This window comes from Lipophrys pholis, assembly GCF_963383615.2.
Source record: "Lipophrys pholis genome assembly, chromosome: 8".
Classification (NCBI taxonomy): Eukaryota; Metazoa; Chordata; class Actinopteri; order Blenniiformes; family Blenniidae; genus Lipophrys; species Lipophrys pholis.
Genome location: NC_137630.1, coordinates 29,279,628 through 29,337,168, shown reverse-complemented (window position 1 = coordinate 29,337,168; position 57,541 = coordinate 29,279,628). Strand labels below are relative to the sequence as shown.

At 43.0% G+C, this 57,541-nt stretch overlaps 6 protein-coding genes across 15 annotated transcripts; 1 reads left to right on the top strand and 5 right to left on the bottom strand.

The window, feature by feature from the left end:
- Window positions 1–1,174: 1,174 nt before the first annotated feature.
- Window positions 1,175–5,772, bottom strand: ssr4 (signal sequence receptor, delta). Its single transcript, XM_080470195.1, has 6 exons — window positions 5,617–5,772; window positions 5,281–5,399; window positions 5,110–5,184; window positions 3,421–3,510; window positions 3,241–3,306; window positions 1,175–1,784 (listed from the first exon to the last, which is right to left on the bottom strand). Exons 1-6 carry the CDS (start codon window positions 5,663–5,665, stop codon window positions 1,680–1,682), a joined length of 504 nt encoding a protein of 167 aa, XP_080326321.1. The 5' UTR covers window positions 5,666–5,772; the 3' UTR covers window positions 1,175–1,679.
- A 1,886-nt stretch (window positions 5,773–7,658) lies between these two features.
- arhgap4a (Rho GTPase activating protein 4a) lies at window positions 7,659–20,020 on the bottom strand. 5 transcript variants are annotated; one of them, XM_080469816.1, is made up of 23 exons: window positions 19,976–20,020; window positions 17,824–18,054; window positions 16,001–16,090; window positions 15,629–15,800; window positions 15,356–15,521; window positions 15,197–15,259; window positions 14,984–15,109; window positions 14,782–14,910; window positions 13,647–13,868; window positions 13,464–13,565; window positions 12,850–13,020; window positions 12,607–12,691; window positions 12,494–12,521; window positions 12,312–12,411; window positions 12,160–12,220; window positions 11,500–11,577; window positions 11,274–11,402; window positions 11,091–11,196; window positions 9,703–9,933; window positions 9,559–9,614; window positions 9,256–9,472; window positions 9,131–9,176; window positions 7,659–8,330 (listed from the first exon to the last, which is right to left on the bottom strand). In XM_080469816.1, exons 3-23 carry the CDS (start codon window positions 16,065–16,067, stop codon window positions 8,211–8,213), a joined length of 2,475 nt encoding a protein of 824 aa, XP_080325942.1. In that variant the 5' UTR covers window positions 16,068–16,090; window positions 17,824–18,054; window positions 19,976–20,020; the 3' UTR covers window positions 7,659–8,210. The 5 variants fall into 5 exon arrangements, with proteins under 5 accessions (XP_080325942.1, XP_080325940.1, XP_080325938.1 ...); XM_080469814.1 differs by lacking the exons at window positions 17,824–18,054; window positions 19,976–20,020 and adding an exon at window positions 17,577–17,813; XM_080469812.1 differs by lacking the exons at window positions 17,824–18,054; window positions 19,976–20,020 and adding an exon at window positions 16,926–17,152.
- Window positions 20,021–20,338: 318 nt separating this feature from the next.
- Window positions 20,339–23,603, bottom strand: naa10 (N-alpha-acetyltransferase 10, NatA catalytic subuni). 2 transcript variants are annotated; one of them, XM_080468515.1, is made up of 8 exons: window positions 23,392–23,603; window positions 23,173–23,271; window positions 23,031–23,089; window positions 22,883–22,928; window positions 22,190–22,305; window positions 22,059–22,103; window positions 21,645–21,729; window positions 20,339–20,814 (listed from the first exon to the last, which is right to left on the bottom strand). In XM_080468515.1, the coding sequence occupies exons 1-8, from the start codon at window positions 23,410–23,412 to the stop codon at window positions 20,629–20,631; spliced, it is 657 nt and encodes a 218-aa protein (XP_080324641.1). In that variant the 5' UTR covers window positions 23,413–23,603; the 3' UTR covers window positions 20,339–20,628. The 2 variants fall into 2 exon arrangements, with proteins under 2 accessions (XP_080324641.1, XP_080324642.1); XM_080468516.1 differs by having other exon boundaries at window positions 20,339–20,811.
- Window positions 23,604–24,685: 1,082 nt separating this feature from the next.
- Window positions 24,686–34,377, top strand: LOC308113477 (ceramide kinase). Its single transcript, XM_080469809.1, has 13 exons — window positions 24,686–25,001; window positions 26,616–26,711; window positions 26,827–26,967; window positions 27,093–27,221; window positions 27,305–27,368; window positions 27,494–27,639; window positions 27,758–27,832; window positions 27,922–28,074; window positions 28,215–28,320; window positions 29,558–29,661; window positions 30,623–30,819; window positions 30,907–31,220; window positions 32,588–34,377. Exons 1-13 carry the CDS (start codon window positions 24,878–24,880, stop codon window positions 32,691–32,693), a joined length of 1,755 nt encoding a protein of 584 aa, XP_080325935.1. The 5' UTR covers window positions 24,686–24,877; the 3' UTR covers window positions 32,694–34,377.
- Window positions 33,940–38,793, bottom strand: LOC308113478 (glucose-6-phosphate 1-dehydrogenase-like). Of its 2 annotated transcripts, none has more exons than XM_080469811.1 (12): window positions 38,392–38,793; window positions 37,907–37,944; window positions 37,667–37,775; window positions 37,357–37,574; window positions 36,966–37,124; window positions 36,747–36,872; window positions 36,570–36,663; window positions 36,293–36,479; window positions 35,980–36,215; window positions 35,149–35,225; window positions 34,646–34,738; window positions 33,940–34,546 (listed from the first exon to the last, which is right to left on the bottom strand). In XM_080469811.1, exons 1-12 carry the CDS (start codon window positions 38,506–38,508, stop codon window positions 34,456–34,458), a joined length of 1,545 nt encoding a protein of 514 aa, XP_080325937.1. In that variant the 5' UTR covers window positions 38,509–38,793; the 3' UTR covers window positions 33,940–34,455. The 2 variants fall into 2 exon arrangements, with proteins under 2 accessions (XP_080325937.1, XP_080325936.1); XM_080469810.1 differs by having other exon boundaries at window positions 34,197–34,546; window positions 37,357–37,601; window positions 38,392–38,568.
- Window positions 38,794–39,304: 511 nt separating this feature from the next.
- On the bottom strand, window positions 39,305–54,283 carry galnt6 (UDP-N-acetyl-alpha-D-galactosamine:polypeptide N-acetylgalactosaminyltransferase 6 (GalNAc-T6)). Of its 4 annotated transcripts, none has more exons than XM_080468648.1 (11): window positions 54,160–54,283; window positions 50,469–50,972; window positions 49,791–49,963; window positions 44,686–44,835; window positions 43,753–43,987; window positions 43,541–43,658; window positions 42,528–42,728; window positions 42,324–42,455; window positions 42,137–42,238; window positions 41,905–42,063; window positions 39,305–40,131 (listed from the first exon to the last, which is right to left on the bottom strand). In XM_080468648.1, exons 2-11 carry the CDS (start codon window positions 50,945–50,947, stop codon window positions 40,018–40,020), a joined length of 1,863 nt encoding a protein of 620 aa, XP_080324774.1. In that variant the 5' UTR covers window positions 50,948–50,972; window positions 54,160–54,283; the 3' UTR covers window positions 39,305–40,017. The 4 variants fall into 4 exon arrangements, with proteins under 4 accessions (XP_080324774.1, XP_080324777.1, XP_080324776.1 ...); XM_080468651.1 differs by lacking the exon at window positions 54,160–54,283 and adding an exon at window positions 51,087–51,209; XM_080468650.1 differs by lacking the exon at window positions 54,160–54,283 and adding an exon at window positions 51,135–51,209.
- Between the last annotated feature and the right edge of the window lie 3,258 nt (window positions 54,284–57,541).

Below are 57,541 nucleotides of genomic sequence, written 5' to 3'. Positions count from 1 at the left end.
TCTCGCTCATAGTCCAGCTTTATGAAGGTACTATACTGTTACGTTAAGCAGCTACTTAGCAACTTCACTGAATTAAATCCGATAGGCGTCTGTCAGGGTGTATTCACGTGGCCTCTTTAAATCAACACCACTGTGATGTGCCAGAAGACAAAAAGTCGAGATGTGCTTTCACCACGTGAGTGAGCGGGAGGTCAAATCCAAAGAAAACTCAGCAATCTGAGAAACTTGCCGTGTTCTGTACAGTATTTACGTGTGCGGATTGTGTTACTCCCGTTAACCTCGTGGGACTGAGCGACAGGCTGCAGTGGTGCTGCCGTCTCAGAAGTTAAATCGGCGGTCTATGAGGCGGCAGTGCAAACACTGATGTGGGACACAGACAGAAATAGACACGCTAAGTTTAAATCTCTCTTAACAAACTGGAGAACTTCAGCAGCAGTTTGCTGCGGACGCCCATAAATCTGCACAAGCGGAGACGTGAAGCGGCGCTTAAACAGCTTTAGAGACGTTACATTAGGAACATAATTCACAGTGAACAAGTGAAAATTACACGTCTGTTTTGTTTATGAGGCGGTTTCACACTTTCTGTAAGAGACCTCAAGAAGAGCAGCACAGAGCTGCCACAGTGTGGTTAGATGTGGTACTGCAGAGACTGGAGATAGGAAAGTGTCACAGAATTAAAAAGAAACGGAGGGAAAACTGACAAGCTGCTGAGTTCCAACACGTGTCTGCTCTCCATTATCGGGGAAATTCTGCAGGGACAGCTCCGCTCTGCATCTGCTGATGAGAACAACCAGCTTGTCCAGCGAGACTTCAACCACAGCGTCTTATCTGGGCTTGTTTACACAAAGAGCTGAATTACTTTTCAATACTTTTAACTACGAGCGATCTTATCTTATCTGTCGTACTTAAGACTCTTGGACAGTAGATGACCTTTCATTGAATCGGATCCCAAGGACGGAGACTGTAAACTCCTAAAGAATATCTGCAAGGTTTTGTGCACAAGGACCTCTGGAGACAGATCGATGGACTGGAAACTGACCGTCTGAAACGGATGTGACTTACTCCTACGGGATAAGAGATCATGCATTTTCCCATTGGTCTTCCAAGTAAAAGTAATTAACAGAAGAGCAAGCTGTCGCTGGACTATCTCAAGAACATCACGGTACACCGGAGGGAAAATGAGCCATTTATTCATTTTCCTGGAAGTGACATGTCCGTTGGGTGTGCTCCGATCGCTCCGAGCAGTCACAACATTGGTGGTTTCTACACGTTGGAAAGGCTTGACCTCCTGCTTAATGGTGTTCAGAGGATCTGCACGAGTCCGAACGTCCACACTGGCAGCTGTGTCGTTTGTTCAACATCAAAACTGTATGTTCACCGTTAATTTTATCGGTCTGGATGTTTCTCCAAAGAAAGGAAGGAAAGAAAAAAATAATAAAATTACAAAATCCCGTTCATCCACACACACAAAACTGTAAATTAAGACTGATCGCACACAGACACAGTCTGAATAAAAAAAAACAATACAAAGACTGCTGCTTTTTCGTCCTTGGCCCAGTGCAGCAGGAGCGAGAGAGTCGAGTCCTCGCGTCACGGCACTGATTAACGGATCGCTGGCCGGGGCTCCACCACGTCAGTCCTTCTACGATCCAGTGGTTAGGAAGTGATTGTGGAGCTCTTTATGCTTGGATGGTGCTTTTGGCAGTGAAAGCCAAGTAGTAGACCAGGATGCCGGCTAGAGCGGCCACCACCTCCGTCGATACCCACGGACCGTTCCACGCACCCTGCGGGGGGGGGGGGGGGGGGGGGGGGGGGGGGGGGGGGGGGGGGGGGTTGAGGTATTGTTTAAACCAGATCAACTGGGGAGTTTTATAAATGACACGATTCACTGCAAGGTAGCATTTTGTTTTGTTTTTTGGTGAAATAATGGAAGCAATCAAATGATTTCACAGTGAAACTTTAAAATTCATTGATTTGGTGGAGTTCAACGATATTCAACTATTGTACAAAGTAAAGAATAACTTCTTATCGGGGAATACTCAGGAACAATGTTCTATGAAACGGTGAGTAGTCATGACTTTAGAGGAAAGTTAAATTTCATGATTCATAAAGTGTGCACTACCCTGAAAAGCTTCTGTGTGGAGTAAAGCTGTGGAATGAGTTGAATGAATTAGGACTGGAGATAAAACAAATATATATTTTTATTAAAACTGAATTCTATTTCATAAAGGACTGGTTCTTGAGAAGTACAATAGTTCATCTTTGGGAGGGTTTGCTTGTTCGGTGCAGAATATTGCATCAAAATGTACCAAGAGTTTATTAGAAGCATCTGTGCAACCGTTGGTGGTAAATTACATTTTAAGGAACTTTCATTCCTGAGTGCTTGACGGGGATTTAGGAGTGTTTGAGGGGTAAGAGAAAACACTTGTTTACTTCTTCTTACTCCTTTCCGATCATGCAAATGTAGATCAAGTGGATTGTGTTGTTTCTTTGTTTTTGTTTTATTGAGCTAAATGTCTTTTTTTTTTTTTTATTTCCTATTTGTTTGTTATAAATACATAAAGTAAAACACTGTTCACTATTTTAGAGATTAGTATGACTTTATACCAAAACACACATTAGCAGCAGTGTCCCCAAACAACATACCAAATAGACAGAATAAGAGGTTTTTTTTTTAAATAAATGAAGTGATTCATCCTATAAAACAAATCCAACCAGCTGCAGACGTTGTTTGTTTGTTTGTTTACTATCAGCAGAGCAGCTGACAGATTCACCTCTGACAGATAACAAGGTCAGAACATATAAATAACTCCTCCAAGTGGATCGCACCAAATAAAATCTGATCTTCCAGACTCAGATATTTGATGTTTGGTTTGGTCAACTTGTGACGTGAAGGAATAATTCATAGTCGACTGTTACTACCTTCCAATGTTTTGGAATTGTGTTTCTGGAAACCCCGGGAGGTAAAGATCCTGATATCTACTCATGAAATGTCTCTTTAGCTACTCAGGAGGAAGTAAACTGGATTTTTAAAGGATTTCCCCTGAAAACTGCTGCATGTTCTAAAATAAAAATAAAATAGACCTCAGCTGTTTGGGGACAAAGTGAAGCTGGAGGAGGGTTTATCACTGTAAACAGCGTCTCACGTACACACCTGATTCATCAGGGAATTCTTCAAAGTAATGATTAGCAGCTACGATTCCAATGCGTTCAGTTTGTTTTCTGTGGTTAGAGACTCACCCTGTGGTCAATGTTGACGGAGAAGAGAGGCTGGATCGCGTTGACGTCCTCGTTGTTCCTCTGGGCCTGAAACGAGCAGCACGCACACTCACAAGGTTGGTTTAAAACGCCTTTACTTGAAATCGCAGCAGGTTTAAATACGACCGCACGAGATGAACCATTTCCCCGTCGAACACCGACCTTGCGCAGGGCGCTGTAGGACTCCTCGTCGAAGAACTTCACCTGATACGTCCCAGAGCTGGCTTGCTTGTGAGGAAGACTCCACGAAACCTGACGGAGGAAAACATCTGTTGAACAATGGCTGCTTTCTTTTTCTTTCAACCCAGTCGGTGAAGATGATCTCCTGCTAGTTGAGGACACCATTCATTTTTCGACTGAATCATTTCTTTACCAGAAAATGTCCCGATTGGACATTGGATGGATAAATTGTCTGGTTTTCTAAATGCTACATATCATTCTGTCAATAATCAGTAAAAGACATGGACAAAATCCTTTTATTGACACAGGAAGAATTTGTGTTTGGAAGAAAAAAGAAAGGAAAAGATTGATGAATTGGACCGGGATCAATGATCACAGTTACACATTTTTTTTGTTAGTTATTAAAAAAGTCAATTTTCCTGCCTGTAAATGGTTTAAGCCAAAACTCAGAGGAAATTGTAAAAGATTTTTTAAATACACTCTGTATTTTATGTGCACAACTTGAATTACAATTTTTTTAAATAAATATATGAATAAAAATAGATAAATCGTATGTACATACACACGAAAATACAAACATAATATTTCTTGAACAAATTTCTTAAGCGTAGCAGACAACAGAGACCCGAGCTGGTATAGCTGTGATTCTGCCATGAAAGCCTCAAAGTCATAACGTCATGGTGAGATTGTAAAAACATGCATAATGCAACAGTGATAGGAGAAGTTTATTGACCGACATTTCACTTTTGTATCAGAAGGTTTCATTAAAATTGGCTTTATGATGACATTGGAGTCATTTATGCCCGAAATTGTTTGGTTTCGCGAAAATATGGACATTTTCATGACGTAAACTCTCCGCCACAGCAAAGAAAAACGTTAACGTTTAAATTTAAAACTTATAATGGCACTATTTTACCAGTCCGGTCCACTCGAGATGAAATTGGGCTGAATGTGGAACCTGGATTACTGGACTAAAATGTGTCCCGACACCCCTGGTTTAGCTTTGACAAGTTTTTTAAAACTGAAAGAAAAACCCACTGACCAAACACTCAGTACCTGTTGGTGATCCCATGTAACTAACCGCTTATATTTCACTTTATCTTCTGTACTTACTGTTGACCACAGTGCAGTTATAATGTGCCATCATATTAATAATCAGCACTGTTTCCACTATGATTATATTATGTGGGAATCCCACTGAGAACTATTCATTTCTGGTGTTTTACTGGACTCTCATGCAACACATTAGTTTTGAAATCAAGACATAACTTCATGTGATTAAAAAGAGGACTGTGAATGTGTATAAAACAACAAATGTAGTAATGAGAAGTCAACTTATTTGGGTTGTACATGAGACCTGGGCAAGATAACACCCAGGGGCCACGTGTGGCCTTAACTTCTGCAAGACCGGCGCTCAGAATGTCAAAGGGAAACCCTGAAGCAAATGCACGTGACTGTATAGGATGCATGCAATACAGGTAACTTATTGAGTCTATTCCATCTAAAATTGTCAAGTTTTTTCCATGTTAAAATCCAATATTACATTGCTGGTAGTGTGGGGACATTAGTTACCTGCTGTACTCTGAACCTTTGACAGTGACATTATGTTGAGGTGTTCTAACCGCAGCAGGCAGAGTGAGACCCCGAGTCTTCATCATGAAGAAACCATACCTGATACTTCCCAACATCCTGGCCTCTGGTCACTGGGAACTGTCTTCCGTTCACATCCGCATACAGAGTCACACTCTGCACAGAAACCACAGTGAGAATCAGAATAGGCACGAGCAGATGTTTGGGCTGCAGCACGAGCAGATCTTTGTGTGATCTCCGAGTTAAAGTCACCTGGGCTCCGTTGGCACAGGCCAGACTGAGTTCCACGATGAACACGGACTCAGACGAGATGACGGCGTCCGACGTGGTGTAGGCCGACGGGGTGATGACGGGGTCGGTGCAGCTCTCTCCTGTCAGCACAGACGTGAAGTTAACTTAAACTGAACGTATGATCTGGAGAAGTTTAGGTAAACCTTCAGTGAGTTTCCTCCTCGGTCACATTCACACGCTGGCAGAAAGAACCGAGCGACTGAATGAGCTACTAGCTAAAGCTGGTTAGCTTTACGGGTTTTATTTTTATTTTTTTAACTCATTTAATTCTCCTCCAGCGGCTCTTTGTTGACTTACCCGAGCAGGCGACCACCAGCAGAGCGAGGAAAGCTGCTATCCGGATCATGTTGGAGTCTGAGAGGTTGTCGGAGGGCTTCAGTGTTGTTCGCTGCTTGAAGTGACTGGAGAGGAAGTCCACCTCAGCGCAACGCCGTAGGCTCCACTGCGCCTGCGCACTACGACGTGGACCGGAGCGCCGCGGTGCATCTCTGGGAAAAAGCGTCTCCGTCGACACGTCATCTGAACGTAAACGAGCCGCTGGTCGCTGGTTCGAGTCCCTGACCTGGACGAAATGTTGTTTTCTCTCACTTTGATCAGTCGAAACAACTGAACATCTATTTTTTGACTGTACATTTAGCAATGCTTCTTTTTTTGGTTGACTTGCATACCTGGTTGTTTAGCAAATCTGAGGATCGTTCTAATCGCAAAAAAAGAGCATGTTAAAACTTCCATTCAGGATTTGGCCATTGACACAATTATAATTACTGGAAAATTCTATATACACAAAAATATATATATGCTTTTTATAAGGAACTATGTCACTATTTTTCATATTTGAAATGTAGGGTGAAAAAGAATGCTCTAAAACCCTAGCATCTTTTCACTTAATCTTGTATCTACTTGTTTTTTCAAGCCTCTTCCTTTTTATGTTTTAGCTATTATATATATATAGAGAGAGAGAGAGAGAGAGAGAGAGAGAGAGAGAGAGAGAGAGAGAGAGATTCTTGCATTTCGTGACACTTGTCTATTGTCTAACAAAAATGTAAAACAATTTTACTGTGCCATGTGTATGTGTAAATAGCTATGCCGTTTGATAAAAATACAAAAATGATAAAACAATATATTTGCCACTGCAAAATGTCTAAATATGAATAGAATATCTCATCTCACTACCAGCTTAATAATCACTGCTAGCATATCATGGGCAATACATAACATGCTCTCTAAAATTAAACTTACAGTAGTTACTGTTCCTTATTATCACATCATATCACAAAGAATATTCTGAATAATTACAGAGGCTCATGATAAGCATAAAAAACACTTTTGGAACTCTGCATGGACTAATATATTGCAAAACATTATTCCAATTTAGTGTTGCACTGGTCAGTGCTATTGTTTCACAGGCGAGGATGTTATGGGTTCAAATACCGGCCAGTCCTTCCTGTGTGGAGTTTGCATGAGGATGAGTTTCCTCCCGTAGCCCATAAACATGCATGTGAAGTTAATCTGTGGCTCTAAATTGCCCCCAGGTGTGAATATGAGCATACGTGTGATTACTCTGTGATGGACTGAAGACCTGCCCAGGGTATATTCTGCCCTTGCCCACAGGTAGCTGGTTTGGCTCCAGTGTCCATGAACAGGATAAAGTAGTATAGATGGCGAAGAGTTTTATGGTAGATGGAATTAACTTCTAGAGGATCTATCTTGAAGCGCCTTACTCATATTCCTACACATCAAGCGTGATGGCTGCCGTGCAAAATGCTTGACCCTCATTGAGAGCAATTTTGGGTCACACTCAAGGACACACCCAGCACACCCAATAGAGAAAGATGGAGAACTCAAACCACCACATGGAGCTGGAAAATCAACCGGCTCTACAGCATCACAGCTGCTCCAACACAGGGCTTTTCAAAAGCATATTGCCTCAGCATGGGCAGCAATGCAGGTATAATTGATTAAGCACAGCTTTTACTTTTGACCCAATCATCAAGATCAAAACAATGACATTGTGAAGTCAGGCAGTCAAAAATAGTTTACTCCAGAATTTGGCTCAGTGTGCACTTAGAAACCGGCTGGGGCATCTTCGGGGAGATCAGCACTCCTGCACCATCTGCTCAAGATTTTAAATTCACTTTCAACTAATACGAGACCCCAGAAGACCCACAAAAAGCCAAAGGGACAAAATATTTACTCTGGCCAATTAACACCCCAGAAACTCCTGGCGGAGTCATGAAATGCTCTTTGAACAAGTAACAACTGAACAATCCTGATTTTTATTTATGAAAGTATTCCACTTCATAATAAAGTTAAAAACATGCCTTCCTTTCCAGTACAGAAACATTAGAATGGGCTATTTATTGACAAATCAACATATACAGACAATTCATCTGTCAAATAAGAAATATTTCATATATACAAATTCAGAACAGCTACAATATTCACAGTTTTCCTTATTGACTCATCTTGACGGCCAGTGTATGGTTGCAGACTTGTGAACTGACAAATGACAGAATACAAGTCAAACTTTGAACATGTGAAAGTCAACACTGACATAAAGTTGCATAATCGACATTCAGCTGTACAAAACTCAGTGCATTTCAAGTAATCCAGTTTCTACATCACGCTGCCAGTTTGCAGTCAGAACGTGAATCTGCTGTAGAAAAGAATGAATGAAAAGGGCCTTTAAATAGGCCTAAAGCAATCAGAACGGATGTCGGTTATGGGTCATGATCCGTTCTCTAGAAATAGATGTGCCGAAAGCTACCGTCAGAACCTCTTGACATGAAACCTCAGTTTTCATTAGTATCATCTCTCTCTCTCTCTCCTCCCGTCATCTGCTGATGTCAGTCCTCTCAGTCCAGAGGATCTCCGGCTCTGAAGAGCCCCGCTCATTTCCCTCTGCGTCCGTCCCGCTTCCCTCTTCCCTGGACGGCTTCGGCAGACAGATCCTGCAGCGTTTGTTTCTGAAGAAGCTCCTTGAAGACCGAATCCATCTGGCGGCAGACTTCCTGGAAAATGAAATAAACCGAGGCGGTGAAACAGTCTTTTGAACAGAGACGCCTCCATTTGGTCAATAAGGAACCCAGATTCTCATGAAGTCATTGTAATCCAGCAGAGGTACTAGATTATGTTATTGGTGGAAAATTTACCAGTGTTGTGTTTACGGAGGATCAGAGCTTGAACCAGATGGGCTCTCACTCTGCACACGAGTTGTCTTTTTTTAATTGAATATGTTACAGCATAAAACCCATTAAGTAAGATTTTGATAAACGGTGTTGGGACCTACAGGTTTGTTTTTTTTCCTTCTTTAAATGCTTGTTAGATGATTTGAGTTAAAAACTGACAACTGTGGGAAACATTTTCAAATATAGCACAAAACCATAAAGGAATTTTACTTGTTTACATTTATAATAAATTCAATAAGCAAATGGTAAAAGGTTCAATAAAACATTTATAAACAATTTTCTTAAGAGTAGTGGACAAAACACAGACCTGAGCTGAGAGATCGTCGATGTCGTTATGGAAAATATCAAACTAGCATGTCAGGGTGAGTTCGTAAAAACACCCATAATGCAACAGCTGGAGAAGTTATTTGAGGGTTTCATTAAAATTGGCTTTTGTTGAGATGGTTTTGATTTTTAGTAGTAATGGTTTCATTTTGTGAAAATACATTTATTCTCTACTCAAAAGAAAAACTTCTTATTAAAAAAGTTACTATGGCATTATTTTACTGATCCACTCAAGAGGAAATTGGGCTGAATGTGGCCCCTGATTGAAAATGTGTTTGAAACTTCTGAAAAGAACTGACCTTGTCAACTTGAACAGCCACATCTTCAGTGGACTGCGGCTGACTTCTAAAAAAAAAAAGATAAGAAAACATTTAGCACATGAATGTCCTGAAGGCAGCGCCCCTAGAGATTCAGTGATACTCACTCTCTGCGCACATATCCAGGGGAGTGCATCCTCCTGGATCTGCGCTGAGGCCCAACTGGAATCTGAAGCATCGTTTTCCCAGCTGAAGCGATGGCGCCCCCTGTTGACAACCTGCCGTGCTCGACGGAGCTGCTGCTGTTGGCTCTCGGTCTTTTACTCAGTGCGGACGCTGCATACGTGGAAGTGCTGTGGGTAGCCGAGGGGCCGGACTCCAGATCTGCAGCAAACATGGGAAACTTTCTTATAGAAATGTGATCAAAGTTTTAAATGACGTGATCGTCCAATACAAGCATAAAGACCCACCGTCTTTACTGTGGGGGTGACATGCTTCCACCTCTCCTTCCTCGATAATTGCCTCACTGTGGAAAGCAAACGTCTTCACGTGAGAAGCTTTTTAAACGTTACAATCACAAGCGTCTCAGTTAAAATAATGTTCCCGTTTCTTACCAGTCGTCCTGTTCTAGCGTCATGCATTTTTCATACACCGGCCCGTCCACTTCACTCTGACCGGGGAAGATGCTCTCGTGCTGGACGATGATGCTCTTCACCAGAGCGTTGATCTGCGGCTGCAGCGTGACGGCGGCGTCGTCGTCTTGATCCCCCCTCAGCAGGCTGGGGCCGAAACACACGGCCAGATTGTACGGCTGCATCATGTTCTCGTCGCTGTACTGAGACACACTGGAGGCAGAGAGAGAAATAATCAGGACACGGCTGAAGGGGAAAGAGGGAGGAAAACAAACAGCAGCACACCAAGAACAGGTTACTTTTAAATTTTGAGGGAGCACATTCAATACAAGAATTTATTAGAATCTAATTCTTTTTTTAAACTTAAGTTTTAAAAGTCACAAAATTGATACAATAAATTTAAAAAGCAAAAACAAGTTAAACAGAAAATTAAGGAAGAGGATTAGGGCCACTGTGGAAAAAAAAACAAACACTTAAAATTCAGATTTTTTCTCTCAAAATTCATATTCTTTTTTAAAATCCTTTATTTACTTGTTTTACATACTTTATTTCTCTCAGAACAAAGTCAGAATTTTGACTTTAAACTCATAATTCTAAGAAAAAAAGCCAGAACACAAGTTTTTCCCCCCACAGTGGCACTAATCCTCTTCCGTACAAAACAAAGTCAAAACAAAACTATAGATATAGAACAACGTAAACAATCAGTAAACACTAGGCTCTCAACATGTTCAAAGAAGACTGAATTCTGTCAGAGAACCATTTAATATGCGCCTCATTTTCTTCAGCGTGATAAAGTTCAGTAAGTCCGGTGATTTCTACAACAGAGCCAAACGTTGAGCCAATAAAGCGCCTGAAGCCACAAATCTGCCTGATTTTTTGGAATGATAGGGTGAGAGGTGAAATCCCAAATAGAGCAGTTAGTACATGCTGAGATTGAGGAAAATTTGGGGGGTGGGCGGGGCTTGATGGCATCGATCACAGGCGGGATAGAGATTATCTATAAAATTTGTCAAGTCGAACTTTGGTGAGGTGCGAAACTGATTTTAATCATGCATTTGTTGCTTTCCAACTCGAAATTAATTCTACCGACACAAAGTGCAAATCAGTTTAAAATGAGCATCGTTCCTCATGAAACCAATAACTTGGTGATTTTCAGAAGCGGCTGCAAAGTCACATGAGGCCCGTGGGAGTCGAGTTACCAACTTCAACACGACATGAAGCATTTCCTGAAATCACTCCAAGGTTTAAATGACTAAATTTATATAGTCAGAACTAAAAGTCTAACAATAAAAAAAAAAAACTATCAGATCTAATAACGCTTCCATCAAAAGGTCATTTAATACTTCCTCATTCTGGAAAAAAAAACTCACTGGTGAAGGAATGCAAAGAGGTATCTCATGACGACGATGACGGGTTCAGGGTAGGAACAGATGACCGTTTTCAGCTGAGCCGCTCGCTCTGCCTCGTTATTTATTTCTGTAAGAAGACGATGGGGGAAACGGTATTATCAAAGGCGTTTCATTGCACACGTCCCGAGGATACGCTGCACTCACGAGCGTGCTCCAGGAGCTGGCTGGTGCTGTCGATGGGGAAGAGCGGATTCTCCAGACCTCGGAAATACATCTTCAGCACCCCGGCCACCGAGTCCAGGTCGTAACTGCGCTCAGCCAGCGGGTCCTCTCCTGCAGGGGAAGCCCACAGCACACTGCCCCACATTATTAACGCTCCACGCCGAGCGGCGCTGCTCTGCACACGCAGGTCACGCACACACAAATCTACCTCGCTCAAACGCATCCCTCAGGGCGTTGACCTCCGTCTGTGACCCCGGCACTCGAAATATCCCCTCATGGTGAAGCCCTGATGGTCACACAGTCTTTATTAATCACAGAGGACTTTACATTTCCCTACATTATACAAGTGGCATCAAATACATATTTTTATGTTGGTTTCAACAATTTTTGCTATTGTGGTCTATTCAATTTAAACTGAGCACCTTTAATGGTCAAACTATTAATTATTTTTTTGCCAAGGAACATGTGTATCTACTGGTACAAGTCTTTATTTCAAACATTTTACAAATAAAAGACATAAAACAATAATGTTAGTACTAATCATGACAAAAAAAATTATATTCTTAACAAAAAATTACCAAAGGAAATTTTCCTCAATATTTTTTTTCTCTTCAAAATAATATATATTTTTTTAAAGTTTAAACTGCAAAGCATCTCTAAGGTAGTTTTATTTAACTTGTGGATGTGAAATGATGATCTGCCTTACCTAATAAAGAAAATCATAATATATATTTGTTCTCTGAAAAAGAGTAATAGGGAGAAACAACTTGCTTATCCAGCCATACCCCTGTTCTATGTTAATTATCTAGATTAATAAAACAAGTATGTCTTTTAAATGCACAGTACTTCAATACTAAAGAAAACTCACCATTTAAATTAATGAAGCAAACGCAACTTTCCACAACTATTGGAATTTGTTGTCCTGAAGCCTGAGAGGAAAAAAAACAAAAACCCAAAATGATGAATATTCACATTAAAACAAAAGGTTAAAAGCTTTTGGATTACTGTGACGGCAGTTACCTTTATGAAGGACAACATGTCACCATTGAAAAGTCTGTGGTTGTGGAGCAAATTGCCAGTGGAATGATTCCTCCTGACTCGTCCGTACTTTCCAGCGAGTCTGACGAGGAGAGGAAGGAGAGTGTGAAGTCACAATAGAAGAGGCACCAACAGAGAAGAACAAGTCATTAACATCGATTTACCTCGGCTGGTGCTCATTTGACGTTTCGGCTAGGAAAGAAGAAATAAAAGTTTAGTTTTTTTTTCCTTCAGACTGTGCAGCAGTTTGTTTCAGTGTGAAAAGCAGAACCGATACCTTTTTCCACAGCTACTTTTAGCAAGTCATGTTTGGCTTGCAGTTTAGACACCAAGGAACTGCCGACAAGATACTCTCTGACTTTCTGGAGAAAAGAAAAAAAAAAAAAAAACATCGGATCAGTTTTAGCCGTTTTCTCGTCACCATGAGTCAGCAGAGTTCAGAAACCTCCACAAGAGAACTGTAAATGATCACACTCTCCCGTGGTGTGGAGTCACTTTCAGACAAAACAACTCGGCTCACGTTGAAGTAAAGGATTTCGATTTCCTGCAGGTTGGCTCTGCGTCGGGCCGCGCTGGGTTTGACCGTGTTGTTCTCGGCGCCGTCCTCCTGAGACGCTCCCAGAGGCTCCAGGTCGTCGTCGCCGATTCCATCCAGCAGGGAGGTCCGGGCTGCCGACATGCCCACGCCGGACTGGGGGCATTAATGGAGAACAAGGGCATTGTGTGTATTCTGTCACTGAGACACACACCCTGATGTGGAACATCTTTGTCTTCACTCTAGATGATGACAGAAATTATTGTCCATCTTTCTCCTCTTCAGGCAAGTTTTTACAACATACCGCCGACATGTTTCGACAGCGTTCTCTCCACTTTGTCAGAAACGCCAGAGAGAGAGAAATACACGTATGAACAAACTAAAGACGGAAGGAAAGTGAAAGTAGCCGTTTTAAAAAGTGGAGGAAGTCCCTGTCCTTTCACCAGAAGCTCACAGCTGCCTATTCATCACTTTCGAAATACTTCTCTTTCCCGTCTTTACTGAAGCCCAAAGACACAGAATTAGACCGTGAAGCAGAAATGGCCTGGAATGTGTGAAAAATAAATCAAAAGTTAACGAGGCTGTGTGACGTATTTGACCTCCTCCGTTTCCTGGGTGACGGAGATCAGTCGGGTTTGGATCTGTTTGAATCTGGCGTCCAGCTCGCCTCTCATCTCGGACTCTGTGCTGACCTCGGAAACCTACGAGAAGAGAAACACGTCTGTAACTCCGGCGCAGAGTACGCCGAGCGCCATCCTGGAAAGTCTCACACACACACTCACCTGGTCCCCATCGTGAGGCTGGTAGGGGAAGCGCAGCGGCATGGAGAAGGTGTTGTAGTGGTCCTTGAGGAGGGAGTCTCTGTCCCGGTTCTGATCCAGTCCCGACACGGTCTCCTGAAGCTGCTGCAGACCCGAACTCAGGTTCTTCTGGGCCCGCCACCGCTTGGACAGGTAGGCCTGCATCACCCGGCTCAGAGAGAGGTGGTACCCGACATCCGCACACTGACGGGAGTGGAACCGTGATTATTTAATGTCCCAGCGTCTGGTTATTGCATCACTACACAGGTGGAGTCGGTCACCTCTCTCTATATATATATATATATATATATACACACAACCTGTGTCTCATTACTGCCAACAAGAGTCCAAATAGTGAACCTAAATATCCTGTCATCAATAAGGAGAAATGGCTCCTACAGGAAGAATCAGGCATATCTGATGCAAGTGACCTCTTTAACTAAACAAGATATTGTCTGTGGAGCTGTAGGTCTGAAGTCACACAGTAACAATCGTTTAAAAGCTCATTGATGGGTTCTTCACATTTAAAAAAATAAATAAATAAAACTGAGCCGCTAACAGCCCGTCAGTCTGCGTGGAAAACTCATTTTTAAATGTATTAAAGCTCATAAAGAAATTGTAATCAATAAATGCTCAAAATACATTTGCAAAATCAGAAAGTAACAGTAATTTAAAAAGGAACTGAAATCTTCCAAAAATATACTAAATAAATTCATTCAGGGTCAAAGCAAAGGAACGCTGCATTTTGGTAAAAGTGCTCCAGTTACGGGACAATCTAGACAAGAACGCAGAACATTCTGAAACAATACGGTAGATTAAAAAAAAAATAATAATTTAAAAAGTTTTTTATTGAAATACAAGGAAATGACATGGGAGAATCAAAGTATTTATTTAAATATTGTAATATAACTGATACTGGTGTGGCAATCTACAGTCGCTTTGTTTTTCATTTGTAATAAGATTAATTGAGACAAAGGGGCAGAGTGTCCAAGTTAATATTTCTGCTCCTTTTCATTGAAGAATTCAGAAACATTATGGAGTGTATCGCATGCTTTTTCTTTTCACAATGAATACACTACAGTAAAAAGGAAAGGAGGTGTGGAAAGCGTGTACTCACGTCAATCAGAGTGGAGATGTCTTGGAGGTAGTACTTGTTCATGGAGGAGTTGACTGCTGCCAGGTTCAGCAGGTAGTCATTCCGGGCCTTGCTGCACGTCAGGTGAATCTCTTTAACTTTCCCTTGCCTCTACAACAGGGAATCAACGACAGTCACACTGTGAGTGCACGTGGACAAGTATGACTACTCCATCAGAGTTTACCTTTTCTATCAAGCGCTCCAGTTTCTTTGCGCTCTGCTTCTGCTTCTCCTCCTGTCTCTCGGCCTCCCTCAGCTTCCCCTCGGCGGACACCAAGTTGGAGTGGTACTGGTAGTACGTCCGCCACGCCTGCGCAACACACGACACACAACACGGCTTTTCGTCTGCAGTTTGTTCGGGAAACAAAGTGTCTGACGTGAGTCAACGGTCACTTACAGTCTGCAGTTCTGTGGTCACTTTGAGTAAACCGTCCTGGAGCTGAGTGCAGATGTCTTTACTCTGGAGAGGAAAGAAATTAGAGACGACGCAGCGAACTAGTGTACGGCGTAGCAGTGAAAAGCATTGTGCCGGCGGCAGACGGTGGTGTGAGCGCACCTTCTTGGCGAGGCGCTGGGTGTACTCCAGACAGTGCGCGAGCGGCTGGATCAGGGCGCCGCTGCAGCTCTCGCTCAGGCCGTTGTGATCGCGACTGTCCTGTCGAGTCTGAGAGAGAAGAGCCAGCCAGACCTGCGCTACTGATGAATGACTGCTGGGCTCCTTCCTGAGGACATTTACAAGGACAGAAGAACAGCGGGGCGAAGACTCTGTCAAGCCAGAGCTTGAAAATAAGATTTCAGCGCGTCATTTTGCAGGGTTGGCGGTTTTTACTTCTTGATCCTGGAGGTGAACTTCTCGGCCAGCTTCTCCAGAGAGCGGGAGTACTCGCTTTCTATCTCGCCTCGCCGCCGCAGGTAGTCGGAGAGGTCCTGCAGCTGTTGGCTCTTCTGCTCAAGTTGCACGTCCAACACTTTCAGTTGGTCCACGAGCTGGCACCGCACCTCTGACGGGGAGGGCAACAGGTCGGGTGAGAACGGAGGGGAAACCGCGCAGCACGAGAAAAGATGAGTCATTCTGAAAGGCTCGAGGCTGCAGGGTGGCAAACTGTGCAAAGCTTGTTTCTCCCCCACCCATGAAACTTATGAGTCAAGAAAAATGAAGAAACATGTCAGGAACTTGTCAGAGAAAAGTATTTCCCTTTACCTTTGATTTGTGTGTCATAGTCCACGATGCCGACTTTCTCCTTTCGCAGTTTAACATGGGAAGTCATTGTTGCCCCGACGGGGTGGAATTCTGCAAAAAGGCAAAACAAACCAACACTTGAGGGTTTTTTTTCCTGGAGGCAAATCCTTCACACTTCCTCCACATTAAAGTCTGCAAACTTAACCTGACCTGCTGCTGCACCCCAACTCGTCTCCCCGCAAACCCTCACTGCTGCTGCAAAAAAAAAAAACCTGCTGCCACAGACCTCACCGACTTCCTCCCCGACACACAAAGAGTCAAGAGAGCATGTTGGTCTTACTGTAACACATCTCCTCCACTCTGGTCGCCCTCAGCTGTGCCGTCCCGACCGGCAGACAAAACCAGTTGGCGTGTGCTGCCTCCTGCACCGGTCACGCTGCAGAACTGCCCGTCGGGTAAAAATAGCTCTAGTAACGTCGCAGCTGCCCTAAAAATAGGGTTTGAACCACAACTCTGTTTGTGCAGAGGACTACAGGTGGTTCCACCAGGGATAGAATATCTCCTGCAGACCCCAACTGGTTTGTACTTCATAATATTGCACCACTTGGAAAAGACCAAGCTTTATACACACACACACAGACACACACACGAGGCCTCGACAGTTCATGACCAAAAGCAACTCCACAGTTCATTAATTTCACTTGTTTGCATGAAACACAAACAGGAGGAATCACTGAGACATGACAGCACAGTGAGCTTTTACACATCACGTCTTTGTACAATAATTATTGTAATTCACAAAGAGGAAGTGCGGGGTCTTTTCCTGCTGCATCATAACCCTTAATACACCACTGACACACCCCATCTCTTTACCCTTCAAGTTCCCTTTTTTCCCCCCCTACTGATCAGCGTTCCTCCTCGGCTGAAGCGAGCCCATATGACTGACCTGCTAAAACCAAACGCAGCGTTTCAGCAGAAGAAAGTAGAGTCTCATTTTCATTTTTCCACACTGTGTCACCCTTTTCCACCGTGGCCCTTTTCATTCTTTCACGGTGCGTTCAGCCATGAATCACCACCTCCCGCCGTCACAATATTTTATTTAGGAAAGACACTCCTCGGACAACGTCGACGGTTCAGCTGCTCTTTCTGCCGAGTCCTGCTCGCCTCGTTTTAGCCTTTTACAAGTTCTGACAGATGCTGTGAAACGTTAGTGGCTCCGGGGCTCTGCCAGTAACGACACACACACACACACACACACACACACACACACACACACACACACACACACACACACACACACACACACACACACACACACACACACACACACACACACACACACACACACACACACACACACACACACACACACACACACACACACACACACACACACACACCGGTTGTTTACGGCAACACTTTCAGTTCAGAAAACATGTTTTTCTGGGGGATTTAAAACGTCGGTCTGTCTTGTGTCGCTGAGAGAAGCCAGGAAATGAAGATGAATAAAAGTTTAAAAGAGAACAAAGAGAGACAGAGAGACAGACAGACAGAGAGAGAGAGAGAGAGAGAGAGAGAGAGAGAGTCAGAGTCGTACCTGAGGAGGAGCAGTCCTGACTTGCCTCGTCTCCAGACTCCAAGCAACTAAATAATGCCAGTTATTAGCACAGTGAGCGCTCGACTGTTTCACCTCCCCCTCACATTGGACACGGATGGATGTGGGTGGAGTGGAGCTCATCTCTTTCTCGCTCTCTCTCTCTCTCTTTCTCTCTCGCTCACTTTCACCCTTCTCATCCCTCCCGCATGCTCAGTGTGTGATTGTGCTCATGTGTTTGAGTGAAAACCTTTTTTTCTTTTTCTTTTCTTCAAGTCAAGTCTTCCCTCTCCTTTTCCGTGCCTGCCTCCTCAGCAGGTCTGCAGTCCCATCCGACACCGGCCGCTGCTTCTGATTGGTCGCTGCTCCTCCACCGGTTGTTTGCGAGGTCCTGAGTGAAATCAGCTGCTCGCTGGGGTTCAGTTGAAAACAGAAGCTTGTCAGGAGGGATTCTCAGCGCAGTCATCAAGGCCGCCACAAGCTGTCATGAGTCAGTATTGCCAAATAGAAACATCACATCTCATGAGTAAACACTTTATCAGGAAGGTGAGCACATTCACTAACTTCCTTTTTAAGATAAGTCACTGATAACCAGAGAAAACGTGAAAAGGAAACGGTGAAACTCATGAAAATGACTTGTGCTTGTTTGATTTTTGGACTTTTTGTAAATAATGACAGATTTTATGAACACATTATCCAAAAGACTTATTTTTAAATGCAACATTATTTTACTTTGTAAAAATTAACCCTAAAAATACCTTTGGGATTAATTCAGCGTGAGCCCTATAATGGGTTAAATATTTTTTTCGAACATCTGACTGCATAGAAAAACACACACTGCACTCCCATGGAGGGAATGAGATTTCCTGGTAGCTATGAGCGTCTAACTCATGGAAGATTAGTCAGGAACAGCAGAAACAGTGCTGTTGTCCTCTCGCATGTCGAGCTGGGAGGTGTGAAATGGCACGGAGGTGTGAATCTCGACTTTTTGTGACAAAGAGACGTCCTTTGTGAGGTCGCTGTCCATAATTTGCTCTGTTTTTCTGCCATGAACTTCTCAGCCGCTGCTGCTTCCTTCCTCTTGCACGCTGCTGTTGTGCAAGCCAGGCTAAAAAAAAAAAATGTTTTTTTAAATGCAGTTGGAAGACATGTTTCAGTCTGGGAGTTAGCAGATTGGTAAAAATAAATAAATAAAGTGAGGGCAACTTCATCTTTACACTCAGCTGTAAACAAGGATTCCTCAAGTATTTAATTTTAGGGAGCGGACACTTTCATTAAGGTGACTTTGAATGTCATTCAACAGGTTTTATGCACACACACACACACACACACACACACACACACACACACACACACACACACACACACACACACACACACACACACACACACACACACACACACACACACACACACGGAAGACAGACATTGAAGTGCAGCCTGACACAGGCCGGGAGGGATCTGTTCTGCTCTGTTGTGCTGTGGGGGATAATTTTCAGGCTCCAGCAGCAAAGTCGATGCAGAGTCGGTCTAAATGAGTACTTTGAGGCGGCGGTGAAACGCTTCTTTCATGATGGTGAGGAGTGACTTATAAAGTTTTTCTCCTCAATTTGTCACCGTGTCCACGTGGGCTTCCTGCTACAGTCAAAATATGTGCACATTATATCATACAGGGAGGAATGGATAGATAGATAGATAGATAGATAGATAGCCAGCAGTGGATTTGGGACCATTTATTATATCAATGAGTATAAAAAGTCAATAAATCATATCAGAATAAATGTATTTAAAACTACATGGCCATGCCTGTGGACATGACAAATCTCTACAGGCTTTTATTTGCAGTTGCCGCATGGCAGTCTATTTGAATTATGTTGGAAATGTTAGATTATTATTATCAAAAACATCCGATAAATTCATGTTAATCCCTCATGTAAGACATGTAAAGTCATAAATAATGAATACTGATGCTTTTCTGGAAGCATATATATATATATATATAAACTCAACACTATATATATATATATATATATATATATATATATAGTGTTGAGTTTACATATCGTCTTTTTACATGTGAGGAAAACATATTACACATAAGTGAACACAGTATAATTGAATTTGAATTTGTCCTGGTTGCAACCTGATACACGTTCGTTGATTCGCTGAGAGCTTAAAAGTGTGTAAATCAGTCTTACTAAATTCATCCGAATACTTTAATGTGGATTAAATAGAACTATAATCTGCACAGTTAGATACGACAGATAATCCACCACCATGCTGACAATACTGTACATGTGATGAAACACGCAAAGTTACATATACGCCAAAAGTAACCCATTTACTGAAACTTCATTAATTGTAACAGCAATAAGAGTAAATAACATTAACTCGGGACATACCTGTTCTTGACTAAAGGTGTGTGTGAGACACTCCTGCGTTGTTTTATAAGGCGTGAATCACCACAATGCTAACTTTAGCACAAGATCCTGGATCAAGGGTCAAGGTGGTGCAATTGCATCAACGCCACCAGTAGGTGTCGCCAAAACTTAATTATTCACCCACATTGGAGATTTCATGGGTAAAATTTACATTCGGCCACAAATTTAATTGCCATTTTGCAATTACTTCTATATTTCCTTTCTCCTTCACGCTTTGAGCAGATAGTTTTTAATCCCATGCCTGCTTATATAAATGGAGTATAACATTCAACAGTCAAACTTTTCCTCGAGATAGTCACTCGCTGAAATAACCGAAACACCAAACATGTTTGAAAGATTTATTTGCAGTATTCTCATTCTAAAAAACTTAAAATGACCAAATTACAAACCACAAGTTGTCTTTAGAACTGCCAACCTCCACACTTTAGCCAAACAGCAGTCTAATCAAGTTGTTCAGGGCAGTTTAGCTTTAATTTATAGAAGTGTGTAGAGAAGAAACGAACTCGGGTGATGAGGATGTTACTTTTTAATGCACAGACAGTAACAGCCTGAGAGCGGCGACAAAAAGAAGATGATTGTTGTTTTTTTTTTAAAAAATGTCTCGTCGTGCCGCGTCATTGCGAGTCGGAGGAGGAATCTTTAACGTCTGTGCTTTCTGTGGCCTCGCTGACTTCGCTCAGCTCTTTGCTCTCTCCTCCGCTGTCCCTCTCGCTCTCTCTCTCCTGGTCGCCCGAGCCCGATGGACTCTGGTTGGCTGGAGCCTCCGGACCCGGCAGGCGCACTCCGGGTTTCCTCAGCTGCTGGACGCACAAGAAAGAAAAGAAAAGGAAAAAAAAGAAAAAAAAAAAGAAAAAAAAAAAAAGGAAAATTCCCGATGAGTCTGCTTATCTGAGGCCAGCCGTTTCACACGTTTTCTACAGTAACAGACAAAAAAAAAAAAAGAAAAAAGGTGTGAAACGTCTTTATTACTTCATAATGCAAAGTGAACAGAAATCAGTCTCAGCATTAATTCTTCTAGAAAGAAGTTGTCTTGATCCTGAACGGATTCCGTGACCAGATCATCACTTCCAGGACTGTTAATTCATCTTTCACACCGCGAGACACTAAAAAGGACTGAACTCCACACAAACGGGGGAATTTGTGTCTGATAGATCAGAACTGTGGCAACAACGCTTCATCTCTCTGTGGTTCTGGTTCTGATAAACGTCGTCGTCTGGAGGGGAGGAGAGGGTTTGGTCCCAGACTGTGGAGACGTGACGTCAGGCTGCAGCGCTCCACCTCCACCTCCACCTCCACCTTCTTCAGACTTCAATCATCCAATCCACCAAACACGAGTCAACATCAAAGAAAATCTGTTCGGCATCGGCACAGAAGATTTGGAAAATTCTTCACGGAAGCAACCTATATCCTCTTTTTTTTTTTTTTTTAAACGTGTGGCTCCATTTAAAAAAAGGGAACTAAACAAGCTTTCCATCATGAGACACTAATTTCCTTTACTCTTGGTCCTGTGTTTATACGATCGGGATTACTGCAGAGTAACTATGGACGGATTCAGCAGGAACTGAAGCATTTCTTTCAGGCATGCCGACAAACACTGCACAGTGAATAGAAGTAGAAAAAAGAAAGTGACCTCATCTGCCATGTGGGCCAGATCTCTCTTCATGGCGTAGGCATCCTCCCCGTCTGCGTAGTATTTCGGCTCCACCTCACTAATCCTGCAAAACACCCACGTCAAGACACAAAAAACTAAATCAGAGCAAGTAGCTTTACTTTGGAAAACTTTTCTGTCATTTGAATGTGTAAATAAATAATTAACATTTTTAGAGTGTGTGACACATCTACGACTTATTAGTCAAAACACAGCAATTCATACTGACGATCTCTAAACAGCTACTAAAGTCTGATTTGACTCGTCGATAAAAACCAGATGGATTGTTTTCCTTTTCCCCATGACGTCGGTATCGTTCGACAACTGAGTAAATAAACACACCCAACAATCCCCGAGGGCGAGTAAAGCTGCTCAGTAGAGCTGAAATGGACTTACTGGAATTTAAGTGTGTTGGAGTACAGATGCAGGGCTGCTCGGTTGCTGCAGGGGAGGAACAACAAACGGGAAGTCAGTCTGAGCTCCTCGATAATTTACACGCCGAGTTCGGAAAACAAGCCGAGCGGTACCTTTTGCGAACATGAAGCGAGACGTATTTAGCGTTGAAGTTTTCTATCATGGCTCGACTGGCCTGGTCCATCAGCTTCTGGGCCAGGCCCAGACGCCGGTGGGATCGTTTCACCGCCTGGAAGACGCAGAGAACCCAGAATGATCTCTCTGGACAGAAGGCTTCAACAGCACAAGTTCCTCTTCAGAGGGTCAGACAGGAAAACGTGAGGAACCAGTTTACATGTTCGCCAAAAAACAAGTAAAAACATAAAACATCTACCTCCTTTACGCACAGATTTTATTGCTTTATTTTAGGATGTTCTCCATTTTTATATTTGTAATGTGGCACATGCCCAGACCGCACTCACAATTTTGCAGTTTTTAAGAACTTACAATAAATATTTCTGTATCTGAACTTAAGATTGTTGCAGACTGGCTGTAAATATATGCAAGAATCTGGAAGTAACTTAAGTTAATGGAAGTACGTTTGATTTAACACCATATAACTTAAGTTATCTATTCATTAATATCAAATTAATAACATAGCATGAGTAGGAAACAGTTATATAATCAGGTATTAAACACACCATGTAAGTAATACTCTGTTGAGTGTCAATGAACATAATAATGACACTAAGAAATGACTTGTTATCAGTTTAGATTGAAAGCAGACCAACAGTGTCAGGCTGTACTTTAGTTCTATTTAGACTCACCAGAGATGTGATGTGTCCATGAGGGACATCATCCGGATCCTCCTCCCTGAAAACAGTTTTCACATCAAAAATCACCCATGACGATTTAAAAGATCTGAGCGTGCAAAAAATAAAACAATTAAATAAATAAACAGTTGCAACTACTTACATCTTTGCCAGCACATATCCCACGATTTTCCCATTTTCATCCTCTGCGATGTAGGAGAGCTGGAGGAGACCAACAGTTTGTGGGTTTAATACTTAAGAGAAGAGGAACCGGTAAGAAACACACCCGGATATCCATCAGTCACCTGCGGCCACGACAGCCCGTGGTAGAAGTAGTACTTCATCTGGTAGTTCTCCGGCAGACACAGCAGGTTGCAGTGCTGCATGTTCATCAGGTCTTCGGGCTGAAACGGAGAGGACAGAGAGGGTTGGAGGAGCGGAGAGGCCGCAGCAGCCGGGGACAGCTAGCCTGTAGCTGCCGGGAGGAGCAGCGTGGTGCCGGGAGCCTTTATTAAAACACTTACCCTCGCGTTTCGTATGTTCATTTTGATTAACTCGCACTCCTTCGACGCGACGGGAACAGAGGTGAACTATGCCGCGCGGCTCCGAACAGTCATAATAGTCCGACTGCAGGTTTTAAAGGTTTGTTTCGTTAGCTTTAGCCGCGTGCTAACCGGGAGGAGCGAGAGGAAGGAGCACGCGACAATAACCACCAGGACTTCCGGTCCAGTGGACTTTCACGATAAAAGTTGTGAACTTCATTAGGCAGTTGGTTTTATTTTGAAGGACTCGCTCGTAAATGCGCCTCAAATCTCAGAGGCGTTATTAAAAGCCCCTCATAGTGCACATTATCTAACTCTTATAAAGAAAAGAAAAACAAAACTTGGGAAAAAGTAAAGAAAAATGTTCATGATAGTTTCGTTGCTACTAAATAAATATTCTATAGAATAGAATACAATAGAACAGAATAGAAATACTTTATTCATCCCAGATAGACATGCTTTGCAGCACCACAGAATTCGTTAATTCATTCATTTTATTCACTTATTTTTGTTCCTTTCATGAAAGCAAATATTGTGCAACAGTGTACCCTGACTTATCATACAAACACCTCCATGATGGGAAGGGAATAACCAGAAGAAAATAATATATTTAGTGAATAGCAAAAAAGAAAAATGTATATATTTTTAGAAGCCTACACCTTCCACAGTGATAACAGAGCAACAAAACGAAATAAAACATAGAATAGAATGTAAAATACAAATACGACTGAAGAAAATTAAATAAATAATAGAATAAATAAATTACACACACGGAGGAGAGAGAGGTCAGAGAAAGAGAGAGAGTAAAGATATCATTATAGTTATTTCTTTAAATTCTGTATTATTATATTTAATATAAGTTTTACTTTTTTGATCAAACTGAATATTTTTCAATTAATATCGTTTTGGGGAAAAAACTAAATAACAAATACTGTCCTCCTTGTACCACTAGAAGGAGCTCATGTTCCAATAGAGGGACATGAGCCACAGTTTGAGAAACAAACAATTGTATTTAGTATGTATGAATGAATTTATCATTCATAGTGATATTTTTTTGTTGATAAAAGCTCATAATCTTGCAAATTAGTGAAAACACTGGACTTCTACCATCAACTTCGAAGAAACTAGTGAAACACCTGAGACTTGCCTCCAATTGGTCAGTTTATTCCAGGTAATCTGGTGTTGTCCAATCAGCTGCGTCTCATGCAAATGAGCAGGTGTAACAGGGAGTGGCGAAGACGCGGATATTTTTAGAAAAAAAGAAAGAAAAAAAAAAACAGCCAACAGCGGGCGGAGCCGCCAACATTTCATGGTGATATGGCCTGGAAGTGTCTCCGAAAACACGAGCATTCCGAAGAGGATGACAGCTGAGAGATAAGGACTGATGGTAGATTGTAATCCGGCGACTTGTTCCTCAGAGATGCGAAAGTTTTCTCCGGATTAAAATGTGAGAGGAGCGTCAATCCAGATGGAGACCGACCTGGGCTTGGAGTCCAGTCTGTGGGTCGGGAATAAACGACACCGGGCGGTGCTGACCGGATGGCACTTTAAGTGGACTGAGGTAGATAAGAAGAACAGAGATAAGAAGACAGGTAAGAGGCTGTGCACCTCCTCCATTATCATCAAATCCATCTACAGTCTCCTGGAGAGACTGCAGGTAACTTTATTCGTACACAGTACTTTTATTTCTTTCTTTCTTTTTTTTTAATTCTCTCTTGCTTTCAGTCACATGAAACAAACAGGTCATTCTGAGCGAAATGTAGTGACACAGGGAATTTTTCATCTCCTTTCATTTGTTAAAAATCCACTATCTGCCCCCACTTAAATTGCACAAACAACACTGGTGATAAGGAGCACTGTAAAAAAGAACTGTCCACCCCTGCTCAGGTAACCAGGGACGCCCCTACAGCCGAAACCAGTCTTTACCTGTCATCTGGGGCTATTTGGTGAAGGGTGAGCTTCCCCCGTGTGCACGCAGAAAACGTGAAAAACGAGTTGAACAGCATGAAGGAAGCACACCGAGTCAGTTTACTGAAAACAGGCCTGACACGCAACTCCTGACAGCAGATTAGGGAGCAGCTCCTCCATCCGTGTCTTGAACAGTGAATGGCCAGGGGCGGATTCACTGACTTTGTGGTGAGGAGATGCCAGGAATTAATCTTGTAATGAGGAACATTAATGCTGCCATCTTTTACACGTGGTTCTCTTTATTACATAAACTACAAAGTGGAAAAATACAGACGTTACTTTACATGTGTTTTTCATCTTGCTCTTTTGACCAGTTTTTTTTTTTCCCCCCCAAACATCTGGGTTTAATGTTTTTGTCAATCTGATTTAATTCTTTCTGATTGAGATGATCAAGTTTAAATGACGTGATCAGAATTGCAAACTTGCAATAATAAGAAATACAAAGGGGAACTGGGTGTTGGTAGTGAACCAGAAAATGTTTTTCTTAAATTCTGCTGTCATCCCAAAAACAAACAAAGGTATGTTTACGGTATATCTCTGGTCTGCAGGGAATGTAAAATTTAACCACAACATACAGTTTAATTTGATAATAACTCAAGCAGATGCTTAAATGTCATTTACATGTAATACCAAAACCAAACTGATATAACAGTGAGATAATAATGATATGATACTGGTACGTGTTTTGAGACCTCAATAGGTTCAGAAAAGGTAGAAACATCTATGAATTGGATGCTATGACGAAAAGACTCTTCTTTCTTAAACTGTTTTTTTGTTTTTTGAAGCCAAAAAAAGTTTCACTCATTTGCGATCTGCTATCATCTGTTTGCATTTCAGCCCTGGACTGGATGATCTCAGTGCTCCTGCATGTGTTTCTGTGAAAACCAGAGGAAGTTGCTTCTACAAGCTCTACCCATAGCTTTCTAACTCTGCATATATAGAACGACATTGATCCATATTCTGTATTTAATTTACAGAGCCTAAATATAAATCTTGAGAATTGAAATCAGGCATGTTTGGTATTGGAGGTACCTATGGGATTCTAATTCTAATTGTACTTTATAAGTACATGCAACAAGCAGAATTATTTTCCTAATTCATTCTGAGCACTAACTCGTGTGACCTGTATGAAGTTTCCTCCGGGAGGAACCACAACAGTGTGTTTAGCGACTAAAAGGTTTGATTTGTACGCACAACAAGAGCGTGTCTCTTAAAGTTTACACTCGGTGCTACTTCAGTTTCAGTCCCAGTGTCGGAGGTGGTCGGCGTGGAGCAGGGCAGAGTGGAAATCCTGCCCCGAAAGTCAACTGAGGACACGGACAAGGACTTCACGGGTAAGTTTCCCAAAACAATGGAGAATAAAAATAAAACAGGTGTACTTCCTGTCTCTGTTATACAGGGTGTGTTGACCGTGTGGTTGTAATTTGCTTATCCGTGATCTGCTTTCAGTTTTCTACGTGAAGCGCAGCAGCGGCGGCGGCGGCTCCCACGGCTTACTGTGGACACTGGGCCGGATCCAGTTCAGCTGCCCCAGCCGGGTCCTCCGAGACCAGTGGACCAAACACCTCCGGACGGCGCTTAAAACTCACAGTAGGGACGGATGATGGAACGAGGCACTTTGCTGATGCTCTAGCTTCAAAGTCTCTAATCCGAGTTCTGGTGGATCCTCTGGTGGATGTCAGAACTCCTGTAAATACCCCGCCTGTGTGTTTCAGGTCCGGTTCGTCCGCACAGACTGCTGGTGTTCATCAACCCGTTCGGGGGGAAAGGAAAAGGAAGAGACATCTACCACTCGCTGGTCGCCCCTCTGTTTGAGCTGGCTGGTATCAGCTCTCATGTGATCGGTAAAGAAGTCATAAGCTTACACTGAGTTTAAAAAAAAAAAAAAATGAAAACAATATATTCAGTGTGCATTTGGACTGTTTAGTGACGGAGCGGGCGAACCAGGCCAGAGATCACCTCCTGAAGAAAGACCTGACCGGCTTCGACGGGTGAGAACGATCGGCACCGCAGTGCAAATACTGTGGCCAAAGAGCACAATAAAGGCTCAGCCCCCGGGGCCGTGCTTGTCACAACAGTGAGATTTTTGTGTGTTTGTATTGTTTGCTTCCACCAGCGTGGTGTGTGTGGGCGGGGATGGCATGTTCAGCGAATTGCTCCACGGTTTGATCGGGCGGACACAACAAGAGGCCGGCCTTTGTGAGAACGATCCCGCTGTCAGTTTGAAGCCTTGCCCTCTTCACATTGGCATCATCCCAGCAGGTTTACTATTATTAAGTATTTATTATATACTGGCTTTGGAATTTACAGCGGTGTCACACACATACACACACACACACACACGCGCACACACATTGTGATGCATCGTGTGTGTTTGTAGGTTCAACAGACTGTGTGTGTTACGCCACAGTCGGAGTGATTGACCCTGTGACCTCAGCTTTGCACATTGTCATCGGTGAGGAAGCGTCGTACTATTTAGGATCAGAATGTTTAAAATACCAGACAGCAGGAGGATATTAACCCCCCCCCCCCGATACTTTGCAGGAGACTCCCAGCCTCTGGACGTGTGTTCGGTCCACCACGCCTCCGCCCTGGTGCGGTACTCGGTGTCTCTGGTGGGTTACGGTTTTTACGGGGACGTCCTGGCCGAGAGTGAAAAGCACCGCTGGATGGGACCTCTCAGATACGACTATTCAGGTCTCGACTGCGTGCTGAATCACATTTGACATTCATGCAGTGAATCATCCGCTGCTATTTGAGGCCTTTCTGTCCCGCCGCACCGCGGCTTTTGTTATTCCCGTTCCAGTTGTAGTTACCAACCTGTTCTCCTTCACCAGGCACCGTCGTGTATCTGAGCAACAGAAGCTACGCAGGCGTTGTCGAGTATCTACCAGCAGACCCGCTGCTGTCCAGTCCCAGGGATAAAACGCGCTGCCTCTCGGGGTAAATACTAAACACACACACAGTCCAATTAGCAATGAGGGCAAATATGACTCTTCTTTTCTTTTTTAAACAGAGTTTATTGTATTTTGCTTTTCACAAATAAACAAAGGAACATAAAATTGTACATCATGACGTTGTATCACGTTGCACATTTGAAACAAAAGGGAAAGAAGGATGAAAAAAAACAACTAAGGGTGTATTAATTATTTAACTAAATTTGCAGTTGAGAGAAACATAATGAGGAAACTAAATGGGTAAATGACAAAAAAAAGAAAGAAATACAGCCACCAAATGTCACACCATCAATACAAGTTGAGATCCAAAATTGACTGGAGGACATTTTGAACTAAACTATTATGTATTTTCCTGAACACACAATAAGAAACGGGGTCGTAGACGGCGGCTTTTGGCTCAGTTGGTAGAGCAGGTCTTCTCCTAATCCCCAGACCGGTGATCTGAACTCCTGCCGCTCTCCGTCTGTATAAAGAAGTGTCTTTATGCAGCAAACTGAACCCTGAATTTCTCCCAGTGGAGGTCGAGCATGCTGCGAATAGGTCAACGTCACGAACAAAAGCTCTTTGAGAGTCCTGAAGCTGTGAAAATACGCTCTTTTCTTAAACTTTAATGAACCACTCTGAGGCGGTTTTGAAGTTGTTTTTTTCTGCCTCCACAACAGCAATGATGCAAAACGTCCATTGTAAGTACTCTGAGTGCCCATCTACGTAACGTAACGACGAGTATTGTTTAACCTTGTCGAAAATGCCCAAACCATTTAATTAGAATGAGAGAAAGTGCTCATGTGAGCAGCATCATTATTATTCAAGCGCCTGTGAGAAGGTTCAAATTCGCTATCTGGGGCAGCGTAACCGGTGCCGCCTGTGGTGGGGCACTCGGGTGTTTTTGGCTGCACCTTAAGGAGAGTCGGAACCGTGGCAGGAGGAACATGATCCAGACGAAAGGTGAGCCTCGGTCTCCCTTCAGAGAGAGCGGCGCCTTCGCCATTGTCTCAGGCTGCTGCCCCTGCATCTCAGCAAATACTTTATAATGCTCTTATGAATGGGTGTCAAGGTCAAGTGGGTTTGTTATTTCACAGACTTCCAGCCGAGTGAAACTGTGTGTGTGTGTGTGTGTGTGTGTGTGTGTGTGTGTGTGTGTGTGTGTGTGTGTGTGTGTGTGTGTGTGTGTGTGTGTGTGTGTGTGTGTGTGTGTGTGTGTGTGTGTGTGTGTGTATGTTTAGGTGCAGCGTGTGCTCCAGAAGCACGGAGAGACTTTTCCCTCAGTGTGCAGATTCAGGCTCCCTGTACAGCTCCCACTTCAGCCAGCTCAGTACTGACTCTGAAGGTAAACCACACATTAAAATGAGTGTTTTTCTGTGTGCTTCTGCGTGTGTGTTGTTAAGGGTTTCAGAATAAACATTTATCGTTGGTTTTGTGACCCACTCACAATATACATCTAGATTAATTACATCTAATGAGCAACCCCGACTCAGGTTGCACACATAACCCAAGCGACCTACATTAGACTGCGGCTGTAATGTTGGTTGGATGTTTTATTTGGATAAGATATACAGATTTAATAAGCGATCAAAGAATCGTTTTATGTTTTCCCATTAAATAGCAACATCTCTGATTTATCTCATGACCTATAAAACACTAACTCATCATGAACAAACAATACAATCATTGAGGCTGTGTAAACACTGATGGTGCAGTTTCTTGTTTGGTACAGTCCTTATACGATTTTCTTCATATCCTGTTTAAACAGCTCAAAATTGTTCAAGAGCTAATAATAAAATAAAAGATTTCACACGTCAGTAAAGGTTTCCTGTCAGGAAATTCTGATTCAGAAAAAGTTTTACATCCTGTGCTTCTTTTGTTTCATTGCATTTGTGCTTAATTTAAGGTACACAAGAGAGTGGAATGAAAAGTATTTCTCAAATCCTCTTCATCAGGGATTTGGTTGCATCATTCACCACAAACTCAACGCATCAACACAATGAGAAATAACAAATTTAAGTGTGAAACAAAAGTGTGATTATTTCACAAAAATTGTAAGATTAGTGTAAATGAATGTGGCCACGGGGAAGTCAGAGCTATAATAAATAAGGAAAAATGTAGAAACCAACAAAGTCCGGCTGTTCTGCAGACGTACATGAGTAAAAAAACACTATGCAGCCCAATCAAAGATGGTTAAATTAGGTGGCAAGAGAAAGAGCACTGTTTTAATACTTGACAGCATTACTGCATGTTCACACGGTGTTGTTTGCTCAGACACTGACTCTTCCTCTCTTGCTCCTCTCCAGGTGAGTGGGTGAGCGTGGAGGGGAGGTTCAGGTGTGTGTCCCTCACTTGTATGTCCAGCTCGTGTGCCAGGAGTCCTCTGGGCCTCTCTCCCTCCGCTCACCTGGCAGACGGGACGGGAGACCTCATCCTGGTGTGGGACACTCACCCGCTCGCCTTCCTCAAGTTCCTCTACCGACACACAAGCACACAGGATCAGGTAAGAGACACACACACACACACAGAAAAAACAAAACATAAAACACACACACACCAACTCAGAAGGTTTTCTCTTTCCTCTCACTAGTTTGACCTGCCTTTTGTGGAGGTCCACCGCGTGAAGGCCGTCCGGTTCTCGCTGCCTAAAAACAGAGACGACGACGAAGAAGAAGAGGCGGGGGCGAGCGCCGGGACAGACGAAGAGGAGAGGGGTTACATAGACACTATGAGCAGAGTCGATTCCCAGCAGCATCTGGCGGACGTTGCGACGGGGCGGGAAAAGGCCAGCAAGCAGAAGAGTGCAGCCCCCTTCCTGTGTGGCCTGTGCTGCAGTAAAGCGCCCTCGGTGTCCGTGTGGAACTGCGATGGAGAGATTCTGCCCTTCACTGAGATCCTCTGCAAGTAAGAGAGCACGACGCAATTATTCAACGATGCCCATTAATTCATCTCAGTCATACGCAAACATAAAAAACATACTGCATATCCACATTTCTGCATGCGTAATTCGAGGAGTGTATGCGTAATAGAGATTGTGTGTGTGCGATATTTTTAGTCGTCGGATTGAGATTTGGGCGTGTCTACCCAAACCTGTCATTGTCTCCGTCTTCACCTCTCACCCAGATTCTGATCCTCCGTATGACATTGTTTTGTTTGTGACATTGAGGAAATAGTTGGCCTCAGTTTAGACTCACAGGCAAAACTTAGTTCCTTTATTTTATGAAATCAATGAGCAACATGATGGAGTCCCTCGTATTATGAAGGCTGTAACGCTGAGGAGACACAGCGTACACCACGGGGTTAAACCCGGCTGGGAGGAGGCTCCAGTCTGGTGAAACTACCAAGCAAATGGTAAACATTTCAAAGAAAACATTGATTTAATAATAAGAATAATGCAACAGTTATAGAAGTTTCACTGTATTTTGCACAAGAAAGTTTCATTATAATTGGCTTGCAGTAATTTTCCTTTAGTAAATGTTTGGTTTTTGCCAAAACAGAAACATTACTTTACCGGTCCGGCACACTCAGGAAGAAATTGAGCTGCATGTGGCCCCTGAACTAAACCCTTGTCCGCTCGTCTGCAACCTTCATCAGTAAAAGAGACATTTTCGCAAACAAAACATGTTTCACTTTCAAAATAGAGGTAACACAACTTATAAAGTAATATAACCTGGTATAAGTTTGTCATATTTACCAAAACTGTGTTTTGTTGAAATTCTGAAATGATATTATCATATTCAAGAAGTTGGAACTATTTTAGTAGTTTTAGATGTTTCAGTTTTTTAAACTTTGTTTTCATCATCACTTTCTGTTTTTAGTGACATTTTAGGATGTGACACATATTATAGTTGACAAACAACTGAACCATTCTTTAAATAATTATTAATATTATATTTGTAGGACCCACATTTATCACTTTTATACAGAAATGATCGGAATAAGGAGAAACAGCTCAGAAATATATTTCTTTACTGTGGCAGTTCTATGTTTCCATACATTTCTGGGAGAGAACAGCAAAAATGTAATATTAGACAATAGTTTGACTTGATGATAATTTTTCTGGGAGCGATGTTGTACTATTAAAGACTCTTCTAAAAGGTCCAAACAGAGACATTTCCAGGTCATTCAAATATCAGCAAGCACCCAAAATACACATGCAGGGATTTTAAAATGCATATACAAAGCTGTACCAACAAATCTCCGGACACAGACGTAGTGCTCCATACATTCTGCTCCAAACACGTGACACCGTCTGTGTTCATTTCTCTCAGGGTTCACGGCCAGCTGGTGCGTCTCTACGCCCGGGGCATCGAGGACGGAGCGGCCGTTCACAGCTGCAGCCCGGAAGCCGGCGAGTCCAAAGGCAGATGCATTTGATTTGATTTTGAGAGTCTCCTCTTTGCACGGTGCAGAAACGATGAGGAATGGAGTGTGTGAAACAGTGGTGAGGTTCGATTGCGATGGCGCCTTGCACGCTTTCACGGCCAAAGATTTCGCATACTTTCATACATGTTCTCATTGTAATTGTTCTATATTTATTCATAACTGTCTGTTTGTTGAATGTTAGGAACTTCATTCCATAATGAAGTCATTTTATAATGGGCCTGCTTTTTGCCACTTTTATCTCAAATTTTGACGTTAAATATGAAGAAAAACAAAAAACTCCTTCATACAATAAAACGACTGACGTTAATTTCTAAACTTGTCGTCATGTTTTTAGCTGCGGCCGTTTTCTGTCAGACTAAGTAAAAACTACCACTTTTGGTTGTACGTGAATAAACATGCATTTGTGTTTGTTTGTTTTTTCTGTGGTCCATAGTATTGTTGAAAAGCTTGAACTTAATGGTCAGATGGCTCTGATTAGGCCATAAACCTGTTGGAGGAAAAAGCAACAAAACCCAACGTCAGTCTGATGCAGGTATTGAAGAATAAAACATAATGGAGCATTCATTATTAACTCCTTCAGTTTGTTGTTAGAGATTAGAGACACGTTCTTGAGAGTTAATTAGTTTAATGTGAAACACGTACCTGGATGTTGTTCTTACCTGAAGCAGCACATATAAACACGTCTTCTTTGTGAAAGAAAGACGTGTTAAAAAAAAAAAAAAGTGCAGCAAAGCAGACTGACGAGTCCTCCTGCTATTCAAATACTACATCATCTTCACTTGTGTTCACATTTGTGGTTCTCCGGTTGACACACCAACGTTTAAAGAATAGAGTTCAATCGTTTTAACATTAAATCTAACTATAAAATCTAAATACATGGTGAAATATATCCTGCAACACACTATAACATGTTCTACAGTATATGTTGGGCTATTTTGGTGTAATTTATAGACGTTTATGAATGTGTGTAATGAGTCATAGTATAATAACCACAGTTTGTTTTAATGCAAAGACGTATGAGCACATTCTGAACATGTTTACTGTCATTCTACCTCTTGATTGGCTTTTCAGTTTGAGTTTCTTTGCAGGAAATGACATATTGCAACGTAAAGCTTTTTGTAATGGTTATTTGTAATGCTTACACTTTCCTGGATCTTCTGACGAGACAGATTGAGGCCGGTTTTGGTTCACGAGCCACATTATTGACACCCCTGGTCTAGAGCTTTTTTTTTTTTTTGTGTGTGTAACAAGTTTGTCTGGAAGCTTCCACAAATGGACATTAAAAAAGACAAAAAAAACTAAACAAAAAACCATTCAGGTCTGAACAAACCTTACAGGTGTGAACACACTGTCAATCCATGTCTCCTTCCTGCCTGTTATTTTAACATTCAGGTGACTCCAGAAGTAAATATTAATCTTTTTCTCCATTAAATTTTACGTAATGTCACACCTCAAACATCCCGTGGCCAAAATGAACAGTTTCTCACAAAAAAAGAAAAGAGTGAAAAATGATTTATTTAGAAATTTCAGACCAGTGCAGTTAAATCAGGGTGTTACAGTGTTGTTGTTTTGTGTTTTTTTTTTAAGTTCCCTCACTCATTCTCACATGATTAAGGTTAGGAAGTGGTGGTTTCTTTCACACATGCAGACAATAAATCAAGCAGGTGCAAAGCTTGGTGACGACTGTGAACATTTTTCTGTGAACTCGAGCAGCCATGGAAATTCAGTGAGAATGCGAGCGTGAGAAGAAGCGTCAGTTTGCGTGGGGCTGCACCCACTTGTATTTCCCCTCATAGCGGAATCCCACCCTCTTCACCAGGTCGTCTGCTTCGGCTGGACCGCGACTGCACACAGAGCAAACCAAGCCCAGGAGGAGGTCAAATCATCTCTGCGCTGACGTTGTGAATCTCGTGTTTTTACAGCTCGCTCGGGGTTTTTTTTACCTGCCGTATGGGTACGGAATGGGGCTTTCCTTCTCTCGCTCTATCCGGTTGAGGAGCGGGGTGAAGATCCTCCAGGCCTCCCGCAGCTCGTCGCTGGAGCACAAAAAGGCGCAGCTTTAGTGTGATGACACAAGTTTATTGATTTATTTTATTGTCCTGCTCGGCAGCTTTGGTCAAACAACATTATGTGATTAAGAGCCGTCCGGTGGCAGAATAGATTTTGCTCTTGCAACAGGAAGAGACGTGGACTCTCCTACTGTTGCTGCCTTTATTAGCAACAACAAATACAGAAGTACATGATTTTGACAGTTGAAGAAATGATGGCAGAAAACAACTCATTGATGATGAGTGGTGTTATGTGTGTGTGTGTGTGTGTGTGTGTGTGTGTGTGTGTGTGTGTGTGTGTGTGTGTGTGTGTGTGTGTGTGTGTGTGTGTGACACAGGTGTAAAGACACTTCCACCTTTCCTGGGCCGTCTCAGGGAAAACGAATGACGCCACCAACCTGCGCACAAAATGCATCTGATTCCCACAGAAAACGTCCAAAATCAGTCTCTCGTAAGCATCTGGCAACTTCACGTTCTGAAACAGACGACAGCCTCAACGTGACCACGTGTCCGCTGACTTCAGGTTCAGTGACTTACAGCAGCTTAAATCAGTGTGGAGGATTGAAGAGAATCACCAACCTTATGATTTATTCGTTTTTTTAAAGGTTTAATCTGGAATAATCTAACCACGACTCTAAGTTAAGAAGTCATCACTGGTTTGAATCTGGCTGCTCTCTGTTTCTTTAGGATGATTAGTTAAATGAGACAATGTGGTACCGACTGCACGTGACAAATGAAGGTGTTTCGATACAGAATATAAGTGGATTGTGTTTTCTTAATGAAGCTCGATTCACAAATAGTTGCTGTCTGTTACTTCACCACTAGATAGCACTAGATCCCTGATGCTGGTGTTTTCATACCTAGACAGAGAAATACCACAGAAACCATCTTGATATTGTGTAATGTCCGTTTGAACACTGAATAACTTCGTTAATCTGTATGTTCAGACTGTTGTGACAATTCTTCAGCACTGAGCTTCTCTTCATACATTCATATACATACCATTGCATGTCAGTAACCTCAGTGTGTCTCTCTTGCAGTCTGTGCTCTATTCCCTCTTTATTCCCCATTCTCTCTTATTATCCCATAATCCCAACCATTGCAGCATAAAGTCACCGTCTCACGGTTTTTGTAAGTGTTGATGAGCCCGTCAAAAGATTTACATGAATTCAAGTTGGTGAAAGTAAATGAAAAATATAAACATTCATCATTAATTGAACGTGAGGCACCTTGTATCTTGATTTGTAGGTGAGGTCCAGCTCTGTCTCCTCCGGGCTGAAGAACACCCCGGGCCTCTTCGTCATCATTTTCAAGTAAATAGCTTCGTCCGGCTGCACTCGCACCACCAGCTCGTTCCTCTGGCAGCGTTCGTCAAAGATGTCTCCCGGAACGTCGGTGAACTGCAGACGCACTTCTGCTTTTCTCTCATTCAGAGCTTTGCCGCATCGCAGGATGAAGGGAACTCCTGATGGATGGATGGACTGACGGGTGAGTGGAAAACAGAGGATATCACGGGATGTGTGTGGAGAGAGGAGAGCTCACCATCCCATCTTTCGTTCTGGACATAAAGCACTGCTGTGGCAAAGGTTGGCGTGCAGGAGCCTTTCGGTACGGTGGGATCGTCTTGGTAGCCCAGCTTGGAGTCACCGTCTCCATCAGGATTCCCAACGTACTGACCAAGCACCACCTCTGGTGCTTCAACAGGAGCGATACACTTTAAAACCTTCACCTACAGAACACAGCGCGACAATGTGATGGCCTGATGATGGACAGTGCATACAAGTCCATGATGATAATACAGTATTATTACTGTTAGTACCTTCTCGTCCCTCACATCGTCTGGACTGGTGGAAGCTGGTTTCTCCATTGCGACCAAGCAGAGCATCTGGAGGAGATGGTTCTGCATCACGTCTCTGCAGCAAGAGCAAAGATCAGTGCTTCGACTCTCTAGTGTGGGAACACGGTTTAACGTTCAGCTGAACATGATATCGCTCACCGAATGATGCCAAAATCGTCAAAGTATCCTCCGCGGCCCTGAGTGCCAAAAGGCTCCTTAAAAGTGAGAACGACACAAGCCATGCTGTCTCTGTTCCATATCGGTCCAAAAATGCGATTCCCAAACCTGGAAGTGAGAGAATGAAACACGTTGATTGAACATTTCTGCAATTTCTATGTTTGTTATGACGTATAAATAAGCATCTTCAGGGGTGGATACCTGAGCACCATGAGGTTTTGGACCATCTCTTTCCCCAGGTAGTGATCTATGCGGTAGATCTGGTCCTCTTTGAAAAGGGAGGAGAGGTGGACTGACAGCTCCTGGGAGCTCTTCAGATCGCGACCAAACGGCTTCTCAACTATTAACCTGTTCCAGCCTCTGCCAACGAAAACAATCGGAATTTAACGTCGTTGTTTTAGCAATGTGAAAGGAAGGAATGTATTTTGTCTAATTCATAGAGGTTTTAAAGAGATGATACAAGTGGTATATTTTTGTAGTCTGTCAGTGTCAGTGTCTCAGCGGGGGGGGGGGGGGGGGTTTGGTATGCTGAACAATGTGGGTCAAACAAGTCGTGAGCCAGCGGTCACTCGCGGACCGAGCCGACACCGACCTGGAGCTCATGCAATGGTGTCTGATGTTGGTGCTGACGTCAAGGTAGACGCTGGGAGGCAGAGCCAGGTAGAAGAGTCGGTTGGCGTCGGTCCCGTCGGGCAGAGACGACAGATGGCCGTTGAGCTGCTCGAAGGAGCCGGCGTCATTGTACCTGCCGCTCAGGTAGGAGTTCTTACTGAAGAAGGCCGAGAGAGACTCACTCTCTGCATCGGTGACCTGATGGACGAGTGGAGCAAAAGACTCCTGAAAGCACACTCCAAAACATCACCTCTGACAGCCAGTCGGGGAAAAAGTGAAAGTGCTGCTACCTTCATGTGAGGCAGACATGCTGCTCTGATGTCCTGCATGGTGAGGTTCGACCTGGCAAATCCCACAAAAAGTGTGTTGGCCGGAAGCAGGCCGTCTCTGAATAACCACCTAAACGGGAAGGGGCGTTGGTGAGAAGCTGTGAGGCCGAACGCTCCGGCCAAAGGTCAAAACTCTCTTTACACAGGGCGGCAAATCAGCTGAGTCATCGTTAGCTGTGAGCGCAGCATGACTCTACTCACCATAAATTTGGATAGATCTTCTTTTTTGCGAGATCTCCCTGTGCAAACAATAAACATACAGACAGATAGTGGTCATGCTCCTCTGCAGGTAATCATGGGGACTGTGAAGAATCAATCGAGGGGTCAAAAAACTGAGTGTAGTTTAACAATCTGTTGAGCAACACAAGATACAGTACTAACCTGACATGCATGAAGAACACGATGAACTCGAATGAGACTCTAACGTGTAAAAGTTTTGATACAATTGTAAAGAACAAAATGTTGCAGGTTTATTTCTAAGAGCAGAATGTTTTTGATGCCTGGAAAAGGGGGAAAGGTAAATGCAGTATATTTCACATGACCTGTTTTCATTGCCTGGTTTTCTCTGTCTGAATATCAGTGTGAACTTGCAGTGAGTCTTTGTTGTCCATCAAACTATGTAGATGCAGTTACAACAAAAACAAACTATTGTCCTAAGTAAAAAAAAAAAAAAAGTTTGTACTCACAGATGCTCCCAGGATGATGAATATGTGTGTGTTGGCATGTCTGGACTGCTCCTCACCGTAGAGCTCCTTCCTGAGCTGCCCAAACACCTCAGAGCGAGTCAGAGCCTTGGTGTTCATCTTGTGTCCTGTCTGCTCCGTGTCCCCCTCAGTCTACAGGTTTCTCTCTCTCACACACATAAATACTGCATGAGAAATTTTCAATTGTCATCCTTGCGTTGCAGAAAATCCTGCAGCTCTTTGCTGCCATCTGCTGTTACAGAGACAATCTCCATCCACGAAGGAGCTTCCTGATAGAGCTCTCGTCCAGCAGGGTACACAGGTTCTCCATGCATGACTTCCAGCCCTCCTTCAGATCCGGTTTGGAAATCCTGTTCCTTCACTCCAAACACACAGTTCACCTCTGCCCAGACGAGGCTGAAACAAGTGGCGGATTCTTTTATTTTTACATTTTGAAACCACTCTGTTGCGCAATCATGAAGCGATGCCTTTAAGTTTCTTATCAGAGGATGACCTCCAGCACACTGGGTCGTATGAGTCAAGGAAACATTTCTAATCTTCAACTTGTACATTTTAGTCTCAACTGTCTAATCATTCAAGTGTCAGCAAATATAGGAGAGAGTTAATCATTCCTTCACAATACAAAATACTTTAAAACACCGGAAGGAGATCCTAGCAGACTTATTGTTCTGTTGCTTCATACATTCATTTCTCACGCCGGTTAATCCGAGTTAGATGTGCAAGTGCTGGAGCCAATCACAGATATCGACAGGGAGCAGCGGGATCAACCCTGGACCGGTCATCAGTCCATCACCGCTGATGAGACGGATAAAAAAAAAAACACACACCTATTCATAACCATAAACCTAACATAAAGCTAGTGTAAAAAAATAAAAAATAAAAACACAAAGCTTCAGAATTTTGTTTCACTGTGAAATTTATTTTTTTTAAATATAGTAGACAAATGCCACTAATTTGACAACGACATTTCATATTGGACATACAATACATTCAGAGTTTGTGAGAGGTGACGGCTCCAATTCTGAAAATTTAAAATACATTTGTTTGATGTGATCACACATACCCAACCTCCCCACATACACACACACCACAGTTTTGATCCCAACCAGTGAAATCTTCAGGAATGGCGCTTAAGAAAGTTTTACATACAAACGATCCTTCATTCCACAAAACCACTCATTTAAAAACCAGACATCTCTCACTGCTTTATAAGACTGGTACATAAATTCACTTTTCAGTCAACGCCAGACAAAAAATGTCTTTATTAGGTATTTTTTCAAGCTGCAGTGTAAATCCAGTTAATTAGAGTAGTTCAGCCCTCGTCGTGCTCAGCTCCACAATTTATCCAAAGATCCCCAAACACCTGAGTTTATCTCATAAATAATAATTTTTATTTTTTTTTTTAAAAAGGGGTTAAACCACCCCAGAGTTCTTTGACCACTTTGACCACTTTGACCACTCCATCATGACCATTCAGTGTGGTCGGACGCTGCCGAGCTCTGCAGGAAATCCAGCAGCATCACTGCTGGCTTCACGCTTCTCAGCCAAGTCTGAGGAGGACGGAGGGGCAAGAGGTGTCAGAGGTCACCGCAGGGACACGGTGGGAGGTCAGCTGAAGACCCACTGCTGGTTAGGATCTGCGGCGTTACAGGGGAGCATCTGAATCACGTTCCCATTCAGCTGTAAACATTTTCCAGTGCTGGGATTCTTCAGGAGGTTTCCCTGCAGAGTAACAAAGGAAAGCTGAGAGAATCAATACTGAAGCACTAATTAATTCCATCCAAGTATCTACCGCAGAATAGTTAAATATGTAACATGAAGATGTGGAAAAAATGTGGTATAAATAAAGCAAGTCTGTTTCACACCAACTCGGGAACAGGTGTGGATTGATATCAGTTAATCATCTCCTAAGGTTAATTATTAACACGCGACGACTTGCGACTGTGTTAAAAACAAAAAAGAAAGATGCTTTTGCTGTAACTCATTAGACAGTTTTGTCTGGGTGGAACATCTCGAACAGACGAGACACGGTTATAGTAACTTTTAGTTTATTTACAGGATTTATGTCAAGATTGAAGGTTATTTGTGACATGCATGGGAATGTGGTTGGAACGACTCCAGGGGCTGCATAAATGAGATCAATGGTATAAATATAAAACTATACATTTTTCAAACAGAAAGATAATTATAAAATGACCATTAAATGTCGAAGGGATAGGATGAGATAAGCTTGACTTGTTCCTACCCCTTTCCAGACATCCACACAAGAAATTTCCATTATAATGTGTGGATATACTCTAATTCAGACGATCTATTTTGTCGGAATATATTTTCATAAAATAGAAATGTAATTATTCATATCATCATCAAGGGGTTTATATATGGATATGTATGTGTGTATATGTGGTACAAGGATATAGGTACACTGGTGTGCATGTTTTTTTTTTTTTTTTTAAAATGGTAGAAAAACCAGAAAAGCTTGAGTAAATTGCCGGAGAACAACCCCCCCCCCCCCCCCAGGTGCTCAGGAGCTTCACATGCAGTGACAGGAGGTCAGAAAGTGTCACATTCCTAAACTAAAAGCTCTGCTGAACCGGAGGTGAAGATCTGGATTGGTGATCGTCAGACCACAGAGCGCTGACCGGTCCGACTGGACGCGCCTGTGTGACCTCGGTTAAGAATCTGTCGCTATCGTCAGGTGAAGATGGGGAAACAGCCGAGTCACAAACAGACGGCTGTCAAAGTAACCTGGAGGTCAACAGATTGACCCTCTCCGTTTCCACGCTGCATTCGTGCCTCAAGACTCGAGCAACAACTGACAATGACTGCACACCTTGTTGGCAAAATGTCTTTTTTTTTTTACGTCCAATATTTGGTAGATTTTTATGTGCGTCATGAGCCGAAAGGATCAGAATCAAAAGACAAAAGAAGAGTTTGAGAAGTTTTCACTGATGTGTGTGGAAACAAAAACAATTGTAACATTTCAAAAGTTTTGGAAAAGATGTTTTAATGCTCATTAGAAAGGATAAACTGATTAAGGTGCAGATTATATAAGTTAATCTTTTTCTGCTCCTTTCCTTCAGAAATGTGAAACTTTTGGTTCTGTACAGTATTAAAACTAAAATGTTAAAGAAAAGGGAAACATTCCATTATATCTACATTTTCTTGAGATACAATAGTTGTCTGACAAAAAAAGACCAACACTTACATTAATTAACTCTCTAAAAAACATCAAAATGTAGTACGAATTTTTTCCAAAAGTAGAAGTGAAGGTATTTATAAAACACATATGCTTGCCAACATTTTAATGAACAATTATGACGAACAGAAATAACTGATTTTGCAGGTTGAAATGTTTCCAAGTAATAACTGCTTATGTGAGTATTTATTGTCACCATGAGTGGATCTTGTTTCTAACCCCTGGAAATGACGTTGGCCGTGTTGGAGGAAGAGGAGTTGAACAGTTTCCCAGCAGGTCAAAGAGCTGGTTCTCACCTCTGTGAAGACCCACTCCTGCAGCGGGGAGATGCTGGTGCCTTTCCCCTTCAGCTGGCACATCTCCAGCTTCACGGGATCCGGATGGTTGGTGGCGTGAAGACACAGCTGCTTTCCGATGTTGTGCCGCAGCTCCTTGTGAGACGAATACTCAAAGTACTGGAAGAAAGCGCAGAGCAGTTAGGAGCCGACAGCCTCGTGAGAGCCTCTTCTCCAGAGACGGTTACTGTACCTGGTTGCCTCCCATGTTGTGACACTGGTACATGATCATCGGCTTCCCTCCGTTGTTGTTCTCGCCAACATCCAGGCAGGTTCTCGATCCGGAGTTTTTAATCTGGTGCGAACGGGGGAAAGACCGGCTGTCAGGTACTGTAGCGTCTGAAAACATCTAAAGGGTGTTTGAGGTAAACTTGACTCACCGCTCCAAATTTTTCTGGTTTTAAGTCTGGAATGAAGGCCTCCGGGTAGATGTTGTTGAGGTACCAGGTGAAGTTCTTGCACTTCAGCGACTCTCGCAGCTTCAGGCGATCCGAGATGTCGCCATATTTATTCTGTCACAGTGACGACACGTCAAACCACTTACCACGCCGGGCGACAAACTGCCACCGCGCGTCAGGACTGACCTCGCTCGCCATCGTTGCAGCGTTCCGGTTCCGTCGGTAGAAGATCGTCTTGTAGTCGTCCATCCACACCTCCGCCAGTCGCACCTGGTTGCGAGTGATCACCTCCGTGCCTTTGGGGAAGGTGTGGGGGCTTTTGGTGCGAAACACGTGGCCCACCACCGAACAGGGCATGATTTCCAGCTGACCCCCACACTGCCAAACCTGCGAAGCCCAAATGTAAGACGCCTTTTAATGGTTTAATGAGGGTAGAAAACATTTTATTTATTAAGGGCAAAGTCGAGATTTGATTAAATATCTACGTCCGGAGTGTCAAACACATTTTAGTTCAGGGGCCACATATAGTCCTATTTCATCTCGAGTCGGCTGGACCGGTTGAATTGTCTCATAACCTTTAAATTCAAATGTTAGAAGTTTTTCTTTGTTACGTCGTAGAGTATCCATTATGAAATTGTCAATATTTCCACAAAATCAAAAAATTACTACAGAAAATGTATCCAACATATACATGAAGTCGATTTCAATGAAACCTTCTGGTGCAAAATATCAAAAAAGTTTCTCCTATAGCTGCTGAATTATGGGTGTTTTTACAAACTCACCCTGACAAGCATGGCTTTGAGGTCAATGATGGTTTTGCTTTCATGGCAGCATCACTGATACCTCAGCTCGGGTCTCAGTCATTCTAAAGAAATGTGATTAATTGCATCCAAAAATTCAACAAATCTGCCCCAAACCTGTTAAATTTCTGCACTATCATCAAAATGGTGTGATGTCTAGTGAATGAAGTACAAAAAGTGTTTACATTTCTATAAAAATTAAGTTATGTTTCACATGTGCCTGAAAGGAAACTGGGGATCCAGAATATGTTTGACAGTCCTGGTTTAAATCATCATCACCTGGACTGCACCAGGACGCATTAGGAAATATGTTGGCCATGCACTGGACATTGGATGGCGGTAGATCGCCCTCCTGTGCCGACAGAACAGTAACGGTGCGACAGGATCGATGGAACTGACCCTGAATGACATTTCCACGTTTTCTCCGCCCCAGATCTCCATCTTGTCGTCGTACGTGCCGATGTGCTCAAAGTACTTCTTGGAGATTGAAAAGAGGCCTCCGGCAAACGTAGGCGTTCTGAAATTTTAAACAGGTCAAAGGTTCGCGAGGGGGTCGGGTTTGGCGAGGCTGAAAAAACAAAACAAAACGGATTCGGTATAACCGGCTTTACTTCACGGGGTAGGTTTCGTCCTTGCGTAGCTTCTTGGCGTCCTCGGGGATGGCCTCCCAGCCGAAAGACAGGCTCCAGTCGAAGTTGCCCCGGTTGTAAGCGCGGGTGCTGGGCATAGGCTTCGCGAACTGGAAGGTGTTGAGATCGATGCTGCTGATTTCAGGACTGACCACCGCAGTGGGCTCCTCCACGATACGGGCCAGCAGAGGCTCCAACCAACCGTGGAAACACTCACCTGAAGACATTTACGGGACAAATCAAACCTCATACCTCCAATACTCCTGACAGGCATTTGTGGTTCGGTATGGTATGGATCTTTATTCTGAACATTCAAATCTAAAAAAGAAAAGACATTTAGATGAAGAAAAAACAACAAAAGAAACAACAAATTGATGATTTTTTTTTTTCTTTTTTGTAGAAATTAAAGAAATAAACCCAATATCTAATTTCGGAATGGGAAACTTTGATAACAACAAAGGCCACATTGTGCCTGAACACTAGGAGTAAAACATGATGCATTATCGTTACTCATCGATTAAAAAACAACTATATATTTCCAAATTAAGTTTAAAACACTCCTAAAAAATGTCTTGAAAGAAATCACATCATACATGGGTAATTGTGGCCCTTCAAATTGCATGTGGCCTCTGCCAGCGAATTCTTCACAATTTATTTCACAGGTGACGGCCGGACGAAGGCCTCACTTAGTATTTGAAATCCATCAATTGAATCCAGTATTTCTCCATCAAACCCATGAGCCATTATGAAGTAATTAATCTGGTTCCTCCACTCAAACAATGTGCACCACCCAAACAAGTTTCAGGATGCCTCATGAAAGACGTCATGGCTGAAATTTACTTCCATACCCGAGTACATTTTACATTTAGAACTTGTACTTTTAACTTGTGTGTGTGTGTGTGTGTGTGTGCTTACAGTGGGCATCCAGGAAGGTGAGCACTTCCCCCTGGGCGATACTGGCACCGAGCATCCTGGCTGTGATGAGGCCTTTCCTCTCCTCCTGCCTCACCACCTTCACGATTTTCAGCTGACGCACATGCTCCTCCAGCCGCTTCCCCAGGTGCTCTGCGGGGACAGAACAGGCATCGTCGCGTTGCGTCACTCTCGTTTCATTTCAAGTCAAAGTCGGTTCAGCTGGAGAAGCTCCGCTGGCTTCTTGCGACACCGAACCCGCACGGTGCCGTCACGGCAGCAGGCTTCAAACACAGAACTGAAACTCAGGATGGGGTTCTAAAAAGCACCTTGCTGCTTCGGTTAAAAAAGAAAGTCCACCAGTCTTCACATTTATACCCACGAGACCAGCGCCACAATGAAAAAGGGTGGTGAGGTGGAAACGATGTCAGTAAAAGTAGGTCACACTTCCCCTCTCGTAGCGTCTTTAACCACAATGAATGGCAGACATTTCGTTCAACCTTCTAACTGGGTGACTGCGTCAGCGACACGCATCAGAACATTTGTGACCGAAAACAGACGTTTCAATCAGGACGAAATGTCGCATTGATATAATGGCAGAGATCAAGAGTCAACCCTAATAAGTGGACCTAAAAAAATAAATAATAATAATAACAAATAGGCCTTTGTTGAAATGTCATGTGAAAGCCTGAGTGAGTCATCACTCAGTTTTTAAAGTGTTCAAGTCAAAAGAACCGAACAGTTGTAATGAATGATGCATTATTCTATCAGAGGCCTTTGTCTTGAAATGGTTTAACATTGATGATCTACGGTATCTTTGTTAGTGTTGAGATATTGCAGTAATAACTCTAACCACAATAGATTGAACTTTCCAGCGATTACTCACGATGTGCATCACAGTTCATCAAACCAAGTGGAAACTTCATGAAAATTAAAAAATTATGCATTAAATAGTCAACAATGATAAACTGGGCAAAAAATAAATAAATAAAAAATAAAAAATTCATCTTGGAAATAAATCCCACAGCAACAGAGCTGAGTTTGTGCCTTTAAAAAAAAATTTAATAAAAAAAAAAACAAAAAAACCCAGCTACATTTTCTACCAGTTCAATTCTGCTTTTTTTGCTGGGATCCGATTTTTTCACATCACCGTAGATTTTTAACGTGACCTCTATCAGATTTATCTCTTTGGGTGAATGATATTGACCATGTTTGGAGGAAACCAAGCACCTCTCATCACCAGGTTAATACGATGCCAACAGTGAAGCATGGTGGTGGCAGCATCATGCTGCGGGGAGACTAGTCAGGACAGAGGGAACGATAAATGCAGAGACATCCCGGATGAAAACCTGCTCCAGAAAACTCTTGACCTCAGACTGGGGTGACGATTAACGACCTGAAGGACACAGTGGAGAAAGACCAGACTGAGCATCAACGTTTCCCATCCGACCTGACGGAGCGCTAGAGGTTCTGCAAAGAGGAACGGACCAGAGAGAGGTGTGCAAAGCTTGTGGCATCACATTCAGAAAGACCTGACGATGTAAATGTTACCAACAAAGTATTGAGCAAAGGCTGTGAATACTGATGTATATGTGATTTCTTACTTTTTTATTTTTAATACGTTTTTCAGGTTATCATTACGGGGTATTAAGTGGCGAATTCGGAAGACAAATACTAAAATACTTTCCGGATATCTCAACTGTTCCCAGCCTTGAGTTTGTTTATGTTTTTGTCTTGTAGTTTGTGATTGGAAGTTGAATCCTTGAACGCAGAGGTCTGTTCTCTACAGATTTAGTTTAGGCTTCACTTGATAAGTACTGGGATGTTCACATGCAAATCAAAACCCTACATTCATTTTCTTTTTTAAAACATAGATCTCCCACCTTTGCAGAGTTACAACTGTCGCAAACGAACACTGAAAAAAAACAACATTATTGGATGTATGCAACTGCCCAGCATGCATCATGTTCATTTGATCTGCATTTTGTCCCTAAATTCACTACAATGTTGTGATCAGAGTTTCTTCAGTTTCTTTTCCCCCAGCCTCTCCTGTTTGCTCATTGTGTGCAAGCTGTTTAGGTCCCAAGCGATAGCTGCTCCAGCTTATCTCATCAAAGCTGAGACAGCAACTGGAGCGCTGCCGTGAAAACTGAATGTCAAGTACAAATAATAAACAAGTGATGAGTTAAGAAGCTTCAGAGGTCAAATAAGCTTAGGAAGTCACAAACAGGCTTCTTTCACAATGACGATAGATAATTAAAGAAGTTTTGACACCCGGCACCAACAAATGTTGCTCCATCCTTAAATTGCTCTAGTTTAAAATACCATTTTGTCAGAAAGCACAGGTTTCAACACATTCAGACAGCTTCTGGAAAGACCCACAAATCCAGAGTCAACCGCTAATCCGGCAGGCAGCTCCCTAGACGAACACCTTCAACAAACTCGGTGAAGTCAGGAAGCAAATCTCAGGTTTAAAATGGAAGGAAGAGGTTTCCAGTGGCAGTTTGAAGAGGTTCGATTCCAAAACAGGTTAAAGCAGTGCTGTCCACTCGATGTCCAGGAAGGACACTGCCGTGCATGTTTTAAGAAATCACTCAGTTTAAACACACGGGGCAACAACAAGAGATTCAAGACGATCGGAGCAGGAAGGCCCTCTCTACCAGAGGCGTCTACCATGAATCCAATAACTCCAACCAAGGATGGAAACATCCATTTCTATCCATATAATTAACAAGAATACCATTTTCAGGTTATTTACAGGAGGTACCAGTATTAGAGAACATATGTATTTATGAAAATAATTGCAGCTAATTTGATGAAAAAGACTAAGCAAATTTATTAATCTTAATCTGTTATTTGCTTTACCTTAAAAACAAAAAGGCAGTAATTCAGTAATTTGGAGTAAAAATCTGTTTATTGTGGCCTGAGGGTCACAAAGTATTAGGCTACATTCACACTGCAGGTCTTGATGCTCGATTCCAATTTCTTTGTGTTCGTTTTTAACGCGACCTCCGTCAAACTGCAGTGTTAACGTTATCCCAGCACAGAGTTACCGCATGTGCAGAAGAAGGCGTGTCGTCGCACCGAACACGCCATTCATAGAGGTAAATACAGTACTGATGTTGCACCGGTCAACGCCAGGGTTGCCAGATCTGACTCGCTGTTTTCAGCCCAAACACAACGTAAAACCTCTCACCTCAAAAAAAAACAGTCCAAATGTCAACCTCTGCAGAAATCATGTTAATCCCGTCAATCTATTATACGTGTAACAAAGAACACGTCATAAGCACACAACTGCACTAAATAAAGAAAGTCAAAAGGTAGGAGAACCTGGCTCCCTTTGGGTGGGGGAGAGCCACCCAGTCTGGCAACACAGAATGTTTACCGTAATTTCCAGACTATAAGCTGCTACTTTTTTCCACACGTTTGAAGCCTTAAACAATGACGCAGCTAATATGGGTCAACAAGCTTAATACCAGCAATACACGGGTGATGCGTTCAGGTTCATCACGTAACTTCAACCTTTTTTTTTTCTTCTTTTTTTAAATTGGGTGGGTGCAGCTTATATTCAGGTGCGCTCAATAGTCCAGAAATTACGGCATATCCTTTTTCAAGTGGTTTTGCGATAAGAGCAGACTAAATTATGAAGGAAAGAAGAAAAAAAGGAAAAAAAGAACACAGCTTTTAATATTTTGCCAGAGCCGCTTCCTCCAGCTCAGACTCGTGAGTGAGTCTCACGTCAACGTGAGAGTCGCATGCATGTAACTTGACCGTTCAGACGGTGGTCACGTTGAAAGACATCAGATGCATATTTGATTTGATGCTACATATAAATTGGTGTGCGAAAATCCTAACCGCGACATTCACACAGTCACAAAACAGATCGGATGAGTCGCTTGAGAGCAGAAAGTCAGAATTGGGTGGAAGTTGCCTGAACGCAGCTTAAGGGCGCGGCCGAAGATGGCCCTTGGACGAAAGGTTGTCTCTTTTACGTCTTCAATAAAATAATCAAAGCACCTGTGAGTCATAAAATCTCTGCTGCTTGTTCTGCTGTCCTGCAGCATAACAAACCAGTTTCTCCACATTTAGTTTGAAATCTTTCATGGAAATACTCGTTTTGTAGCAAAACCTCTGAACTCAAAGTGTGTGTTCCTCGCTCACTGTTTGCTCAAAAGGTATATTTGCACATGTCAGGTTTGAGCCGACGAAACCAAACACAGGTGGATTTGCTTCCTTGGCGCGTTTAAAAAGAAGCAACACAAACCAAAGACTCTTCTACTGTGACGCACTTTTCCACCAACCAAATAAGATGACAAACTTTGATGATTTTCCCTCTTTTGATCACATTATAAGAGCGACACCACAAGCATTCACTTTAAATAAACCACTTCTTCTACTAAATAGACATTTGCAAGGCCTCGTTCACACTGCAGGGAGATGCGACCCAATTCACATTTTTTACTCAAGTGACTCATATCCGACCCGTTTTGTAGCTGTATGAAAGCTCCAATTCAGATTTTTCCACACCAGACCCAGGCCTCGTTCATATGTGGTACTAATTTGGATATTTTTCCAGATACGACTGCTTCGTCATGACGTGCGACCGACGTCACGGATAAGCGCCGGAGAAAGCGGCGCCGCCAAAATGTTAAAATCTATGCTCTCTTTTTCCCCCTCATTCTTATGTATAGATTGTCGGCTTGTATTTCACAACCGCTTGAAAATTGAATCTACACGGGCTGACCAGCATTGCCAGATATGGCGGGTATCCCCCAACTGGGGTGCCAAACTCTCTTACCTTTTAACTTTGTTTATTTTCTGCATTTTTTATTTCACACATATTAGTTTTATGGTTTCAACTTGATTCCTACACAGGCTGAGATTTGGGCTGTTATTTATTGAGGTTTTATGTTGTTTGGGCTGAAAACAGGGAGTCACATCTGGCAACCCGGGTGCTGACACGTTTGAAATGTAATGTAAATGATCACGCAATAAAATCTGATACCAGCAAAAAAAAAATTTGAATTGAGCACCAAGGCGCGGGGCGTGAACGGAGCCTAAGAGAGTTTTCCTATTGTGTCAATTCATTAGTGCACGGTTCACTGCACCTGCAGTACTGGCGTCGTCCACCATGATGACCTCTTTGAGCAGGATGGCGGGGGACATGTGCAGGACGCTGTAGACCGTCCTCAGCAGCGTGGACCAGGCCTCGTTGTGGAACACGATGATCACGCTGGTGGTAGGCAGAGCCGGGCAGCGGCGAAACTTTCTCTCCACACACCTGGGCGAGGCGAGCCGTGAGGGGAAACACACAGAGACAAAAAGGGAGTGCGTGAGAGTGAGACGCTTATCTGATGAAATGAAAGTCGCGGAAGGTTTCGCAGCGGCCACGTGTAACATATCAGTGTTTGCAGACTCTCAAGGGCCTGCTGGCTCAACAAACACTTGACATAACTCAATAAGCAACGATTATTAACAAACTGTCAAGTGCTACTGGAAAACTATGGCAGCAAAAAGGCCTATTAGGCTCCACAGATAACAAGTTGGACAAACATTTCCAGGGAAAGTATGCAAAACACTGATAATGCTACAATGGCGTTCCGCAGTCACAACAGGGTTTCACATATAACTAAGTGTTTCTTTAGGAAAATGCTGGAGCGCTCTATGAAAAAAAAAAAAAAAAAAAGCATGTACATTATTTACATCCCCGAGCGTGATCGGAGCCAAGGCGCAGGGCGTTATCTGTGCAAATGTCAGCGAGAACCACAGCAGATAAAAGTCCTTACTCCGCCGGCCGAGTGTCCTCCCCGAGGCTGCGGCTGAGCGAGATGCGGTCGGTGGCGAACTGGTTGAAGCAATGCCGCGTCATCCCCTCGTCCTTCTCTTTCTGCTCCTCCGGGGACATGCTCACTTTGAGAAAGGCTTTCCCGTCGGCCCCCGGGCTGTTGGAGTCCTGCGGCGGCCGCTCCAGGTGAGGCTTCAGCTCGGCCTGAGTGTAAAACCCGGCGGGGCAGTTCACGTCCTGGGTGGGCTGCTGCTGGACCGGCGGCGGCTGCGGGGCTCGGATCTGGAAGCCGATGTTATTGACGGCCTCCCGGACAATCACCATCACCTTGTCCTTCTTCTGCACCAGCTCCTGCAGCCAGGGGTCCGCGGCCGACGAAGAGCTGACGTCCTTCTGGAGAACCACCAGGACCACCATGAAGAGGGTCCCCCCGAGCAGCGCCAGCTTCAGGGGGGACAGACGCCGGCGAAACAGACGCATGCTTCAGACCTTGTTGTTCCCGTCACTGTAAAACAGAAACAAGAAGAAGAACTTTGAGACCGCCTGGAGTTTTCAGACCAACTTTAAAATCAAACTGTCCCTTAACCTTACGTGAATGTTAAACCTCCACTGAACTAACCTCCTCTTAGGGAAGAAGAAAAAGAAAAAAAATGAAAATTCCTCAAACCGGTTTGTGCGTCTCAGCCGGCGTCATAGCAGCTGGGAAACTAGTCTGCCTCGCTCCTCCGCCCCATCCGTCTCTTTAGGAAACGGTCCCGCGGGGCGGGTGAAGCAAGCAGAGAGGAGGCGAAGGTGAACAAACACGCCACACCTCTCCGTACACACCTGAACTCACCTGCTCGGGCCACAGTCCTCCAGGGCCCACGTGGCGCCGGGCGAATCGCGACAGTGCAGGTAACGGTTAATGAATTACAACGACTCCCAGCGAAGGCGACTTGGTGATCATGAGCCGTCACCCACCGAGTGAAGTGAAGTGAAGCATGATGGGATCACTAGTTCAGTCAGTCACGGTGGAATGGGAGGAGGCTGCTTCCTGGCATGTGACACAGGAGATCCTTGCAAAGCAGGAAATTTGTGATTTTCCAACATCACTGCTCAGTAAGAGCGTCATTCATGCAAAGGGACAGTTTTTATCCAAATTTATCATCTCCTGATAATATTATCAGCTGATGTTTTGGGCGAGATCCAAACAAACATCATGACTTCCTGCCTCACCTGCAGAGCACACACACAAACCTTCTGACTTCCTAAAAAACATCAGACAATAGTTGTGATTGTGAAAAAAAAAGTACAAAAGTCTTGTTGCTTTGGCACACATTGACCCAAAGTGCCCTTCAAATAGATTTATAATCAATAAATGTCTACAAGAAATGGCTCATTTAAATCCCAACAGCTTCTGGAATTAAGTTTCAGTGCAAAACAAAACACGTTCTAATGTTCACAGCTTGGTAAAGCCCATTGAGTCAGTATTTACAAAGACATAAGTCCTGTTGCCTTGTCATATGATGCACCTAATCCCAGATTAGAGCTTCACTTGTGACAAGTAATGGTTCAACTAATTCTCAGGTGTGTATAAAAACAACCCCAGAACACAGACCTTCACATCACCTGCAACTTGACCTCTGACCTCATGCCAAAGATTCACCCCGAGACCAAAGTGTTTCTTATCAAGAGGCTGAAGACCAGAACCCCTGCTGAGGTGGCAGACACCTTCACTGTGTCACAGCGTCAAGTACAGGGGATAAGAACAAGATAAGAAGAGACTGGAGCCCAGGTCAGGCCGACCCCACAGGACAACCGCTCCGGAGGACCGATTGCTGACTCAGAGATCCAAGGCAAGACCACGTTCCACTGCAGCAGAGCTTCACCAGCATGGATCCCAGATTTACCCAGAAAACAGGAAAAACGGTGGTCTGGAGTTACAACCATCATATACTTCCATCTCTACATCAAAGGGATCAAGGTGCTCCAGGGTTGGCCGGCCCGGTCACCTCACATGATCACCAGTGTCAGGGGTCGGATGAAAGACAAAAACCAAAGAATCTTGATGAACCCTGGGAGGCACGCAGGACCGCTTTCTTTGCTATTCCGGACGACTTCATCAAATAAATTGCACGAGTCCTTGCCAAACTTCATAGATGCAGTCCTTCAAGCTCACGGAAGCCACACAAGCTATTAGATTTGGATCTCGCAGCACCACGACTTCATTCACTGATGTTATGTGAAAATATTTGTGTGTTTGAAATAAATTATTTGTTTAATTTTCACAATATTTCCTGTAGGCGACAAAACTTTTGTCTTGCCAAAATCTGACCTGTTTTCATTAAATGACAAACATTTTTTTCAATGAAACTAATTTATTTTAGTACAAGAAACATCAATTGGGAGGGTTTCGGCTTTCATACGAGCAATTATCATTAATGATATTCAGGGTAAGTCGTGCAAAAGCTATTTAGGAAGTTTGTAACAAGCAGTGATTTTGAATTACTTGATGCCTTTAAGGGTTTTCGCCTTTAGGCCCGTGAGTGAGAACCAGGCCGTCAGAGAGTCCGTTCAGCCTCCAGGAGGAAAAAACATTATGTTAGGAACTTAGGAACCAACAACTTTAGTCAAAGAAGCAAGATATAAGAAATCAGTGCCTCCTGAGCCCAGAGAGCAGTGGTTAGTCCCGTCACCTCACACTGAGATTACCCCGGTTTGAACCCCAATTGGTCACGGTGACGTTTCTGTGTGGAGTTTGCATGTTTTCCCGGTGGTACGTTGGTTGGAGACTCTTAGAATTGACTATAGGTGTGAATGTGTTTCTGTTAGGAGTGCATGGTGCCCCGAAGGTCACGAGTTCGACTGTTGGACTGTTCCACTGTTCCCACCAGTACAGCTCACATCAGCTATGTGTGCGAAGGGTTAAAAGCAGGGAAGTCACTTCCCCAGAGGACCTTTTGGAGTCTTCATTGTTGGACTATTTATTCATCTTCTGAAGACAGAGTTCACCGAGACATCACACAGAAAACAACAGGAAAACAACCGACTGACATACAGGAAACTCTAGTCACAGTCAGGGAGAACATGTAGTATCCACACAGAAACAAAATGCTCCACTGGACTTAAACCAGGGATGACCTCGCTGTGAGATGAAAACATTAACCACTACACCAAAGGACAACGCATTTAACACTTTCCCCTGCTTGTTAGAGACTTTTAATATCAGTTATTATTGAGTATACAGACGCTGAATGTGATCTCTTATGGTTTCTTTGACAATCAGAATTTAATTTAACTTTATTCAAAGAAACATTAAAGCATTTTGTGTTTTGATAAAGTAATTTCTGGTTTTAACTGTGGTTTATTCTTAAACTCACTCTGAACTCAATATGCCGGGGTCCTGTCAAGTTCCAATCAGAATAAAAAGTGTCATGTTGAGTTATTTATCCGGCAGAAACGATCAATATGAAGACTTTAAAATAACAGAAGTAGACAGCAGAGTGAAATAAAAAATGAAAAACTTTTTTTTTTTTTAAACTGGCAGAATGAGAAGAGGAAGGAACGAATAAGTTCCTCTCGTGTTGCAGCTGTTTCAACAGGAAGTCACCAGGTCTCAGCAGATTTCATCTCGTCTCACGCATTAATTGAACAAATTGACCGATCGACCGGAGCTCGACTCGCCGCTGATTGATTAACCTGTCCGGACTCACCTGAGAGCCGCCGCGCTGCACACCTGCTCCGGACCCGCTCGCGACGTTCCTGTTTGTTTAAGCTGCCAAACCGGAGCCGAGAGAGGAGGCAGGAGCTCCGGAGCGCGGCTCGCTGACGAACAGGTGTCATTAGGCGGAATAATTAGTTAAAGTGAGTCCCCTGCTGGCTGCGGCGAGTCCCGGAGCGTGCGCTCCACGAGCCTCTCAGACGCGGTGACGTCATCAGCATCGTCAGGGAAGTTCATCAATAGGTTTCTCAATAACTTCTAGTTTGATCCTACAGGTAAATCATTGTGCTTGAAACGAAGTGCTTCGTAACCTCTTCCCTTGAACTTCCGTGTTTGTTTATTTATTCATTTATTTATTGTTGTTGTTTTTTATGTTGTTTGTGTTTCTCTTGTCCCGTTTTGTTGTTTATTGAAAAAAAAAAAAAAAAAAGTAGGAATAAATAAAAAGTGGAGGATCACAGAGCTCGGTCTGATGAACTTATGATGAACTTACTGATGAAGTTATTTTTGATTAAAAAAAAATTCAAAACTTCTTCCAAGACACATTAAACAAATCCACTTGATCTGATCCAATTTGCATTGACATGCCTCCTGCATGGACTACATGGACGAGAAAATGCAAACAGAGGAGAAACCGCAGGCCGTCTGTCTGAGGCACGAGCCTTACAGTTTCACAGCTTATACGAATCACATAAGATTGAGTACATCGTTTACAAAAGTGTTACTATTGTTCCACCTGTATACTGGCTTCAAAATGCATGTTTTTTTACACTGTTTGGGAGAGGAATGAGAACATGCAAAGTCCAATCACACAAAGGCCTACGAGCCAAACCTGGAATTGAACCAGGAACATTCATGCTGTGAGGGACGAGTCCTCCTGACCATTATACTACTGTACAGTAGGTTTCTGTTAATATTTTGTAGTGCCACGTAGGATATATTGGAGAAATCTGACAAATACACACATCTATGAAAGTACAGTCACTTAACACTCATTAGAAGCACATGGATATAATTCAATACACGAGTCCAATCCAGGGTTAAAGGGTGTTGAAGGCAGGTTACATCCTATACAGGCCAGCGGTCCATCACAGGACAAACACACACGCACGCACACACACACACACACACACACACACACATGCACGCACACACACACACACACAAACCTCAAACATATGTTTTTTAACTGTGAGAGGAAACCTGAGTACCTGGAGAAAGCCCACACACGAACAAGGAGATCATGCAAACATCACACAGAAATACCCCCACCACCACCCCCCGGACTTGAACCAGGGTTGTTCCGACTCTCTCCTCCCTTCTTTCACCACAATCTTAGTATTTGCTAATTTCCCCTGGATGTGAGGTGAAAGTGCTAACCACTGCTCTGCCGTGCAGAACTGTATTAAATGGCAACAGGTGTACGTAACAGTGGCTGACAGCTCTATATTTCTGCACACACACACACACACACACACACACACACACACACACACACACACACACACACACTGATCCCTGTATCATGAGTCTATTATAGTACCGGTGCTTTATCATCAGGGATTAGGAGGAATTTATGTCACTTAATTAATGTTCAGCATAGAGTGTTGTAAGTGAACATTGCCATTACCTCAACAGAAATTCATTATTCATGCGCAAGCAATTAAGTACTCTCTCCTGTATCACCCTCTTGAAACTGTAGACTGATTTATTCAGAAAACGAGATGGGAGCGCCTCTCGGGTTACTGTCACGGGGAGAAATCTTGATTGCAGGCCGCTGATTGACGCGCCGTCTAAATTAAACCTGACGAATGGAGCGGGGTGAAGTAAACCTCTGAGTGGTTTCATTTTTGTTCAAGTTAATTGTGTGTAGATGTAGAACAAGGGAGGATAATCAACTCTCCTGAGGGGCACCGTGGAAAAATAACAAGGTCATGCAGCTTTACCTTTCCACTCAGCGGATCATTAGATATTCACATGCTGTTAAAGCTCTACATTTGGAATCAAACAATGAATATTTTAGCCAGATTGTTTGTTTGTTTAAGCATTGTAGAAGAAGAAGCAAATGCATACATTTTCCATTGATTCATTGTTAGTAATTGACTTCCAGCAGGCCGATCAGGGTCAACTAGAGGACCAGAGGTGTCCTGCTGGCGTTACAATGCTCAGGTCTGATCTGTGACAGCCAATCAAATAATCACATATAACCCAAAAAATTGAAATTTAATGAATGTATAACCAAGGAAGTTTAGATCAGGGGTATCAAACACATTTTCAGAGGCCACATGCAGCCCAGTTTCATCTCGAGGGGGCTGGACAGGTAAAATAGTGTGATAATAACCTTCAAATTTTAACTTTAAGGCTTTAAGGAGTATATGCGATGAAAGTGATATATTTTCTATTGAAAAGGACTTAAATTTCAACATAAAGACCATTTTAATGAAAGTTTCTGTTGAAAAATACAATTCCAAGAACTTCTACAGCTGGGTCTCGTTGTGGAAAAAAAAATCTTGTTTTCTTTGAAATTTCAACAATTTGCTCGGTGGTTTGGCCGAATCGGAGCCTCTTTCGGGCCAGTTTCAGTCCTCGGGCCTTATGTTTGACACCCCCTGGTTTAATGGAATCCGTCAACGCTCGAAAAAGGAAAAAAAAAAAAAAAGAAGCACAACCACGTTTAATTGACCTTTTATTCTCGAAGGACAGAGCGGGAGGATGATTCAGTCTATTCTGGAGCCTGTTGAAGGCAGCATCTCTGGGCTCGTCACCACTCAGTATAAAGCTCATTGCAAAGGACAAAATTCCTTCACCTTCAGCAAACGTAGTGAAAAAAATGTGCCTGATTCAGCTCCTTCTTCAGTAACAAAGGCAAGGTAAAGAGTTGTTCTCTTCAGTAGTCTCGCTGTGGACAGGAATCTTCATTATTACATACATTCATTTGATTTGTCTCTCAAACAACTCTTTTTTTCTCGGGCAGGGGAAGGGGGGGGGGGGTTAACAGGGGGTTAACAAGTCTCCATGTGCCGTATACAAAAAAACAAAAAAGAAGGGCCAAATACTGATTGTGTCAAGTTGTGAATATTGGTCCATGAAGTATGCGGACCTTGGAACTGCATAATCTCAAGGCAATACAGAGCAGACGGAGAATTTCTGCATACACTTTATCCCGAAGCAGTCAGGAAACAGTTTACTGTCACAAGTCGTAACACAATCCTCGGATAACGACGCAGGTTCGTAGGCATTTGCTTATTTCCGCTGGAATGAAATCAGTCAGAATCACAGTCCAGTAAAAGGCGAAAGTAGACATTTTTCTCTTCATGTTTCAAATGGTCATTTTGACACACACACAGACACTCAAGACACACAGAAAAAAATAA

Excerpts from the sequence above, each read along its gene's own strand:
- LOC308113477 (XM_080469809.1), top strand. The coding sequence starts at position 24,878 with ATGGAGACCGACCTGGGCTTGGAGTCCAGTCTGTGGGTCGGGAATAAA. Across the intron at positions 26,712-26,826 it reads CACGGACAAGGACTTCACGG|TTTTCTACGTGAAGCGCAGC; the intron begins GTAAGTTTCCCA and ends ATCTGCTTTCAG. Across the intron at positions 27,369-27,493 it reads GACCTGACCGGCTTCGACGG|CGTGGTGTGTGTGGGCGGGG; the intron begins GTGAGAACGATC and ends TGCTTCCACCAG.
- galnt6 (XM_080468648.1), bottom strand. The coding sequence starts at position 50,947 with ATGCGTCTGTTTCGCCGGCGTCTGTCCCCCCTGAAGCTGGCGCTGCTC. Across the intron at positions 42,729-43,540 it reads ACGTGGAAATGTCATTCAGG|GTTTGGCAGTGTGGGGGTCA; the intron begins GTCAGTTCCATC and ends TGGGCTTCGCAG. Across the intron at positions 42,064-42,136 it reads ACAACATGGGAGGCAACCAG|TACTTTGAGTATTCGTCTCA; the intron begins GTACAGTAACCG and ends GCTTTCTTCCAG.
- arhgap4a (XM_080469812.1), bottom strand. The coding sequence starts at position 17,022 with ATGAAAAGGGCCACGGTGGAAAAGGGTGACACAGTGTGGAAAAATGAA. Across the intron at positions 15,801-16,000 it reads CTATGACACACAAATCAAAG|AGGTGCGGTGCCAGCTCGTG; the intron begins GTAAAGGGAAAT and ends CCTCCCCGTCAG. Across the intron at positions 11,578-12,159 it reads TTGCTTCATTAATTTAAATG|GGCTTCACCATGAGGGGATA; the intron begins GTGAGTTTTCTT and ends TGTGACCATCAG.
- LOC308113478 (XM_080469810.1), bottom strand. The coding sequence starts at position 38,508 with ATGAACACCAAGGCTCTGACTCGCTCTGAGGTGTTTGGGCAGCTCAGG. Across the intron at positions 37,945-38,391 it reads TCATCATCCTGGGAGCATCT|GGAGATCTCGCAAAAAAGAA; the intron begins GTGAGTACAAAC and ends TTGTTTGCACAG. Across the intron at positions 37,776-37,906 it reads AAGATCTATCCAAATTTATG|GTGGTTATTCAGAGACGGCC; the intron begins GTGAGTAGAGTC and ends CTTCCCGTTTAG.
- naa10 (XM_080468515.1), bottom strand. The coding sequence starts at position 23,412 with ATGAACATACGAAACGCGAGG. Across the intron at positions 23,272-23,391 it reads TGAACATACGAAACGCGAGG|CCCGAAGACCTGATGAACAT; the intron begins GTAAGTGTTTTA and ends TCTCCGTTTCAG. Across the intron at positions 21,730-22,058 it reads TCCAACACACTTAAATTCCA|GATTAGTGAGGTGGAGCCGA; the intron begins GTAAGTCCATTT and ends GGTGTTTTGCAG.
- ssr4 (XM_080470195.1), bottom strand. The coding sequence starts at position 5,665 with ATGATCCGGATAGCAGCTTTCCTCGCTCTGCTGGTGGTCGCCTGCTCG. Across the intron at positions 3,307-3,420 it reads CCTACAGCGCCCTGCGCAAG|GCCCAGAGGAACAACGAGGA; the intron begins GTCGGTGTTCGA and ends TGCTCGTTTCAG. Across the intron at positions 1,785-3,240 it reads CCGTCAACATTGACCACAGG|GGTGCGTGGAACGGTCCGTG; the intron begins GTGAGTCTCTAA and ends CCCCCCCCGCAG.